The sequence below is a fragment of the Xenopus tropicalis genome, chromosome 4 (genome assembly GCF_000004195.4).
Source record: "Xenopus tropicalis strain Nigerian chromosome 4, UCB_Xtro_10.0, whole genome shotgun sequence".
Classification (NCBI taxonomy): domain Eukaryota; kingdom Metazoa; phylum Chordata; class Amphibia; order Anura; family Pipidae; genus Xenopus; species Xenopus tropicalis.
In genome coordinates this window covers 7,037,351-7,090,906 of record NC_030680.2, presented here as the reverse complement: position 1 = coordinate 7,090,906, position 53,556 = coordinate 7,037,351, and the positions used below count along the sequence as shown (strand labels likewise).

The 53,556-nt window shown below is 46.4% G+C and overlaps 1 protein-coding gene across 1 annotated transcript; it reads right to left on the bottom strand.

The window, feature by feature from the left end:
- Positions 1 to 19,961: 19,961 nt before the first annotated feature.
- Positions 19,962 to 46,467, bottom strand: swap70 (switching B cell complex subunit SWAP70). The gene is made up of 12 exons (XM_002936744.4): positions 46,325 to 46,467; positions 40,731 to 40,871; positions 33,475 to 33,648; positions 29,709 to 29,936; positions 28,938 to 29,084; positions 27,080 to 27,188; positions 25,087 to 25,268; positions 24,792 to 24,899; positions 24,467 to 24,633; positions 21,077 to 21,275; positions 20,687 to 20,783; positions 19,962 to 20,499 (listed from the first exon to the last, which is right to left on the bottom strand). Exons 1-12 carry the CDS (start codon positions 46,418 to 46,420, stop codon positions 20,387 to 20,389), a joined length of 1,761 nt encoding a protein of 586 aa, XP_002936790.4. The 5' UTR covers positions 46,421 to 46,467; the 3' UTR covers positions 19,962 to 20,386.
- Between the last annotated feature and the right edge of the window lie 7,089 nt (positions 46,468 to 53,556).

The window sequence follows — 53,556 nt, the reverse complement described above, 5'->3', positions numbered from 1 at the left end:
AAGGAACCACATTCTGACAGAAAGACCTTCTTCAGTCTCTCTATCCATCATCTATCTATCTATATCTGTCTATCTTTTTTCTTTATTATCTGTCATCTATCTATCATTCTATCCATTTATCTATCATTCTATCCATCCATCATGCAGGACAGTACCACCTGTACAAGGTCATGGGAAAGTTTAAAGTGCATTATGGGAATAGGAGTCCGTTCCATGTACATTCGGTTGTTATTTCACAGATCCACGTTGATAGAGGAACAAATTTGTCCAGAAAGGCAGAAGCCTAAAACTGCTATTATCTGTTCCAAACATCGAAGCCCAAACTTGTTTGTTTTCTCCCCAAAAGAGGAATTTAATATAAAGCAGGTTCCGTCTCTGAGCATCTGTTCCCCCTCAGCCTCCCCCGGCGCAGCCAAGTGCATTCTCTATGGGAGATTGGTGTTTGGCTCCTCCCTCTCGGCTACACAAACAGCCCCGGGGGGCCGGGGGGGGGGCACAGAGTCGGATATTTATTTCCAGGGAATGTATAACTGTTACAGGGACGGAGAACGTGTTAATTCTCAGTAAGTTGGTGTTCTTGGAACGCAAGAGCTCGGAGATCTAACAATGGGAACCAAATCTGCACAAATAATCCCAAATATGAGTAGGAGGAGCTATTAATATATCTCCCACATTTATATAGGGCTGCCAATGTGTATAAGGATTTATCCTTATCATTTACAGTAGGGGGTACATTATCCCTTATAATACATGAGTGATACTCAGAGTTCCCTGTATAACTCAGCCTGCAGCCTTGTGCCTTTATATGGGCACAGAACCCCTCAGTGACTGCTAATATCCTTATCATTTACAGTAGGGGGTACATTATCCCTTATAATACATGAGTGATACTCAGAGTTCCCTGTATAACTCAGCCTGCAGCCTTGTGCCTTTATATGGGGGGCACAGAACCCCTCAGTGACTGCTAATATCCTTATCATTTACAGTAGGGGGTACATTATATCCCTTATAATACATGAGTGATACTCAGAGTTCCCTGTATAACTCAGCCTGCAGCCTTGTGCCTTTATATGGGGGGCACAGAACCCCTCAGTGACTGCTAATATCCTTATCATTTACAGTAGGGGGTACATTATCCCTTATAATACATGAGTGATACTCAGAGTTCCCTGTATAACTCAGCCTGCAGCCTTGTGCCTTTATATGGGGGGCACAGAGCCCCTCAGTGACTGCTAATATCCTTATCATTTACAGTAGGGGGTACAGTATCCCTTATAATACATGAGTGATACTCAGAGTTCCCTGTATAACTCAGCCTGCAGCCTTGTGCCTTTATATGGGGGGCACAGAACCCCTCAGTGACTGCTAATATCCTTATCATTTACAGTAGGGGGTACATTATCCCTTATAATACATGAGTGATACTCAGAGTTCCCTGTATAACTCAGCCTGCAGCCTTGTGCCTTTATATGGGCACAGAAACCCCTCAGTGACTGCTAATATCCTTATCATTTACAGTAGGGGGTACATTATCCCTTATAATACATGAGTGATACTCAGAGTTCCCTGTATAACTCAGCCTGCAGCCTTGTGCCTTTATATGGGGGGCACAGAACCCCTCAGTGACTGCTAATATCCTTATCATTTACAGTAGGGGGTACATTATCCCTTATAATACATGAGTGATACTCAGAGTTCCCTGTATAACTCAGCCTGCAGCCTTGTGCCTTTATATGGGCACAGAACCCCTCACAGACTGCTAATATCCTTATCATTTACAGTAGGGGGTACATTATCCCTTATAATACATGAGTGATACTCAGAGTTCCCTGTATAACTCAGCCTGCAGCCTTGTGCCTTTATATGGGGGGCACAGAACCCCTCACAGACTGCTAATATCCTTATCATTTACAGTAGGGGGTATCCAATGCCGTTCCCTGAGACATTATCATTACACTAAGCACAGATTTTGGGCAGAGGCCAATGATAAACAACAGCTCATTCCGAAGCTTCCAGAGGAGAAAACACAGAGATATATAAGATATAAGGGTTGGAGAGAATGAAGGAAACACAGGGTGAAATCAGTCCCAGGAGAATGCAGCGCCCCCATCAGGAGAGTAAATGGCAAATTGTTTTTCTTGTTATATTGACTCAGGGCATTGGGGAAAAATGGGAATGGCACTAATGGGACCCCCAAACACTCAACATGGAACCCACCCCCAGATACATTTTGTTTGAACTCGAGGGGCAACTCCTATGCTGGCGGGTATGAAAGGGGTGGGAAATACTGAGGAATGGGCGGGGTATTGTGTAGATTGGGGTGGGGCTTGGAAGACCATTGGACCAACCTATTATTTCTGAGGAACCTGAGGTCTCCTATTACTTCTGTAGGTTATAAAATGTGACTGATCTTTTTCCATGAACCACAAGAAGTTCACAAAGCATGCTGGGAGCTGTAGTCCACAACACAATAAAGCCAAGGTCAGCTGCCCATGTAAAGCCCTGAGGTTCCTCCTCTGAGAATCCTACCATGGCACCTAATTCCTGACTCTATGTTCTTTGGGGCCCCTGGAGGCATTGGTTCTATTTCTTCTAGTTCTGGGCACCTCAGCAGGTTCATAACCAAGACTCTGACATTTAGTCACTGCCTAATGTTGGCAAACACTAAATGCCAGGCAGTCTCACAGGGTTAAAGTACAAGGACACGTTGGTACAATTGGAGAGCAAGGATCTGGGGCACTGACGTATGACCATAGAGGTCCACGTGGTCTGCTGGGAACTGGGTAGATCCATTGAGAAGGTTTCTAGGTGGACGTTGGGCCAAACCTGAGGAATTCTCTAGGTGTCTGGATTAATGATATCGACAAGCCTTGTACCCCCATCTGGCCCTCAAGGTGCAGTAGAGATCCAACCTCCAACCTCATAGGAACCAAATCCAGGTGGTTTCTAAATATGGCCACCACCCAACCTCATCCAGACCTTGCCTCGTTCTGCCCCCAGTGGGGCTATAGCTATGGGTTGGTTGGTAGACCTGGGTACAGAGACGTGGGTAAGCTGGACATGATGGTCCCACCGCTATAACAATAGGGTTCAGGCCTTTGCGGGACCCTCTTTGGAGTCATGAACCAATGATACAGCCTTCCTGGCTCTAAGGGCCCTCAGTATCCTGAAGACGTCTCAGGTCTCAGCTTTCACCTGTGGCCGACTTGCCCCAAAACATTTGCATCGTGCCCATTGGCTGAAGTTAGCCCCACCCACACTCTGACCCAGGGACCCATTGGGCATCAGGCAGCTCCAGGTTCCCAGGACAAACCCAGGGTTACTAATCTACTACCCATATGGTTGAGGCCAGAGTTGCCCTTGCTGACTAATTTAACCCCTATCTTACCCCTGAGGGGGGCAATGATAGGACAATTATTTTTATTTACGCAGAAATCTCGGGGATTTGTTTGTGTTTATCCATCCCCGGTGCCGCACTCATTCCTTGGCCAGAACATTTCATTCCTCAACCAACAGCTGTATCCTGAGCTTCTCCCCTACTGGGGGGGTAAGTGGGGCCCTCGGGCCGTCCCAATAGTTATACACCTCATGCAGTAAATTATCCCATGCTCGGCCCTGTCCCTGCCCCCCCCCCCAGTCTGAGGGGGAAACACGGGATACAGACAAGCAGGAATTCCCGGCTGAACCCCCAGTCTCTGCACCTGCCCAGCGAAGGGTTTGGGGGGAGAGGGAAAGGAATCTGTGGAACTGCACAGAGATCCATAAAATAAAGAATTAAAAACAAAACAACACTAAGAGCCTGTGTTTCACTGCACAGAGTCGTCTCCTGTCTGCTAATAACAGGGGGGGCTATAAGGTGCCTGTCACTTGGGGGTAGGGGGGGCTATAAGGTATGTGTCACTTGGGGTAGGGGGGGCTATAAGGTGCCTGTCACTTGGGGGTAGGGGGGGCTATAAGGTGTGTGTCACTTGGGGCAGGGGGGGCTATAAGGTGCCTGTCACTTGGGGTAGGGGGGGCTATAAGGTGCCTGTGATTTTGGGGTAGGGGGGGCTATAAGGTGTGTGTCACTTGGGGCAGGGGGGGCTATAAGGTGTGTGTCACTTGGGGTAGGGGGGGCTATAAGGTGCCTGTGATTTTGGGGTAGGGGGGGCTATAAGGTGTGTGTCACTTGGGGTAGGGGGGGGCTATAAGGTGTGTGTCACTTGGGGTAGGGGGGGGCTATAAGGTATGTGTCACTTGGGGTAGGGGGGGCTATAAGGTGTGTGTCACTTGGGGTAGGGGGGGGCTATAAGGTGTGTGTCACTTGGGGTAGGGGGGGGCTATAAGGTGTGTGTCACTTGGGGTGGGGGGGGCTATAAGGTGTGTGTCACTTGGGGTAGGGGGGACTATAAGGTGTGTGTCACTTGGGGTAGGGGGGGGCTATAAGGTGTGTGTCACTTGGGGTAGGGGGGGCTATAAGGTGTGTGTCACTTGGGGTAGGGGGGGGCTATAAGGTGTGTGTCACTTGGGGTGGGGGGGCTATAAGGTGTGTGTCACTTGGGGTAGGGGGGACTATAAGGTGTGTGTCACTTGGGGTAGGGGGGGGCTATAAGGTGTGTGTCACTTGGGGTAGGGGGGGCTATAAGGTGTGTGTCACTTGGGGTAGGGGGGGCTATAAGGTGTGTGGGGTAGGGGGGACTATAAGGTATGTGTCACTTGGGGTAGGGGGGGCTATAACGTGTGTGTCACTTGGGGTAGGGGGGACTATAAGGTGTGTGGGGTAGGGGGACTATAAGGTATGTGTCACTTGGGGTAGGGGGGGGCAATAAGGTGTGTGTCACTTGGGGTAGGGGGGGCTATAAGGTGTGTGTCACTTGGGGTAGGGGGGACTATAAGGTGTGTGGGGTAGGGGGGACTATAAGGTGTGTGTCACTTGGGGTAGGGGGGGCAATAAGGTGTGTGTCACTTGGGGTAGGGGGGGCTATAAGGTGTGTGTCACTTGGGGTAGGGGGGCTATAAGGTGTGTGTCACTTGGGGTAGGGGGGCTATAAGGTGTGTGGGGTAGGGGGACTATAAGGTGTGTGTCACTTGGGGTAGGGGGGGGCAATAAGGTGTGTGTCACTTGGGGTAGGGGGGGCTATAAGGTGTGTGTCACTTGGGGTAGGGGGGACTATAAGGTGTGTGGGGTAGGGGTGACTATAGGGAGTAAGGGGGATTACAAGGTGTGTGCAGTGTAGGGTTTGGGTAACTTTTCAACTGAAATAAAAAACCCTGATTATGAAGGTTCCAGAGAATTGAATGTTCTTGTGCCCTTGGGCAGTTTATATTTTAAAGGAAATCAGTTGAGGGTCAGAGAACCCACATCTGGGCCATCTGCTCCTCCACCAAGTGGATGTTGAAACTCCTTTTCTCCTAGGAGAGGACATGTAGCCCCACCAGGCGTCCCCGGAACATTCCATTCCATAGAATCCTGCAATGAGCTCACAATGCAAATATTCCAGCCATTTTATTGATGATCCTCCTTATCTTGTATAGAGGGACATACGCTGGGGCGCTTGCGTATATTGTATATTATACATAAACCATTCTGGGAAGCCTCAGGGTGACAGTCTCCTCTCTGTATATGCGCAGGGATTGTACTTGGCTACTGCTCAATCAGTAGGAATGTTCCCTCCTTAGAATAAAATGCAGGGGGTGATGCCATTTCATTTTCAATTACAAAATTGCTGCATCATAAAGAACAATGTTAAATATTGGGTTCCATGGACCATCTATGACTGGGCCCAGAACAACCACTTGAGAGAGGGAAACCCCCTGTCAGCAGCTCAAGTATGTACCTTCCTTGTTAGTTCTCGAATGGATGGAGCATCCATGTCAGGGTTGTGTTTCCTTGGGGTAGCACAGTGCAAGGATAAAGAGAGCCCCACTAGTGAGACCCACCAAGTCTATAAAAGGTAGGCTACGAGCCAACATTTTTCTCTTGAAACCCCTCAGTGAAGGAGGGAACCTGGTAGGAGGTGTGAGAAGAGCCAAGGCCATGGCAAGGGTACAGTGGCCACTAGCTAGAGTAGGCCTATAGTCCAAAGATGGCCATACATTGACCACTAGGTAGAGTAGGCGTATAGTCCAAAGGTGGCCATACATTGACCACTAGGTAGAGTAGGCGTATAGTCCATTTGAGGCCATACATTGACCACTTGGTAGAGTAGGCGTATAGTCCAAAGATGGCCATACATTGACCACTAGGTACAGTAGGTGTATAGTCCATCGGTGGCCATACAGTGACACCTAGGTTGAGTAGGCGTATAGTCCAAAGATGGCCATACATTGACCACTAAGTAGAGTAGGCGTATAGTCCATTGGTGGCCATACATTGATCACTAGGTAGAGCAGGCGTATAGACCAGGGGTAGGGAACCTTGGCTCTCCAGCTGTGATAAAACTACAAATCCCAGCAAGCATTTTCCTTAATTAACCATGACTGTGGCTGTCAGACTCCTGCAATGTCCAAAGGTGGCCATACATTGACCACTAGGTAGAGTAGGCGTATAGTTCATCATTGGCCATACATTGACACCTAGGTAGAGTAGGCGTATAGTCCAAAGGTGACCATACATTGACCACTAGGTAGAGTAGGCGTATAGTCCAAAGGTGGCCATACATTGACCACTAGGTACAGTAGGTGTATAGTCCATCGGTGGCCATACATTGACACCTAGGTAGAGTAGGCGTATAGTCCAAAGATGGCCATACATTGACCACTAGGTACAGTAGGTGTATAGTCCATCAGTGGCCATACAGTGACAAGATGGCCATACATTGACCACTAAGTAGAGTAGGCGTATAGTCCAAAGATGGCCATACATTGACCACTAGGTACAGTAGGTGTATAGTCCATCGGTGGCCATACAGTGACACCTAGGTTGAGTAGGCGTATAGTCCAAAGATGGCCATACATTGACCACTAAGTAGAGTAGGCGTATAGTCCATTGGTGGCCATACATTGATCACTAGGTAGAGCAGGCGTATAGACCAGGGGTAGGGAACCTTGGCTCTCCAGCTGTGATAAAACTACAAATCCCAGCAAGCATTTTCCTTAATTAACCATGACTGTGGCTGTCAGACTCCTGCAATGCATTGTGGGACTGGTAGTTCCATAACAGCTGGAGAGCCAAGGTTCCCTACCCCTGGTATAGACCAAAGGTGGCCATACATTGACACCTAGGTAGAGTAGGCGTATAGTCCAAAGGTGGACATACATTGACCACTAGGTAGAGTAGGCGTATAGTTCATTGGAGGCCATACATTGACCACTTGGTAGAGTAGGCGTATAGTCCAAAGATGGCCATACATTGGCCACTAGGTAGAGTAGGCGTATAGTTCATTGGAGGCCATACATTGACCACTTGGTAGAGTAGGCGTATAGTCCAAAGATGGCCATACATTGGCCACTAGGTAGTAGAGTAGGCATATAGTTTATTGTTGGCCATACATTGACACCTAGGTAGAGTAGGCGTATAGTCCAAAGGTGGCCATACATTGACACCTAGGTAGAGTAGGCGTATAGTCCAAAGGTGGCCATACATTGACCACTAGCTAGAGTAGCCGTATAGTCCAAAGATGGCCATACATTGACCACTAGGTAGAGCAGGCGTATAGTTCATTGTTGGCCATACATTGACACCTAGGTAGAGTAGGTGTATAGTCCATCGTTGGCCATACATTGACACCTAGGTAGAGTAGGCGTATAGTCCAAGGATGGCCATACATTGACCACTATACATGAGCTGATGATTGAAATCAGCCAGATATTGATTGGGCAAGTTCAAAAATCTTGGCCTACATCTCATCAATGCGATCTGAATTTTTGGCCCTTGGACTTCAAGGTGGGCATACTAGAGAAAGATAGGATCGTTTGGCAGACCTTTCAGTGTTTGGCCACCATAAGATTAGATGGTCTAGGAGCAAAGACATAGTATATAGTGAGCACTTGGCTTCATTGAAGAGAAGGAGTTGGGTCGCTCCCTTGTTGCCAAACGAATCAGTGCTACTGAGCCCAGTCACATGAAACTACTGGTTCCAATTTAATGTATTTAAGGTCCTCCTATTATTAACTTGATAAGAACAACTAGCACCCATCTGAAGGATGGAAAGGGACCCTGCAATGGCTGTAACTGGAAGGAGAATGTGAGTACTGGAACCCAAAAGTCCAGTGCCAGCCTGGGGTATTTGGGCCTACTGGATCGTCCCTCAAACACCCATTACCCCTCGCAACCACTGGTTCCCCTCAGAATGACCTAGCTCATTATGGTGAACCCCAACTTTTACATTTAGAGAAGGTTCTTGAGTGTAAGAAGGTGAGGAGCCAATGTAGTCACCCTATGAGTATCTGTCTATCTACGAGTATTTTCACATGGTGCAAGTCAGCAGGTTTCCCCCTTACAGACCCAAAATATATTATTTTTGTTCCAACAGCGACAGGCGGAAAGAATTCCTGTTCCGTTGCCATTTCTGACCAAGTAACTTAATCTTCCATCTGCAGAACAATGATCTCGTCGCCTCCAAAGGCACAGCCCTATTTCCCAATTCTCTCTTTTATTTATTATTATTCAGCCTTTTATTAAAAGATCAAATCTAAATATGGATGTTCCGGGTTATTTTTAGTTGTTGACGAGAAAATTGTGGAAAACAAACAAGGATCTGGCAGCCGGGGGCCGACCCAAGATTGGCTTCCAGGACACTATTATCAGTTTATCCGTGAAACGCGTTGGCTGAGAGTCAGGAGTCTGTCCCGTTCCGCTCTTTCTTCAGCACCTTCCGGAATTTTCTAATCACCTGAGTCGCATTCCAAGAACCGGGAGCAAAATGTGACCCAGAATGTTCCATGAACTGCCCGGAAAGGGGGACTCATCTCACCCACGCGCATTAGATATTTCCATTATTTTCACCACGGCCATAGCTCGGATACTGGGACCATTTGGGAGGCTGTTATGTCCATTATCTACGAGCAGAAAAACAGATCTGGCATTTTAGTCTGTTGTTTCCGTTTGTGGTTAGTGGAGATTAAAGAGCAAGTAAACATTAACTCTCAATATGTGGCGGAGCGTTTAAATGCCACGGACTAAAGTCAATTTGTTTCCGTATATTTTGACTTGAATGTTGGATAAAACCACAATAAAAGGGGGTTGAGTCATGGACATTCCTTGGGCCCATATTTAAGTAATAAGTCATTATTTGCAAGGGGGAAGGCAGGAAACTCTCATTAGGAGGTAGCACCCCATAACCCAACTCATAAATGGTGGTCTTACTCCTAAAACAATGTGTGTTGGTCTTTGAAATCCATCCCCTATATAAAGCTATACTGACGGACAATATGTTGCCTGTTGGACTGGCCTGAACCAGTTCCAGAAAATCTCATGGTGGGTGCAAGTTCTAATGGGTTCCAGACAAGGCATAATCCCCTTCTAAGTTCCACTTTGGACCTATGTAAAGCTAGTTGCTTCAAGAGTCAGCCCAGGGTGTCTGGTTCTCTAGTAAACCCTAGGAGACCCTGTCCTGATCAGTCAAGATATAAGGCAACCAGGCAAGGAGGTAAAAATCTATGAGAAATATGACCAGACGGCAATAATTAGGACCATCCAACAGGTTGGAATGGTGGCTTGGCAATTTCATGATCATGAAAATAAAGAATTACTTGCTTGTAACTACCATGGGTCACTTCCCATTGATAAGTCCCACCTGAAGCATATCTTCAGAGGTGGCCTCACCACCATTCAGGACTCTATCAATAGAAGATTAGAGGTTGCAATTAGAGCCACCTTTTAAAACAGGATAAAACAAAAATCCCCATGCTGCTTGGCTGAGCAGAAGACAACTGAGATGGATGCAGCTGAGTGGCCAAGGATCTTCAGGGAACACAAGAGAACCTCTCGTGATCTTCAAGATCAAAATACAACCCGGCATGGAGATAAAAGTCAATGAGATATGTGACCATCCAACTTTCAACCCTATAGGGCAATTGAATGACCATCCTATAGGGTTGGAAGTTGTATGGTTGGGAGTTGGATGGTGGCTTAGCAATTTCATGATCAGAAATGGAGAAATGCAGAAAGAATTACTAGTAAATCATGGTGCCTGGAACTACCACACGTCATTTCCCACTGACTTGAAACAGGAAACACTTGCAAAAAACCATTAACCCAGAAAAGTAGGGGACATAGAACCCTCATGCTGCTTGGCTGAGCAGAAGACACCTGAGATGGATGAAGCTGAGCTGCCAAGGATCTTCAGGGAACACTAGAGAACCTCTCCTGATCTTCAAGATGTAATACAACCCAGCAAGGAGGTAAAAGTGAATGAGAAATAAGACCAGAGGGCAATTGAAGGACCATCCTATAGGGTTGGAAGTTGGATGGTTGGGAGTTGGATGGTGGCTTAGCAATTTCATGATCAGAAATGGAGAAAGAATTACTAGTAAAACATGGTGCCTTGAACTACCACAGGTCAAAGAAAAGTAGGGACTTGAAGAACCCAAGTCCCACCTGAAGCATATCTTCAGAGGTAGCCTCACCACCATGCAGGACTGTATCAGTAGAAGATTAGAAGTTGTGATTACAGCTATGTCTATGAGCAGAAGACACCTGAGATGAAGCTGAGGGGCCAAGTTATTCTTCCACCAACAGCCTAGCATGGAACCCATCCAATCCTCTCCTGATGTCTCTACTCTACACACACATGCATTGATATGACTAAGGCAGAAATAGTTTTTGATATACAACATACAAAAAGCAACGAGCCATATCTTTAGTTCATTCCATCTCCCAAGGATTATATCATTGTGAGGAACCTCAGGCCTCGCTCGTGTAATAGATTGCAAGGGAGGAGCAGCCGCCAGTGACCAGATGCTCCTAAAATAACAGAGGAGAGGCATGAATCTTGACTAGATTCACAAAAACACAGGCCCCAGTGGCACAAGAGGATTAATACTCTGCCTAAATTTAGCCGTTGTCATGAGTCGGAAACACTGTATATTCATGTATCATGCCGCCAAGAAATCTTAATTAACAACAGAGGAAAAACATCTCTGAATCTTTCCTATGGGGTGAGCTGTTATCAATCACACAATGTACCTACAGCAGAGCAGCAAAAACACGAGCGTAGCCCTTCTGGAACCACCTTCCAATAAGCGGATCTAAAGTCAATCTGTAGAACTATTTAATTACTAATTAAGATTAGAAGATTGAAGAGGTTCCTTGATGAAACTGGACATTCATCTGAGAGTTCTCTTCTCTCCATGTTGAACAATTAAATTAGTTCTTCATGAAGAGAATGGAACCCATCATTGGCTTCATTCCCAGATGCAATGACTCTACTACCAAGATGGCTGAAAAGGTGAGGACCCAAACCCAAATTCCAAACCCTAATCCAGTCAGATTGTCAACTCCTAGAAACCGAATTACTGTTAATTGCAACTGTTGCTGTTCCATTGGTCCTAAAGAAAACCATTAATGGCCACCAAATCCTACATGCAGATGAATATTCCTGTTATTGTTTTCCAATTGATGCTCTAAGAAGCTCAGGCCCACCAAGAGGTCATGGAAATGGTCAAAACCCATATTGGCCAGAACTAATGAGCCAAGGAGAGCTTACATTTACTACAATGTTTGGAAGGGACCTTTACGATATGAACAATAAATGGGGTTGGACTTCAGGAGATGTTATAGGGGACTATATGTTGACCATACAAACATGGAGGTAGAAGACATTTTTTAAACATCTGTAACATGTTCCCCCATGACATTTCATGGGATGTGTGTCTGATACCTCACTATTTCTTCTCCATCTGCAATTGTTCCTTCTGTTTCTGTTCTTCTGGGTCAGTACCAATGCTTTCCAACCACTGGATAAACAGCCATTAGGTGCATTATTATACCCCCTCATATCCGCTTGTATCTGACCATTCAAAGCCTTCACCAAAGGCAACTGAAGATGTAAGTTCTGCAGTTTCCAGATTAGTCCAAGCTGTGTTAAAGGTTCTGCTCAGTTGTTCTTCATATGGATCTTCTAGTTGAGCTGATTGGAACACTTCCCACTCAAATGTGGCTTTAGATAATGATTGCAAAAATGTCTATGAAGATGGAGGAGATATGGAAAAACCATGCTCCTCTATAGACAATGGGAGAACTTACTTCTGTTGCAGAAGAATCCACCTCCCACCATCCCAATACCAATATAATATTGTCAGTGTAGATCTCCTTCCACTAGTTGGCACAAACCACCTGGAGGGGGGGGCAATTAAACATCTGTATGGCAGAAGTTGCCTTCAAACCTCTATTCTGATCAAAAAAGGTCAATGATTCCAGACATCATCTTGACCCATGATTGTAGACCCCAAAGCTGTTGAAGACCCAAGTCTTCTGGGAAGCTAAGAACTAGTGGTGGAAAGGTTGTTGGTCCTTTAGGAGATAGAATCAAGCCACCAATATATTCCCACCACTACATTGGCTTCACAGAAGACCTGGGTCTCCACCAACTTTGGGGGTATACGCAAAGACCCCCGCAATCGTATCTACATGTAACTTTCCTATGATATTCCAGTTTGTGGAGCCGTCGGTCAGCTGACAGGTGTGAAGTCATCTGCTACATTTTTCTTCTGCGTGGAAATATCTAAAATATCTCCAGCGCATTCTTCCCCGTAAAGCTAATTTCTCCTGTATTTTTAGTCCGAGGAATGCAATACAGCATTTGTTTGTTTTAGGGAAAGAAATAAATGGAAGTCCATTATGCGCTGTTTCCTAAAGGTCTCTGTGGGACGGTCGTGTTAGATGAGGAAGAATGTTGGCCGGCCGGCGGCCCAGCTGCGAGGGAGTAGTCGGCTCATCACAATACAATGTGTCCAGAAGGCTCCAACTGCCAATCAATGGCCACGAGATATTGAGAAATGGAGTCAAACTGGTTCTGCCCGGTTACAACAGGAATATCGAGAGGATGAGCTCTTCGTGCAGATTGGCCACTCAGGACCTGGAGACGGAACAACGTGGTCGGGAGATAGAACGCTGTGTCTTTTTATGGAAACAAAAATATCAATTTAAGTTCTGACCAAACATCATATGGTCAGTAATTGGGTTGGACTATTCAACTTAATCTAAAGAAAATGACCTTTAAAGGGCAAGTAAAGCCTCAACAGAATGTTTCCATTCCAATCCCAAGCTCTCCAAAAATGGCACTTGGTTAAAATCAAGGTTAATTTAAAGAAAATTACCTTTAAAGGGCAAGTAAAGCCTCAGCAGAATGTGTCCCCTCCAATCCCTAGCTCTCCAAAGTAGGCACTTGGTTAAAATCAAGGTTAATCTAAAGAAAATGACCTTTAAAGGGCAAGTAAAGCCTCAGCAGAATGTTGCCACTCCAATCCCAAGCTCTCCAAAAATGGCACTTGGTCAAAATCAAGGTTAATCTAAAGAAAATGACCTTTAAAGGGCAAGTAAAGCCTCAACAGAATGTTGCCATTCCAATCCCAAGCTCTCCAAAGTTGGCACTTGGTCAAAATCAAGGTTAATCTAAAGAAAATGACCAAAGGGCAAGTAAAGCCTCAGCAGAATGTTGCCACTCAAATACATAGCTCTCCAAAGTAGGCACGGGGTCTGACTGGCCAGAAACCAGAAGATACCATGGTTGGCCCTGGTCCTGCTGCTCTCAAGGGCTTGTCCCACTGGCCGTCTGGTCCTGGCTCCATTTCCTTTACCCTGGGGGCCATTAGCTAGGGTGTCTGGCTGTGGGGAGTAGAGGCAGTGAGGCTTCATTTATCAACACTAGGCAAATTTGCCCATGGGCAGTAACCAATAGTAACTAATCAGCTGCAGGTAGAAGAATGAATGCAACAGTTTGATTGGTTGCCATGGGTTACTGACCATGGGCAAATTTGCTCAATGGCCCCCAGTAACAGCAATGGGTGGGCCATTGGGAGGTTAGATGTCAGACTTACCAGTGCTGCTTTCCCAGTCTGACACTGAGTAGGCTCCCCCAAACTCAATTACACATGCAAACAAATTCACCAATGAGAATCATCCTTATCATTTTATCTAACATAGGGGGACTAGTGGGCAATTTTCAGCCTCCTTTTCTAGCTGAGCTGATTGGAACAATTTCCACTCAAATGAGGCTTTAGATAATGGTTGCAAAGATGTCTATGAAGATGGAAAGTGCTGCTTTGCCAGTTGGACACTGAGTCGGCTCCCCCAAACTCAATTACACATGCAAAAGAATTCACCAATGAGAATCATCCCTATCATTTTATCTAACATAGGGAGACTAGTGGCCAGTTGTGGCTAGTTGATATTACACTTACACAGGGTTCAGTCTGAGGATTCACTTCTACAAACTGTGCTGAAAACCTTCAGTAGCAGCAAAACTTAGGGAGTTGGGTGTTCAAAGTGCACGCAGCATTCCTATTGGTAGACCCATATCCATTAAGTAGGCCAATGGCCTCATTTAGGTTAACTTTTAGTTTGTTAAAGAATGTCCTATTCCTTGCAACTTTGCAGTTGGTCTTCATTATTTATTTTTCACAATTATTTAATACTTTGCCTTCAACTCCTACATCTTTGCAGCTTTCAAATGGGGGTCACCGACCCCGGCAACCAAACAACGATCGCCCTGTGAGCTTACAATGTTATTAGAAATGTTACGTTTCATTCCTTATCTTTCTATTCAGTCTCCTTTTCATATTTCAGTCTTTCATTCAAATCACTGTCTGGTTGCTAAGTCAAACAAGACCCTAGCAACCAGCTAAGTAACCACTGTTGGGTAGAACAGCAGCATTTAGGAAGGTTGTACTCAACAACTTTAGGGGAAAGTCAATGTTTTACACCATTTTTCCTGTTCTACACCGGCTCCCAGTGTCTGACCAGTGTTGGCCAGTTTGGCTAATGGAGGCCCAGAACAGATTGTTCAGCAATTGCCCAAACAGACGTGTAATGTTTATTAAAGGGGGAAATGATGGATTGAATGAGTGACCCAGATGCACCATAGCTGAGTCCTGTGTGGGACCTGCCTGGGACTGATCCATCATGGGAGTTATCTTGCCCCGCCCCCTCGTTATTATCTCTCTAATGAGACAGTGAGTCTGCGGGGGTGACCCATTCAGTTTAGTTGCACTTATCTCTCTCCCCGGGACCCAGACAGGAGCCCTGATTAGTGCTAATAGGTGCCCCCCCCCCCCCACCCTGACCAGAGACACCGCGCAGGGAACGTGACTCACAAGAACAGAGTGTTCCCTCTATGTATCACTAATAACACTGAGCCCCGTATCCCCCCCCCCCCCCAGGAACAGTAGTGCCGGTTATTGTTATTCTGTATGGAGTTCTAAGCAACTTTTCAATTGGTCTTCCTTATTTATTTCTTATTTATTTGTCTTCTTCTTCTAAATCTTTGCAGCTTTCAAATGGGGGTCACTGACCCCGGCAGCCAAAACCTATTGCTCTGGAGACAGTAGGACAAGATGGAGAGAGTAGAGCAAGATGGAGACAGTAGGGCAAGATGGAGGCAGTAGGGCAAGATGGAGACAGTAGGGCAAGATGGAGACAGTAGGGCAAGATGGAGACAGTAGGGTAAGATGGAGACAGTAGGGCAAGATGGAGGCAGTAGGACAAGATGGAGACAGTAGGACAAGATGGAGGCAGTAGGACAAGATGGAGACAAAAGGGTAAGATGGAGACAGTAGGACAAGATGGAGACAGTAGGACAAGATGGAGGCAGTAGGACAAGATGGAGGCAGTAGGGCAAGATGGAGACAGTAGGGCAAGATGGGGACAGTAGGGCAAGATGGGGACAGTAGGGCAAGATGGAGACAGTAGGACAAGATGGAGACAGTAGGGCAAGATGGAGACAGTAGGGCAAGATGGAGACAGTAGGGCAAAATGGAGACAGTAGGGCAAGATGGAGACAGTAGGGCAAGATGGAGACAGTAGGGCAAGATGGAGACAGTAGGACAAGATGGAGGCAGTAGGACAAGATGGAGACAGTAGGGCAAGATAGAGACAGTAGGACAGGATGGAGACAGTAGTACAAGATGGAGACAGTAGGACAGGATGGAGACAGTAGGACAAGATGGAGACAGTAGGGCAAGATGGAGACAGTAGGGCATGATGGAGACAGTAGGGCAGGATGGAGACAGTAGGGCAATATGGAGACAGTAGGGCAATATGGAGACAGTAGGACAGGATGGAGACAGTAGGACAGGATGGAGACAGTAGGGCAAGATGGAGACAGTAGGACAGGATGGAGACAGTAGGACAAGATGGAGACAGTAGGACAGGATGGAGACAGTAGGGCAAGATGGAGACAGTAGGGCAAGATGGAGACAGTAGGGCAAGATGGAGACAGAAGGGCAATATGGAGACAGTAGGGCAAGATGGAGACAGTAGGGCAGGATGGAGACAGTAGGGCAAGATGGAGACAGTAGGGCAAGATGGAGACAGTAGGGCAAGATGGAGACAGAAGGGCAAGATGGAGACAGTAGGGCAAGATGGAGACAGTAGGGCAAGATGGAGACAGAAGGGCAATATGGAGACAGTAGGGCAGGATGGAGACAGTAGGGCAAGATGGAGACAGTAGGGCAAGATGGAGACAGTAGGGCAAGATGGAGACAGTAGGGCAAGATGGAGACAGTAGGGCAAGATGGAGACAGTAGGGCAAGATGGAGACAGAAGGGCAATATGGAGACAGTAGGGCAAGATGGAGACAGTAGGGCAAGATGGAGACAGAAGGGCAATATGGAGACAGTAGGGCAAGATGGAGACAGTAGGGCAGGATGGAGACAGTAGGGCAAGATGGAGACAGTAGGGCAAGATGGAGACAGAAGGGCAATATGGAGACAGTAGGGCAAGACGGGGACAGTAGGGCAAGACGGAGACAGAAGGGCAATATGGAGACAGTAGGGCAAGATGGAGACAGTAGGGCAGGATGGAGACAGTAGGGCAAGATGGAGACAGTAGGGCAAGATGGAGACAGTAGGGCAAGATGGAGACAGAAGGGCAAGATGGAGACAGTAGGGCAAGATGGAGACAGTAGGGCAAGATGGAGACAGTAGGGCAAGATGGAGACAGAAGGGCAATATGGAGACAGTAGGGCAAGATGGAGACAGTAGGGCAAGATGGAGACAGAAGGGCAATATGGAGACAGTAGGGCAAGATGGAGACAGTAGGGCAGGATGGAGACAGTAGGGCAAGATGGAGACAGTAGGGCAAGATGGAGACAGAAGGGCAATATGGAGACAGTAGGGCAAGACGGGGACAGTAGGGCAAGACGGAGACAGTAGGGCAAGACGGAGACAGTAGGGCAAGATGGAGACAGTAGGGCAAGATGGAGACAGCAGGAAAAGATGGAGACAGTAGGGCAAGATGGAGACAGTAGGGCAAGATGGAGACAGTAGGGCAAGACGGAGACAGTAGGGCTATGTACAGGCTATGAGCAAACTTAGGGGGCTGTTCCTGCTGAATTGTGCTTAGTACAGGGGAATCCCTATGTGCCATAGTTTTATGGTATCTCTCTGTACAGGCTATGAGCAAACTTAGGGGGCTGTTCCTGCTGAATTGTGCTTAGTACAGGGGAATCCCTATGTGCCATAGTTTTATGGTATCTCTCTGTACAGGCTATGAGCAAACTTAGGGGGCTGTTCCTGCTGAATTGTGCTTAGTACAGGGGAATCCCTATGTGCCATAGTTTTATGGTATCTCTCTGTACAGGCTATGAGCAAACTTAGGGGGCTGTTCCTGCTGAATTGTGCTTAGTACAGGGGAATCCCTATGTGCCATAGTTTTATGGTATCTCTCTGTACAGGCTATGGGCAAACTTAGGGGGCTGTTCCTGCTGAATTGTGCTTAGTACAGGGGAATCCCTATGTGCCATAGTTTTATGGTATCTCTCTGTACAGGCTATGGGCAAACTTAGGGGGCTGTTCCTGCTGAATTGTGCTTAGTACAGGGGAATCCCTATGTGCCATAGTTTTATGGTATCTCTCTGTACAGGCTATGAGCAAACTTAGGGGGCTGTTCCTGCTGAATTGTGCTTAGTACAGGGGAATCCCTATGTGCCATAGTTTTATGGTATCTCTCTGTACAGGCTATGAGCAAACTTAGGGGGCTGTTCCTGCTGAATTGTGCTTAGTACAGGGGAATCCCTATGTGCCATAGTTTTATGGTATCTCTCTGTACAGGCTATGAGTATCACTAGTCGCACTGGCTCTGCTGAATGGCTGGGGTATAGCAGTGAGTTAGTTAAAAATGACACCAAACACCAGATCAGATGCTGCTAAGAATTTCCCGAGCCCGGTGCAAGGCTGCCATCTAGTGGTATTATTTTATTTTAGCTTTGCTGCACACTTCTTATTCTTTAAAGGGGAACTCAACCCAAAAACAGAATTTTATTTATATATATCATTCTAAGCAACTCCCCAATATCCATTCATTCCTCATTCTCACTGGGTTTATAGTTATGTGTAACTGTCACTGTGTCTGTCCCTTTCCCTTCCCTGCACTGCTGGTTCTGACTCCTGATACAACTCCCCAATATCCATTCATTCCTCATTCTCACTGGGTTTATAGTTATGTGTAACTGTCACTGTGTCTGTCCCTTTCCCTTCCCTGCACTGCTGGTTCTGACTCCTGATACAACTCCCCAATATCCATTCATTCCTCATTCTCACTGGGTTTATAGTTATGTGTAACTGTCACTGTGTCTGTCCCTTTCCCTTCCCTGCACTGCTGGTTCTGACTCCTGATACAACTCCCCAATATCCATTCATCCCTCATTCTCACTGGGTTTATAGTTATGTGTAACTGTCACTGTGTCTGTCCCTTTCCCTTCCCTGCACTGCTGGTTCTGACTCCTGATACAACTCCCCAATACCCATTCATCCCTCATTCTCACTGGGTTTATAGTTATGTGTAACTGTCACTGTGTCTGTCCCTTTCCCTTCCCTGCACTGCTGGTTCTGACTCCTGATACAACTCCCCAATATCCATTCATCCCTCATTCTCACTGGGTTTATAGTTATGTGTAACTGTCACTGTGTCTGTCCCTTTCCCTTCCCTGCACTGCTGGTTCTGACTCCTGATACAACTCCCCAATATCCATTCATCCCTCATTCTCACTGGGTTTATAGTTATGTGTAACTGTCACTGTGTCTGTCCCTTTCCCTTCCCTGCACTGCTGGTTCTGACTCCTGATACAACTCCCCAATATCCATTCATTCCTCATTCTCACTGGGTTTATAGTTATGTGTAACTGTCACTGTGTCTGTCCCTTTCCCTTCCCTGCACTGCTGGTTCTGACTCCTGATACAACTCCCCAATATCCATTCATCCCTCATTCTCACTGGGTTTATAGTTATGTGTAACTGTCACTGTGTCTGTCCCTTTCCCTTCCCTGCACTGCTGGTTCTGACTCCTGATACAACTCCCCAATACCCATTCATTCCTCATTCTCACTGGGTTTATAGTTATGTGTAACTGTCACTGTGTCTGTCCCTTTCCCTTCCCTGCACTCCCAGCTCATTCCCCGTAGGGTAGGGAGTGATGGGGTAGAAGAATGCACAGGTAAATGGTGAAGGCTTATTTGCTTTTGGAATGCCCTGGTAGGGGCATCTTTAGGGGACTTTTGGTGCGCTTTTCACTAGCAAAGCAGCCCCCCCTCAGTCCTCGCCGAAGCATCAGTTTGGGCACATTGGGGCAGCGAGGACCCAGTAATACCCATTGCCACAGTGTAAGTGTCCCAATCGTCCCCGTCTCCCGGGGACAGGCCCTGTACCAAGAGCCCACCCTATAGGCTAAAGGGCGTGACTTACATGGGCCGCATCCCAAACTGCATTTTTAACAGGAACAAAGTTAAGTCCCTGTGAAGTGGGTGTGGTTAGAGGGGTCCAGTCAAAAAAGTAGGAGTGGCCAAAAATCTTTCACACTTTGCAGCAAAAAGAGAAAGTTGCGGAAATGTACTGAAACTTGATTTTATAGACGGAATTTGTTACATTGAAGGAATTTATCACAAAACACAATTATTTTAGAATTCAGTTTGAATAAAAAATAACAAAAAAAACCTCAGTAATAAAATTAGTCGCAATTCTCCGTGGGGCCGACGCTGGCGGAATGTTAAACTAATTAGTGGAACCTCAGTCGTTTGGGGGTGACCAGACAGAGCCCTGGTGGTCCTGATTGGACGCTGGGTATCTGATGTCACAGACCGGGGCTTATTTCCCACCCAATGAGCCGCGGGGGGTGGGGCGTTAGCTTGAGATCTCATTAACACAAGTTACAATTTCACGTAACTGACGCGACGCAGAAACTGGAAGATGTTAACACACTAAAGCCACACCGTTAGTCCTGCACCCTAATCCTTCATGCCGGCACCCCGGGGTGCTAGTCCGTACTGGGGCTCCTCTTCTCTTGCCAAGACTTCTCTCTCTGCTCCAGTTCCCCTTGGGTGAAGGACGCGGGCCCCCAGTTTGTGACAAGCCCAGGATTCTTTGAGCCTAGAATATAAAATGAACAGTGGCGCTGTTTCATTGTTTCCTATGGTAAAAGACAGGCAGAAAGTGGTACTGCAGGTAGCAAACCCAGCAAGGAGAGGGCAATTCAAGAAGAGGTTTGTAGTTCAACTGCAGTTGAAGATTGGTCTTCCCAGTCCCCATTCCCCACCCACCAAACACACCCACCTACCTGGCTGTATTATTCGCATTAACCCTTCATGTTGCAGTACTTTGTCTTTCCAAGATCTGGTCTTGCTGGCGGCCTCCTCTAGGTTCTTGGACACTTGCTGCAAATAGAATAGTTACACAATAGCGTTACCATTGGCCAGGGATACAGGGCGGCCATCTTGGGCCGAATCATGGCGGCTCGGGGGGGGGTATGGGGGAAGGGGAAGTAGTCGGGGGCCCACAAATGGCAAGATCTGAATAATGGCCATAAGAAGTCATGAGTTTGCCTGGGTTTGCCCTGGATGGATGAGGCTCATAGACAAACAGGCCCCATTCTGCTTCGCTGGTACCCAGTGAATTAATAAACCTGTGGGGGGGGGGCTCATTCCCAGTGGGGCCCGGAGGCTCTTACCTGGTACTGCTCCAGCGCCAGAATCCGCTCCTTCTCCAGCTGCTCCAGCTGCTGCATCGCCTCCTGCAGGGCCTTCTCCTTCTCCTCCCGGATCTGCTCCAACTCCTTCTTCTCTGCCTCCGTCATCTTAATGGCCGTCTCCTGCTCCTTATGGAGCTTCTCCAGCATTGCCCTCTTGGCCGCCTCTTCCTCCAGCAGCCTGAACCCCAAACGCATGTCAGTAATGTTCATTTTATGGATAGATAGATAGATAGATAGATAGATAGATAGAGAGATAGATGATAGATAGATAGATAGATAGATAGATGATAGATAGATAGATAGATAGATAGATAGATAGATAGATAGATGATAGATAGATAGATAGATAGATAGATAGATAGATAGATAGATGATAGATAGATAGATGATAGATAGATAGATAGATAGATGATAGATGATAGATAGATAGATAGATAGATAGATGATAGATAGATAGATAGATAGATAGATAGATAGATAGATAGATAGATAGATAGATAGACAGATGATAGATAGATAGATGATAGATAGATAGATAGATAGATAGAGAGATAGATAGATAGATAGATAGATAGATGATAGATAGATAGATAGATAGATAGATAGATAGATGATAGATAGATAGATAGATAGATAGATAAATAGATAGATGATAGATAGACAGATGATGATAGATAGATAGATAGATAGATAGATGATTGATAGATAGATAGATAGATAGATAAATAGATAGATAGATAGATACATAGATAGATAGATACATAGATAGATAGATAGATAGATAGATAGATAGATAGATGATTGATAGATAGATAGATAGATAGATAGATAGATAAATAGATAGATAGATAGATAGATAGATTGTAAGCTCTTTTGGGCAGGGCTCTCTTCCCCTCCTGTATCGGTTACTGATTGCTTTATATGTTACTCCTTGTAGAGTGTAAGCTCTTTTGGGCAGGGCTCCCTTCCCCTCCTGTATCGGTTACTGATTGCTTTATATGTTACTCCTTGTAGAGTGTAAGCTCTTTTGGACAGGGCTCCCTTCCCCTCCTGTATCGGTTACTGATTGCTTTATATGTTACTCCTTGTAGAGTGTAAGCTCTTTTGGACAGGGCTCCCTTCCCCTCCTGTATCGGTTACTGATTGCTTTATATGTTACTCCTTGTAGAGTGTAAGCTCTTTTGGACAGGGCTCCCTTCCCCTCCTGTATCGGTTACTGATTGCTTTATATGTTACTCTGTATGTCCAATGTATGGAACCCACTTATTGTACAGCGCTGCGGGATATGTTGGCGCTTTATAAATAAATGTTAATGTAATGTAATGTAATAGATAGATGATAGATAGATAGATAGATGATAGATAGATAGATAGACAGATGATAGATAGATAGATAAATAGATAGATAGATAGATAGATAGATATACACAGGCACAGGCAAAAATAGCCTGACTTTGCACACAAGTCTGGTTACACCGCGCTAGGGCAGCCCCCACACCAGGGATTTTAAGAACAGGAGGCCGTTAGTATTATTTTTTTTTCACCTTATTAATAAATATTTGGAGAAGCAAAAATAAATAGAATAATATATGAAATGAGGCCCTTTACCCCTGGTTGGTGTTTATAAGGATCCGGGGGCCTGGGCACAAAGTACAATATGTAACCAAACCGCTAATATATTTATATATGTGTAAAGCTGCATTAATGACCCACACAAGGTGGCGCTATTGCCCTACAATACACAGAGCATGTGGGGGAACTCTGATTGGGTAGAAAGTCTATATCCTGCCAACCCCTAATACAGAGTCATGTAAAGCAGAGACTTTCCCCCCACAAACAGCCTGGGGCTCAGTGAGGGAGCGGTTATAAGCCTTGGGGACAAGCAGAACCTGGTTATACTCTGATTTTATATTACTGTATTATATATATATATATATAGCCCGGAGCGTGTATATTTATACTGAAAAGTAATCAAGCAAGGTACTAATTAGTGAGTGTGAGCTGGGGAGGCACCCAATCCAATATTTCTGGGTTCGGCCAAACCCTGAAGCCTTGTGAGTGTGTTTGAGTGTGCCTGAGTGTGAGTGTGCCTGAGTTTGAGTGTGCCTGAGTGTGAGTGTGTTTGAGTGTGCCTGAGTGTGAGCGTGCCTGAGTTTGAGTGTGCCTGAGTGTGAGTGTGTTTGAGCGTGCCTGAGTGTGAGCGTGCCTGAGTTTGAGTGTGCCTGAGTGTGAGTGTGTTTGAGTGTGCCTGAGTGTGAGCGTGCCTGAGTTTGAGTGTGCCTGAGTGTGAGTGTGTTTGAGTGTGCCTGAGTGTGAGCGTGCCTGAGTTTGAGTGTGCCTGAGTGTGAGTGTGCCTGAGTGTGAGTGCGTTTGAGTGTGCCTGAGTGTGAGTGTGCCTGAGTTTGAGTGTGCCTGAGTGTGAGTGTGCCTGAGTGTGAGTTTGCCTAAGTGTGAGTTTGCCTGAGTGTGCCTGAGTGTGAGCATGCCTGAGTGTGAGTGTGCCTGAGGGTGAGCGTGCCTGAGTTTGAGTGTGCCTGAGTGTGAGTGTGTTTGAGTGTGCCTGAGTGTGAGCGTGCCTGAGTTTGAGTGTGCCTGAGTGTGAGTGTGTTTGAGTGTGCCTGAGTGTGAGCGTGCCTGAGTTTGAGTGTGCCTGAGTGTGAGTGTGCCTGAGTGTGAGTGCGTTTGAGTGTGCCTGAGTGTGAGTGTGCCTGAGTTTGAGTGTGCCTGAGTGTGAGTGTGCCTGAGTGTGAGTGTGCCTGAGTGTGAGTGTGCCTGAGTGTGAGTTTGCCTGAGTGTTAGTGTGCCTGAGTGTGAGCGTGCCTGAGTGTGAGCGTGCCTGAGTGTGAGTTTGCCTGAGTGTGAGCGTGCCTGAGTGTGAGCGTGCCTGAGTGTGAGTGTGCCTGAGTGTGAGTGTGCCTGAGTGTGAGTTTGCCTGAGTGTTAGTGTGCCTGAGTGTGAGTTTGCCTGAGTGTTAGTTTGCCTAAGTGTGAGTTTGCCTGAGTGTTAGTGTGCCTGAGTGTGCCTGAGTGTGAGTGTGCCTAAGTGTGAGTTTGCCTGAGTGTGAGTTTGCCTGAGTGTGCCTGAGTGTTAGTGTGCCTGAGTGTGAGTTTGCCTGAGTGTTAGTGTGCCTGAGTGTGAGCGTGCCTGAGTGTGAGTGTGCCTGAGGTCCATAAATCCGGCGCTGTTGAGTTCTGTTATTGGGAAGCAGCGGCAGCGGCAGTGGGAGGTGCAGGACAAGCCGCCATTATATTATGTAGGGTAAGTACCTATTAGCTAAGGGTGTTTGTTTCCACCAATCAGAAGGAAGGAGCTGGTTGCCGGGCAGAGAAATGCAGCCAGTCTATAGATGGATTGGGGGTGAGATCCTTACCGTGCTTGGTGCAGCCTGGCGTTCTCCTCCTCCTGTCGCGCTTGTTTCTCATCATCCAGCGCCTCCTGCAGTTTGCGGTACATCTCCTCCAGCTCCCGCACCCGATTCAAGTTCTGCTGGAGCTCGTTGGATTTCTGTGCTACCTGGGCTTCCATTTGCCGGCGGATCTGTTCACATTGAAAAAAGACACCTTAGCTCCTCCTACCGTTGGCCGGGTCACTCCCTGCAGGGGCGGGCTGAGGTACAACATGGCGGCCTCCATGGCTTTAGTACATTTATGGGACTCAAGAAATTTTTTTTTTTTTTTGCCTTTTTTGCTATTTACCAGGAGTTCTCGTTCCATTTCCGTTTGGAACCTGTCCTGTAACTGAGTTTGCGTCTCCTGTCGCTTCCGCTCTTCTTCCATGGCGCGGTCCGCCGCCTCCTTCAGCTCCTGGGAAGGAAAAAATTGATGGTTTTTGGCTCGATAAAACCTATACCTATAGGGCAAATTAGCTCAGGAACCTCTAGAAAAGTCTAGAACAATGCTTATGGTGGATATTATCAAGCAATTGATCGAGGAACGTAATTTTTTCATAGACAATGAGCCCCCCTGTCGCACATCATTCATTGGCCCTCACCTTCCTCATGACTTCTAACTCTTGCTGCTTGGTCTCATTGGCCACCTGTAGCTCCTTCATCTTCTTCTCCATCTCCTCTTGCTCTGCCAGTAATTTCTTCCTCAAAGCCCGGCGTTTCTGGCGCGCCTCCTTGTGTGGCGGAGGGAGTTGGAACTTGTGCAGATTTACCACCGTCTGTATGGCTGCAGGGAGATCAGGCAGGTAAGTAGAAAGGTCCAAACAGGCAGACAGGTTGGGTCTTTGGGAACCACCCTTCAACATTTCTATGTCTTACTGATCTTCCAAATTGGCAAAAGTGGGTCATTCTAGACGTCCTAGATGTTTCTTCATTAATAACCAAACCTCTAAACTTCAGTAGCCTTGCAAGTATTTCGTTAGGCTAAAGGTCACCAAGTGAAGGGAGGTTTGCCCACTATGGCTCTCGAAGTGGGGGATGAATGGAAACTATCTAAATGTGTGGCTTCCTAGCCAACAGTTGAGGGTCTCCAGAGAGAAATGCATCCATTCTTAAAAGTCTTGGAGCCCACTTGATATGTGACCAAGCTCCAATCAGATACCAGTTGGGTGATTCCCCCATCTAGGCACCATACCTGGGGCAAACAGCTGCCAACTTGGCACAGATACTAGAGAGAAATTAAACCCTGATGCAGGGATTTTGACATCATACCTCCAAGACACCGTCACTGAGGTTGCTTCTAGCCAACCGGGCCTGCCCAGCACATGTTTTACAAGACTCCAAGCATGATAGGGAGCCTAACTGATTAAGTAATGAACCTTGTTTTGAAGAACCTGCTCTCAGTAAAGAGGGCTGACTCTGGTGGTCTATGGTTCTGAACACTGAGTAAGTCTATGGAGAGACATGTGTCTTCTCTATGATAAGTTGTAGAATAACTCCTGTAGAACCAGACCTAGTCATGTTAGATATGTGAATACCCCTATGATTAGAAAATGAAAATGTTTTGAAGAACTTGCTCTCAATAAAGAGGGCTGACACTGGGGGTCCATGGCTCTTAACACTGGAGAAGTCTATGGTAAGACATATAGTACAACTCATGTAGAGCTCATGTAGAACCAGACCTAGCCATGCACCAGGGACTGTACTGTTGAATACCTAGATACCCCTATGGGTAGAAAACGAGAATGCTTTGATGCTTTGAAGAACTTGCTCTCAATAAAGAGGGCTGACACTGGTGGTACATGGCTCTGAAAACTGGACAAGTCTATGGAAAGACATGTAGGACAACTTATGTAGAGCTCATGTAGAACCAGACCGAGTCATGCACCAGGGGCTTTACTGTTGAATACCTAGATACCCCTATGGGCTGACACTGGTGGTTTATGGCTCTGAATACTGGACAGGTCTATGGGAAGATATGAGTCTTCTCTATGATATAACTCATGTAGAACCAGGCCTAGTCATGCACCAGGGACTGTACTGTTGAATACCTAGATACCCCTATGGGTAGAAAACGAGAATGCTTTGATGCTTTGAAGAACTTGCTCTCAATAAAGAGGGCTGACACTTGTGGTCCATGGCTCTGAATACTGGACAAGTCTATGGAAAGACATGTGTCTTCTCTATCATAAAAGATGTAGGACAACTCATGTAGAACCAGACCTAGTCGTGCACCAGGGTTTGTACTGTTGAATACCTAGATACCCCTATGGGTAGAAAACGAGAATGCTTTGATGCTTTGAAAAACTTGCACTCAATAAAGAGGGCTGACACTGGTGGTCCATGGCTCTGAATACTGGACAATCTATGTGTCATCTCTACGATAAAAGATGTAGGATACCTTCTGTAGAACCAGACCTAGTTGCACACCAGGGGCTGTAACTGTTAGATACCTGGATACCCCTATGGATAGAAAATAAGTCCTGGACCCATCATAGAAACCTGAGAACTATCACCCTAGAATGCCATGGATGTTAATTATCAGAAGACATGGACTTCCCCGGCCAACCTGTTCCAATACCTGGTTTTACCACTCACCTTGAATCCATTCTTGCTTCTTCTTTTTATCCGATGCACTGATCTCGTAACTTTTCTCCAGGCATTTCACCACAAAGAGACACTTTCTCCCCTCTTTGTCTGGCAACGACTAGGTAAAATATAAGAGACATGAATTGAAGAGGGTTATTCCGGTCTTTCTGGTTTCCATGGGGGCCAAATCTGGCCCTGATGGTTCCTTTGTTGCTATGTGGAATACGTTGGTAAGGTCAGAAGAGATGGGCTGGGTGTAACGAGACATCACAATACCCTCCATGGCTCCTTTGTCCAACAAAAAGAGAGGGAGTTGATGGAAACCCAAGTATTATATGATAGAAACGCCCAATCAGAGTGTGCAGGAAGCTCTCGGCCTCCCCGGACTGTGATTAAAGCGTTCATCAGTTCATCTGAATAATCCATGAGAAGATGAAAAAGGATAATGGGACGTTAACGTGACACAAGAGACCTGACAGTTATTGAAGCCGGAGCCAAAGACATAAATAGAGATGTTTAAAGAGATTATACATTATTAATCCAACCCAAGCCGGGGGGGGGGGGGCAGTGAGAACCTAGAGCCCCCAAACCAGATCTGGTTCCACAGGCACATACTGAAATAGAAAGCATTTAGGTTCCCATTGGGCAGTTGCCCCGACTATAATACCCTTAATAACTGGTGCAGAAGAATTATCATTTATAGGATGTAAATAGAGATGGGAAAAGTAGTGCAGGGTGGGGCAATAGGGCAACATTCAGATACAAGGGCAAGAAGGAAACAGTAGAACAAGTAGGGCAAGATGGAGACACTAAGGCATGATGAGAACAGTAGGACAATGTAGCCATGTCTGGACTGGGAGTCCAAATAAACTGTGGCATTCCAAGTACCCAGAGGCCCAAACAGCCCCCCTCCAGCCCAATAAATAGTGACTTTCTGTAGCATCTTACAGCAGCCCCTATGGAATTTGCCAGAACCCATAAATCGATAGTCCGGGCCTGGTGACAGTAGGACAGGTTTGGGATATATGGTAACACTAGAACAAGATGGCTACAGTAAAGATGATGACAATGGGGCAAGATAGGAAGAGTAGAACAGTGTTGCTTCATAATAGGTACAGCAGAACAAGATGGCCGCAGTAGATGGAGACAGTAGGACATGATAGAGATAGAGACAGTAGGGCAAGATGGAGACAGTAGGGCAAGATGGAGACAGTAGGGCAAGATGGTGACAGTAGGGCAGGATGGAGACAGTAGGACAAGATGGAGACAGTAGGGCAAGATGGAGACAGTAGGGCAAGATGGAGACAGTAGGGCAAGATGGAGACAGTAGGGCAAGATAGAGACAGTAGGGCAAGATGGTGACAGTAGGGCAGGATGGAGACAGTAGGGCAAGATGGAGACAGTAGGGCAAGATGGAGACAGTAGGACAAGATGGAGACAGTAGGGCAAGATGGAGACAGTAGGGCAAGATAGAGACAGTAGGGCAAGATGGAGACAGTAGGACAAGATGGAGACAATAGGGCAAGATGGAGACAGTAGGGCAAGATGGAGACAATAGGGCAAGATGGAGACAGTAGGGCAAGATGGAGACAGTAGGACAAGATGGAGACAGTAGGGCAAGATGGAGACAGTAGGGCAAGATGGTGACAGTAGGGCAGGATGGAGACAGTAGGACAAGATGGAGACAGTAGGGCACGATGGAAACAGTAGAATGAGACACCACCAGTAGGGAAAAAATTATAACAGTAGGGCAAAGCAACAGTAGGTCGGGGGAGGTAAATCGAATGTGCCATTGTCATGTGACCAGCCTTACAGCCAATGAGATTAATTTATATTAAACATCATCCTTCCCTGTGAGCATAGTTACCTCCACCAAGCAGTTTTCATCCAGAATAATTTCCCCCTTTTTGTCCTTCAGATCCTCGCTGCAATAGTACGTTACTATGTTTGGCTTCAGCACGAACCAGCGCTCGGTCCAGTTCTTCCTCTTGTGGCCTTTCTTCAACAAATATCCCTGTGGCGGGGAAAAAAATGAAGGTGGAATAAAATCATGGACGACGCCCTTTCCAGTTGCCCTCATTTGTGGCATGAAGCCCTTGCATTGTGGGAAATGGGTCTGGTTGCTAAGGGGTACGGCACTGGCGATACGTTGAATTGATCAGAACCAGTTTGTCCAGCGTTGGTGGCCATTTCCACGGGTATAAACCCACAGGGCAGATATTGACCCCCTACACAAGCCAAAACATGGACAAGCTGCTGGCAACTCTATAGTCCAACCTCAACGCTCTATTTATTTGCCTATAGCAGGGCCCCCATAAGTACAGATATGGGAAAATCTTGGTATTTCAGTCATTTAGTCATAGTTCCAAGAATGTCTAGGGTAGAAAATCCATATTTACCCCAAATCTCACCCTAAGTGGCCTTCAAGGTGGGCTTCAGTCAACTGGAAGGTCCAAGGTGTTGCGGTTTATGTTTGGGAGTGAATAGACTTGCTGAGAGGGACTGCAGTACCTCTTTCCACCACATATTGAAACCGGACAGTCCCCATAGGACTGTAATAGACCAGCGCCACCTTTCTTATTTATGAGGGGCATCAAATGGGACAAACCTCCAGCAGCAGAAGCTGGGATAGACTTACCTGCTTGAGAATGTCCAGAAGGAGCTCGTTAAAGACTTCGTTGATCGCCATGGATACGGTGGCATGGTCCATGCCTTTGCTGAACTGGCCGCTTCCAATGAGCTCGATCAGTTCCCAGGCCGAGAGGCCATTTTGTTTCTTATCCAGTGCCACTTTGTAGTCCTCGAACAGGGCCTGCTGCCAACCTCCTCCCATGGCTTCTGTCAGCTTCTTCAGCAAGTACTCAATCTGTAACGCCCAAGGGCGGCAGTTAGTCTTTATTCCACCTGCATGTACCATGGCCAAGGAGATCTAATCATTTAAAGGGAAACTCTGCCCCCAAAACTGTTTTTTTGTATAATGATCAATGGCACAAGCCCTGGCCATCAGCTTTAGAGCTCCCCACCCACAATTGCTTGCACCATGGATCTTCAATGGCCCCCTGGAGGTTACCCGGTTACGACCCAGGGCCCACAGGCCCTTATTGACATTGGAAAAGGCTCTGTTTATTGAAAATAAAATGACCTTTATACAAACTGCTATCTGTCAGCTGAAACCGTAAGAAGGGGAAGTGTCTGGAAATAGCAGTTCAGATAAAGTGGCAGATAATGTAACTCCGCCCACCCACTCGCCCGCCTTCCTATGCACCGGGGATGTCAAAGTGGCAGCTTTCTAGACACCGCCAGTTACGACTCCTAGCACCCTATCTCCCATATGTCATAAAAGGCACTAAGTTTGCCCAGGAGCAGTAACCCATAGCAACCAATAAGTTGTTTTCTTTTAAAAATTAAATTCTACCTGCTGATTGGTTGCTATGGGTCACTGCACCTGGGCAAACTTTTTATTACATAACCCCCAGTCTCCAATTGGTCAGACTGGGCCACTCAGCTTGTGGGCCTGCCTAATGGGTGCAGTATGGCAGCTCTGGGCAAGCAGAATAAGCGCTACCCTTACCCTGTATTGTGTATTATAGGGATAATAGGACCTTGTTATACAGGGAGGGGCGCAAGGGATTCAGTTTGCAGCTCATTGGGAAACAAAAGGAGGGGCCGGAGATGACACCAGTGTTTGTTCTATTACTATTCTGCATCCTACATTGTATTATGTGCCATAAACAGCACAGGGATTGCCCCATACTGTACCTGCTGTCAGACAGGATTCCTCTAAGTACCAGCTCCTCGTAACTGCCCTCAACCATCCAGCTGGGCCACATACCTTTCCTGTGGGGCTATTATGGCTAAATCCAGGGCCCAAATCTGGGGAATTTCCCATGAGCCTTTTCTTATTTTGTTCTATGTATCATCTATATATCCTCTATGTATCCTCTATATATCCTCTATGTATCAGCTATGTATCATCTATATATCCTCTATGTACCATCTATATATCCCCTATTTGTCATCTATATATCCTTTATGTATCATCTATATATCCCCTATTTACCATCTATATATCCTCTATGTATCATCTATATATCCTCTATTTACCATCTATATATCCTCTATTTGTCATCTATATATCCCCTATTTGTCATCTATATATCCCCTATTTGTCATCTATATATCCCCTATTTGTCATCTATATATCCTCTATTTACCATCTATATATCCTCTATTTGTCATCTATATATCCCCTATTTGTCATCTATATATCCTCTATTTACCATCTATATATCCTCTATTTACCATCTATATATCCTCTATGTATCATCTATATATCCCTTATTTACCATCTATATATCCTCTATGTATCATCTATATATCCTCTATTTACCATCTATATATCCTCTATTTGTCATCTATATATCCCCTATTTGTCATCTATATATCCTCTATTTACCATCTATATATCCTCTATTTGTCATCTATATATCCTCTATTTACCATCTATATATCCTCTATTTACCATCTATATATCCTCTATGTATCATCTATATATCCCCTATTTGTCATCTATATATCCTCTATTTACCATCTATATATCCTCTATTTACCATCTATATATCCCCTATTTACCATCTATATATCCTCTATGTACCATCTATATATCCCCTATTTGTCATCTATATATCCTTTATGTATCATCTATATATCCCCTATTTACCATCTATATATCCTCTATGTATCATCTATATATCCTCTATGTACCATCTATATATCCCCTATTTGTCATCTATATATCCTCTATGTACCATCTATATATCCCCTATTTGTCATCTATATATCCTCTATGTATCATCTATATATCCTCTATTTACCATCTATATATCCTCTATGTATCATCTATATATCCTCTATTTACCATCTATATTTCCTCTATTTGTCATCTATATATCCCCTATTTGTCATCTATATATCCTCTATTTACCATCTATATTTCCTCTATTTGTCATCTATATATCCCCTATTTGTCATCTATATATCCTCTATTTACCATCTATATATCCTCTATTTGTCATCTATATATCCCCTATTTGTCATCTATATATCCTCTATTTACCATCTATATATCCTCTATGTATCATCTATATATCCCCTATTTACCATCTATATATCCTCTATGTATCATCTATATATCCTCTATTTACCATCTATATATCCTCTATTTGTCATCTATATATCCCCTATTTGTCATCTATATATCCTCTATTTACCATCTATATATCCTCTATTTACCATCTATATATCCCCTATTTACCATCTATATATCCTCTATGTACCATCTATATATCCCCTATTTGTCATCTATATATCCTTTATGTATCATCTATATATCCCCTATTTGTCATCTATATATCCTCTATTTACCATCTATATATCCTCTATTTACCATCTATATATCCCCTATTTACCATCTATATATCCTCTATGTACCATCTATATATCCCCTATTTGTCATCTATATATCCTTTATGTATCATCTATATATCCCCTATTTACCATCTATATATCCTCTATGTATCATCTATATATCCTCTATGTACCATCTATATATCCCCTATTTGTCATCTATATATTCTTTATGTATCATCTATATATCCCCTATTTACCATCTATATATCCTCTATGTATCATCTATATATCCTCTATTTACCATCTATATATCCTCTATTTGTCATCTATATATCCCCTATTTGTCATCTATATATCCTCTATTTACCATCTATATATCCTCTATTTGTCATCTATATATCCTCTATTTACCATCTATATATCCTCTATGTATCATCTATATATCCTCTATTTACCATCTATATATCCTCTATTTGTCATCTATATATCCTCTATTTACCATCTATATATCCTCTATTTACCATCTATATATCCTCTATTTGTCATCTATATATCCTCTATTTACCATCTATATATCCTCTATTTACCATCTATATATCCTCTATTTACCATCTATATATCCTCTATTTAGCCTTATATATTATCTATAACATTTGGCACTGGCGCTAGTGAGAGTGGGGCCTGGATGTCAGAGTTCCCTTTAGTGGGAATCCCATGCTGACACTGCCTAAATAAAGCTAGAAAGGTAAGGGGTTAAGTAGGGCAGCCATGTTTACTGTAACAAACTCCTGCCTCCAGGTCCCATAAGGTGCACTGGTGTAGTAACCCAATAGCAACCAATCAGCAGATAGCATTTACTGGTCAGCTGTTTAAAAACAAGCAACTGATGGGTTGCTATGGGTTACTAGACCATTACCCTGATAGATGGATTGTTCTTTAGGCTGACACTTATTGGGGGCAGGGATGTGAGTATGGCAGCTCCGTCTGGACCTTACCTCCTCGGGCACAATGAGCAGCGGGTACTTTTCTTCAGACAAGTAGTTGAATATGGCCCATACTTTGAAGGCGCTGTCGTCGTTGATGCACAGGGGAGTCGTGGGGAGGTGTTTCCTTGCGCACAGAGTCCAGCACATCCTATTGAATTCCACCTTGTCGAAACCTTCTTGGACCTTCAAAATGGACAAAAAAATGAAAATCTAAATTACTGCAAGTTTACAGGGGCATGTTGGGAGATTTGTAGCAGCTAGTGCCCCCCCCCCCATTATTATAAGAACCCCTATGTAGCACCCCTGTAGCGATAACTATGGGGCTCTTGGATTTAAGGATAAAATGTTATGCCCTGTAGGCTGGGCCCCCTTAGCCCATAACAAGGTTACAGATATATAGAAACATTGGGGTAACAGTCACCCTGCTATAGTTCCAGGGGTACCCAGGGCACAAATAAGCACTCACCCCAAATCCCCCCCTAACTGGCCTTCAGGCTGGGCCCCCTTAGCCCATAACAAGGTTACAGATATATAGAAACATTGGGGTAACAGTCACCCTGCTATAGTTCCAGGGGTACCCAGGGCACAAATAAGCACTCACCCCAAATCCCCCCCTAACTGGCCTTCAGGCTGGGCCCCCTTAGCCCATAACAAGGTTACAGATATATAGAAACATTGGGGTAACAGTCACCCCGCTATAGTTCCAGGGGTACCCAGGGCACAAATAAGCACTCACCCCAAATCCCCCCCTAACTGGCCTTCAGGCTGGGCCCCCTTAGCCCATAACAAGGTTACAGATATATAGAAACATTGGGGTAACAGTCACCCGCTATAGTTCCAGGGGTACCCAGGGCACAAATAAGCACTCACCCCAAATCCCCCCTAACTGGCCTTCAGGCTGGGCCCCCTTAGCCCATAACAAGGTTACAGATATATAGAAACATTGGGGTAACAGTAACCCCGCTATAGTTCCAGGGGTACCCAGGGTACAAATAAGCACACACCCCAAATCCCCCCCTAACTGGCCTTCAGGCTGGGCCCCCTTAGCCCATAACAAGGTTACAGATATATAGAAACATTGGGGTAACAGTCACCCCGCTATAGTTCCAGGGGTACCCAGGGCACAAATAAGCACTCACCCCAAATCCCCCCTAACTGGCCTTCAGGCTGGGCCCCCTTAGCCCATAACAAGGTTACAGATATATAGAAACATTGGGGTAACAGTAACCCCGCTATAGTTCCAGGGGTACCCAGGGCACAAATAAGCACTCACCCCAAATCCCCCCCTAACTGGCCTTCAGGCTGGGCCCCCTTAGCCCATAACAAGGTTACAGATATATAGAAACATTGGGGTAACAGTCACCCTGCTAGGGTAGAAGGGTTGAACAGTTCCCTTTAGTGTCATTGATGCCCCTCATTACTGTGCCCCCTATTAGAGTGACTAATGGAGTTGGCCGTTGGCCCACAGCATTGCAGCAGAAGGCTCTGGACATGGTGCAGGTACTTCCCTACCTGACTGCCCCGGTTGGAATTTCTGGGCCTTATTTATAGAGAAAGACAGGGCAAAGGTATAAAAGAAAGAAGGCAGCAGCGAATAACTGGAAAGACCCAAACTGCAAAGCGGACATCTAATGTCCCCCCCCCCAATCAAGTTCTTCTACAAATCTGTAAATCTGGGAGAGTGGCCAAGGGGCGCAGAGGGAGGGCGGCCAAACAATGACCTCTTTGTAAAAGGAAAAGACACTTCCCTTCTTCCTAAATCAATCATTCAGTTGCAACTGCAACACATGGGGGGGGGGGGACTTCTTAGCAACGTTGGCTGAGATGTTCCCCCAAAATCCCCAGCAGAGATGCTACACGCAGCCCTTGTCATGCTAATGTGGGTAAAGTGGCCGGGCATCTGTATGTGTGACTAGCAAGTCAATGAATTCTACCGGCCCAGTTCTTAGTACTACTGAGTTACTATCACAACCCAGCCTGCAAAACCCTAGAACCTCAGCTCCTACAGAACCTCTTCTGCCTTGTAGTCCTTGGCCCTGCACAGCATCTACTGCTCTTCAGCTCTTGGCTTCTGCAGAACCTCTTTGCTTTAAAACCTTCAGCCTCTACTGAACATCTTGGGTGATGTGGAAGAACCTGACTGCACAAAGATCTGACCTCAACCCAACGGAACCCCTGACCCCCTGACCTAAACCCAGCTAGACCGCTGACCTAAACCCAAACTGGTCCCCTGGCCTAAACCCAACTGGTCCCCTGGCCTAAACCCAACTGAACCCCTAAACTAAACCCAACTGGTCCCCTGGCCTAAACCCAACTGAACCCCTGAACTAAACCCAACTGGACCCCTGACCTAAACCCCACTGGTCCCCTGGCCTAAACCCAACTGAAGCCCTGACCTCAACCCTACTGAACCCCTGAACTGAACCCAACTCGACTCCTAGCCTCAACCTAACTGAAGCCCTGACCTCAACCCTACTGAAGCCCTGACCTCAACCCAACTGAAGCCCTGACATCAATCCTACTGAAGCCCTGACCTCAACCCAACTCGACTCCTAGCCTCAACCTAACTGAAGCCCTGACCTCAACCCAACTCGACTCCTAGCCTCAACCTAACTGAAGCCCTGACCTCAACCCAACTCAACTCCTAGCCTCAACCTAACTGAAGCCCTGACCTCAACCCTACTGAAGCCCTGACCTCAACCCAACTGAAGCCCTGACATCAATCCTACTGAAGCCCTGACCTCAACCCAACTCGACTCCTAGCCTCAACCTAACTGAAGCCCTGACCTCAACCCAACTCGACTCCTAGCCTCAACCTAACTGAAGCCCTGACCTCAACCCTACTGAAGCCCTGACCTCAACCCAACTGAAGCCCTGACATCAATCCTACTGAACCCCTGACCTCAACCCAATTCGACTCCTAGCCTCAACCTGACTGAAGCCCTGACCTCAACCCAAATAAAGCCCTGACCTCAACCCAAATGAAGGCCTGACCTCAACTCAAGTGAACCCCTGACCTCAACTCAACTGAACCCCTGACCGTAACCCAACTGGATCTGTGGCCTCAACCCAACTGAATACCTGTGGGACAAATTGAAACCTCAACTGTGAGCCTGATCCCCAACATAAGTGCCCAACCTCACTAATGCCCTTGTGGCTGAATGGGAGCAACTCCCAGCAACACTGTCCCAACATATAGTGGGAACCTTCCCATAAGGGTAGGGGCAGTTATAGCAGGTAGGGTTGGGCAACCCAACTGAACCCCTGTGGGATGGAACCCCGACTGTGAGCCTGATCCCCAACATCAGTGCCCAACCTCACTAATGCCCTTGTGGCTGAATGGGAGCAACTCCCAGCAACACTGTCCCAACATCTAGTGGGAACCTTCCCAGAAGGGTAGGGGCAGTTATAGCAGCAAAGGGAGGAGTAACTTAATATTAACCCCCTTGGTTTAGGAATGAGTTGTGGGGGAGCCAGGAGTCCTCATACTTTTGGCCACTTTCTTTTCATCACCAGTTTAGGGTTGTGTAGTCCATAACTGCAGTGATCCATGACTAACTGTTGAAAGCCACCAAGCTCAGACTTCCCTAGGCTGTGACCATAAGCTTGTGACACACACACACGTGAATAAGACGGGAAGGCTCCTGGGGATATTTTTGGAGCAATGAATGTTCTATAAAAATAATATCCGGAAATCCCACGTGAGGCAGAATGAGTGAGACTGCTGAGTTTTAAAGCCAAAGAGCCATAAAGCAAACCCGAGTCCCAAAATTAAATGAGCTGCCCTGGGGGAAGTCATTCTCTGGTACACACCTCTCCTCCTAGTGATAAGGTTGTAATTGGCTACCACTATGAGGCTTGCACGGCATTTGGATTGCTGCTCCTTATGATCAAATAGCCCCAAGAATAGGAGGCACCCACTAACAGCTATGACACGTGCCATGAAAAGAATTCCGCATTCTCCACCAAGTTTGGACTGGGACTCAAACCAACCCTACACCGACCCCAGTCCAAAGACAATTTATAATGCAACATGTGTCACTGTGGTTGGGGTATCAGAGTGCAAGGATATACATTATATAATACAACCACACAACTGCCCCTGATTACAGGGACTACATTTGCCCCACAGAAGGGTCGGACATGGGCCGGATCCCTTTCCCGGCAATGAGTTGCTTTTTCTAAGCACAGTAATAGGTGTCTCCCCATACGGAGCCAAGTTTATCTCCCCCAGAGTGCAGCCATTGTGCATTTCCCTGCCGACGTCACCGACCCATTGTTCTGCCGCCGGCTAATGATTTCCACCCTGGCGTGTAGCGAGAGAGGGGTGAGAAGGGTTAATAGGGGGTGTGGCTAAGTGCAGCTAAGGATCGGCTCCAGTTGCCAAACAAAGGAGGAATCTGGAGAGGAGATTCTATCTCGCCCCGTTGGGCCGTCACTATAAACCCATTGCCCCCCAGGGTCTCCTTTACAAAACTGTGGGCAAAGGGCAAAAAATGCCCACAATGCCCCTTGACCAGCAGTTGCACCAATAGGCCAACCTCTTTCCACTCATATGTAATAAAATGCACTAAGTTTGCCCAGGTGCAGTGACCCATAGCAACCATTAAGATGATGGCTTTTAAACCGCTGATTGGTTGCTATGGGTTACTGCTCCTGGGTGGGGTCTCATTTATAAACATTGGGGCGAATTTGCACCTGGGTAGTGACCTATAGCAACCAATCAGTGGTTAGATTTTCCCAGCCAGCTGCAGCTGAAAGCAATCATCTGGTTGCCATGAGTTACTGCCCAGGTGCAAATTTGCCCAGCGTTTGTAAATGACCCTCAATATGATATAACTCCTTTAAAATAAAACATATAGTTTTCAGTGTATAGAGGGGGCAGATAGTGGGCAGCACGGGGCCAGCCCCTAAAACACACCTGAAGAAGTGTCAGTTGCTATGGCGGAACCCTGCACCATGTATTGCACACATTGCGGCATAAACCTTTGGGCAGTGGGTGGGAAAGGAGATGTTTTAACCATAAAATTTGGGAAGTAATATTGTTGCCATGGTGACATAGGGTCACTTTAATATATATCGGTACCATAAACCTTCCCATACTGACACCACTAAACCACATGGGCATTAAACTGGTCAGGCTGGCATCCCATTGGCTAATAGTCAAGGTGACTTCAATGTGCAACTGTGGGAATTGGAGGCTATAGGTTATAGTGGTACTGGGCTATATATTGGGTACTGGGCTGTATATTGGGATTGGGTACTGGGCTATATACTGGGTACTGGGCTATATATTGGGTACTGGGCTATATACTGGGTACTGGGCTGTATATTGGGATTGGGTACTGGGCTATATACTGGGTACTGGGCTATATATTGGGTACTGGGCTATATACTGGGTACTGGGCTGTATATTGGGATTGGGTACTGGGCTATGTATTGGGTACTGGGCTATATATTGGGTACTGGGCTATATATTGGGTACTGGGCTATGTATTGGGTACTGGGCTATATATTGGGTACTGGGCTATGTATGGGGTACTGGGCTCTATATTTGGTACTGGGCTATATATTGGGTACTGGGCTCTATATTGGGTACTGGGCTATGTACTGGGTACTTGGCTATATATTGGGTACTGGGCTATATATTGGGTACTGGGCTATGTATTGGGTACTGGGCTATATATTGGGTACTGGGCTCTATATTGGGTACTGGGCAATGTACTGGGTACTGGGCTCTATATTGGGTACTGGGCTCTATATTGGGTACTGGGCTATATATTGGGTACTGGGCTATGTATGGGGTACTGGGCTCTATATTTGGTACTGGGCTCTATATTGGGTACTGGGCTATGTATGGGGTACTGGGCTCTATATTTGGTACTGGGCTCTATATTGGGTACTGGGCTATGTACTGGGTACTGGGCTATATAATGGGTACTGGGCTATATATTGGGTACTGGGCTATATATTGGGTACTGGGCTATATATTGGGTACTGGGCTATGTATTGGGTACTGGGCTATATATTGGGTACTGGGCTATGTATTGGGTACTTGGCTATATATTGGGTACTGGGCTATGTATTGGGTACTGGGCTATATATTGGGTACTGGGCTATATATTGGGTACTGGGCTATATATTGGGTACTGGGCTATATATTGGGTACTGGGCTATGTATTGGGTACTGGGCTATATATTGGGTACTGGGCTATATATTGGCTACTGGGCTATGTATTGGGTACTGGGCTCTATATTGGGTACTGGGCTCTATATTGGGTACCGGGCTCTATATTGGGTACTGGGCTATGTACTGGGTACTGGGCTATATATTGGGTACTGGGCTCTATATTGGGTACTGGGCTCTATATTGGGTACTGGGCTATGTATTGGGTACTGGGCTATATATTGGGTACTGGGCTCTATATTGGGTACTGGGCTATGTACTGGGTACTGGGCTCTATATTGGGTACCGGGCTCTATATTGGGTACTGGGCTATGTACTAGGTACTGGGCTATATATTGGGTACTGGGCTATATATTGGGTACTGGGCTATGTATTGGCTACTGGGCTATATATTGGGTACTGGGCTATGTACTGGGTACTGGGCTATATACTGGGTACTGGGCTATATAATGTGTACTGGGCTATATACTGGGTACTGGGCTATATATTGGGTACTTGGCTATGTAATGGGCTTTATATTGGCTACTGGGCTATATATTGGCTACTGGGCTATATATTGGCTACTGGGCGATATATTGGGTACTGGGTTATATATTGGGCTAAGGCCAGCTATTGGATGATGCATTATAAGCCCCCCCCCCGCATCAGGAGCCAGGCCTATTAGATAGGGGCACAGTAAGTCATTCATGTGGCCCTCGCACTAAGCGCACATAACTCCCCAGCAAGTCCCGGACACAAACTAAACCTGTGGCAACACATGGGCCATTTTGTCCACGTTGATTGGCCAAGGTTGGTCAGGGAGCCGCTACCTGGGGCATCACCAGCTATCAGGATATTCTCTTCCAAGTCACTGTGTATAGGATGGAACGTACCATTCAGCCCAGTCACAGGAGGAGCAGATCAGCCAGTCCTGCTAAACTTCTACATTATCATGGCAGAAACATGGAGCCGCCTCTCAGCAGAGGAGGTAGGGAATGATATACCTCAGCCGACTGACTGATACACATTCCCAGCTCTGTGCCATCAGCGCCCCCACACAGGCATCTCTCCCACGTTATTCTGGATAATATTTACTCACCTTATCGAGGATGAATTTGTTGAGATAGGGCATGTAGCCTTGGTTGGACACGGGACCCAAGTCATTATCCCCGAAATGTTCCTCCAAGGCCACCGGATCGTGTGGGACGTTGAGTAACGTGCAGAGATTGTGCGACAGAACCTGGGGAACAGCAAATACGTAGGTTTAATCAATAAATAACTGTAATTGGCTTCTATGGCTTAGTACTGGGGAATCCCTATGTGCCATAGTTTTATGGTATCTCTCTGTACAGGCTATGAGCAAACTTAGGGGGCTGTTCCTGCTGAATTGTGCTTAGTACTGGGGAATCCCTATGTGCCATAGTTTTATGGTATCTCTCTGTACAGGCTATGAGCAAACTTAGGGGGCTGTTCCTGCTGAATTGTGCTTAGTACTGGGGAATCCCTATGTGCCATAGTTTTATGGTATCTCTCTGTACAGGCTATGAGCAAACTTAGGGGGCTGTTCCTGCTGAATTGTGCTTAGTACTGGGGAATCCCTATGTGCCATAGTTTTATGGTATCTCTCTGTACAGGATATGAGCAAACTTAGGGGGCTGTTCCTGCTGAATTGTGCTTAGTACTGGGGAATCCCTATGTGCCATAGTTTTATGGTATCTCTCTGTACAGGCTATGAGCAAACTTAGGGGGCTGTTCCTGCTGAATTGTGCTTAGTACTGGGGAATCCCTATGTGCCATAGTTTTATGGTATCTCTCTGTACAGGCTATGAGCAAACTTAGGGGGCTGTTCCTGCTGAATTGTGCTTAGTACTGGGGAATCCCTATGTGCCATAGTTTTATGGTATCTCTCTGTACAGGCTATGAGCAAACTTAGGGGGCTGTTCCTGCTGAATTGTGCTTAGTACTGGGGAATCCCTATGTGCCATAGTTTTATGGTATCTCTCTGTACAGGCTATGAGCAAACTTAGGGGGCTGTTCCTGCTGAATTGTGCTTAGTACTGGGGAATCCCTATGTGCCATAGTTTTATGGTATCTCTCTGTACAGGCTATGAGCAAACTTAGGGGGCTGTTCCTGCTGAATTGTGCTTAGTACTGGGGAATCCCTATGTGCCATAGTTTTATGGTATCTCTCTGTACAGGCTATGAGCAAACTTAGGGGGCTGTTCCTGCTGAATTGTGCTTAGTACTGGGGAATCCCTATGTGCCATAGTTTTATGGTATCTCTCTGTACAGGCTATGAGCAAACTTAGGGGGCTGTTCCTGCTGAATTGTGCTTAGTACTGGGGAATCCCTATGTGCCATAGTTTTATGGTATCTCTCTGTACAGGCTATGGGCAAACTTAGGGGGCTGTTCCTGCTGAATTGTGCTTAGTACTGGGGAATCCCTATGTGCCATAGTTTTATGGTATCTCTCTGTACAGGCTATGGGCAAACTTAGGGGGCTGTTCCTGCTGAATTGTGCTTAGTACTGGGGAATCCCTATGTGCCATAGTTTTATGGTATCTCTCTGTACAGGCTATGGGCAAACTTAGGGGGCTGTTCCTGCTGAATTGTGCTTAGTACAGGGGAATCCCTATGTGCCATAGTTTTTATGGTATCTCTCTGTACAGGCTATGAGCAAACTTAGGGGGCTGTTCCTGCTGAATTGTGCTTAGTACAGGGGAATCCCTATGTGCCATAGTTTTATGGTATCTCTCTGTACAGGCTATGAGCAAACTTAGGGGGCTGTTCCTGCTGAATTGTGCTTAGTACAGGGGAATCCCTATGTGCCATAGTTTTATGGTATCTCTCTGTACAGGCTATGAGCAAACTTAGGGGGCTGTTCCTGCTGAATTGTGCTTAGTACAGGGGAATCCCTATGTGCCATAGTTTTATGGTATCTCTCTGTACAGGCTATGAGCAAACTTAGGGGGCTGTTCCTGCTGAATTGTGCTTAGTACTGGGGAATCCCTATGTGCCATAGTTTTATGGGATCTCTCTGTACAGGCTATGGGCAAACTTAGGGGGCTGTTCCTGCTGAATTGTGCTTAGTACAGGAGAATCCCTATGTGCCATAGTTTTATGGGATCTCTCTGTACAGGCTATGGGCAAACTTAGGGGGCTGTTCCTGCTGAATTGTGCTTAGTACAGGAGAATCCCTATGCTGCCATAGTTTTATGGTATCTCTCTGTACAGGCTATGGGCAAACTTAGGGGGCTGTTCCTGCTGAATTGTGCTTAGTACAGGGGAATCCCTATGTGCCATAGTTTTATGGTATCTCTCTGTACAGGCTATGGGCAAACTTAGGGGGCTGTTCCTGCTGAATTGTGCTTAGTACTGGGGAATCCCTATGTGCCATAGTTTTATGGTATCTCTCTGTACAGGCTATGAGCAAACTTAGGGGGCTGTTCCTGCTGAATTGTGCTTAGTACAGGGGAATCCCTATGCTGCCATAGTTATATGGTATCTCTCTGTACAGGCTATGAGCAAACTTAGGGGGTTGTTCCTGCTGAATTGTGCTTAGTACAGGGGAATCCCTATGCTGCCATAGTTTTATGGTATCTCTCTGTACAGGCTATGAGCAAACTTAGGGGGCTGTTCCTGCTGAATTGTGCTTAGTACAGGGGAATCCCTATGTGCCATAGTTTTATGGTATCTCTCTGTACAGGCTATGAGCAAACTTAGGGGGCTGTTCCTGCTGAATTGTGCTTAGTACAGGGGAATCCCTATGTGCCATAGTTTTATGGTATCTCTCTGTACAGGCTATGAGCAAACTTAGGGGGCTGTTCCTGCTGAATTGTGCTTAGTACAGGGGAATCCCTATGTCCATAGTTTTATGGTATCTCTCTGTACAGGCTATCCCCCTTTTTTGCCAACTTGGACAATTCAGAGAATGTTTAAATGCCAGGTTGACTTGGCAATGGGCTAATTATAACCGCGGGCAAGGTGTCTGGGAGACAGGGTGGTACAGGGTGGGTTTATTCCATTGGGTGCCAAGATACAGACAAGAATGGATTTCAGGAAATGGGGGTTCCCATAAATAAATATAACAGGAATCCATGCTCAGCCAATGGGGGGAGGGCTCCTGAATAACAATAAATCTGCCCTATGGCTTTAAGGTTTTCATTTTAACCGTTTAGCAGTAAATAACCAGAATCCCTCCTGAAAAGGAGAAGTAAAACTTATATAGAAATGACACAATGTAGCTGTCACGTGACTGAAATGTGAATTTATACCCCCCCCGGGGCAGGAAGTCCCCAGTAACGCCCCACTGAGATCCGCCAATGTGGCCACTAAGCACCCAGTCACGTAGCCACGTTATTCATCTTTAATCTGACACTTAGATTGCAGTCGGTTTATACTCTCTGCACTGCTGGTTCTGACTCCTGATACAACTCCCCAATATCCATTCATTCCTCATTCTCACTGGGTTTATAGTTATGTGTAACTGTCACTGTGTCTGTCCCTTTCCCTTCTCTGCACTGCTGGTTCTGACTCCTGATACAACTCCCCAATATCCATTCATTCCTCATTCTCACTGGGTTTATAGTTATGTGTAACTGTCACTGTGTCTGTCCCTTTCCCTTCCCTGCACTGCTGGTTCTGACTCCTGATACAACTCCCCAATACCCATTCATCCCTTATTCTCACTGGGTTTATAGTTATGTGTAACTGTCACTGTGTCTGTCCCTTTCCCTTCCCTGCACTGCTGGTTCTGACTCCTGATACAACTCCCCAATATCCATTCATTCCTCATTCTCACTGGGTTTATAGTTATGTGTAACTGTCACTGTGTCTGTCCCTTTCCCTTCCCTGCACTGCTGGTTCTGACTCCTGATACAACTCCCCAATATCCATTCATTCCTCATTCTCACTGGGTTTCAGGGCCAGGGGCAGTTCTGGGGGCCCCGTTTGCCTTCCACGTGTGCATTAAATTAATTTAACTGAGCACTAAACCCACCGACTGGAACAGCCAGGTTTCGGGTTGGTTTCGGGAGATCACTTGAATCCCCAGCGATGCAGAAAGCTGCCCCCCCCCCCCTTAACTCCCACTTTGCGCTTAATTAACCCTTTGTAGCCCCATGCAGATGAAATCTGCCACTGATTGGCTGTTATAGGTCATGGAATTAATCTATGCCCCCCTCCCCTTGCCACATAGAACCTGTTCGTAGCCACAAATCTGAAATAGGTATATAAACAAATATAGGGGTGCATCACAGAGAGGCTTCTGCCCCACTAGGTCTCCCCCTGTAGGTATTTCTTTATCCCCACGAAAGATGTCGATGGTCCCCAAAGCCCTTCCCTGGGCACCAGCACCTCTGACTGCCCCCCATTAATAGGGCAAATATTTACCCTACTCTCATTGTGTGCCCCCGGCCACTCAGCAGCCGAGCTACAGAAATATACCCACCAAGGTCAACTCTTCCCTCGGCTTCTAGATGATTCAGAAGGAAAAAAAAGTCCCTGTCTCTCCAGTTTGCCCATGAAATGGAAAAAATCTTCTAATATTGTCTCTTATATACTGGGTGACTGTCACCCCAATGTTTCTATATATCTGTAACCTTGTTATGGGCTAAGGGGGCCCAGCCTGAAGGCCAGTTAGGGGGGATTTGGGGTGAGTGCTTATTTGTGCCCTGGGTACCCCTGGAACTATAGCGGGGTGACTGTTACCCCAATGTTTCTATATATCTGTAACCTTGTTATGGGCTAAGGGGGCCCAGCCTGAAGGCCAGTTAGGGGGGGATTTGGGGTGAGTGCTTATTTGTGCCCTGGGTACCCCTGGAACTATAGCGGGGTGACTGTTACCCCAATGTTTCTATATATCTGTAACCTTGTTATGGGCTAAGGGAGCCCAGCCTGAAGGCCAGTTAGGGGGGGATTTGGGGTGAGTGCTTATTTGTGCCCTGGGTACCCCTGGAACTATAGCAGGGTGACTGTTACCCCAATGTTTCTATATATCTGTAACCTTGTTATGGGCTAAGGGGGCCCAGCCTGAAGGCCAGTTAGGGGGGGATTTGGGGTGAGTGCTTATTTGTGCCCTGGGTACCCCTGGAACTATAGCGGGGTGACTGTTACCCCAATGTTTCTATATATCTGTAACCTTGTTATGGGCTAAGGGGGCTCAGCCTGAAGGCCAGTTAGGGGGGGATTTGGGGTGCTTATTTGTGCCCTGGGTACCCCTGGAACTATAGCAGGGTGACTGTTACCCCAATGTTTCTATATATCTGTAACCTTGTTATGGGCTAAGGGGGCCCAGCCTGAAGGCCAGTTAGGGGGGGATTTGGGGTGAGTGCTTATTTGTGCCCTGGGTACCCCTGGAACTATAGCGGGGTGACTGTTACCCCAATGTTTCTATATATCTGTAACCTTGTTATGGGCTAAGGGGGCCCAGCCTGAAGGCCAGTTAGGGGGGGATTTGGGGTGAGCTAAGGGGGCCCTGCCATGTAGGTACTTTAGGGGACAATCTAAAACATTAGTTTTGAATTAACATTAAGGAAACATAGTTGTTTTACTATAAATATAGGTTCATTCTGAGTTAATTAGCATTAAGACAGAGTCCAAAACTGCAAGGATAAAACTACATACAAACAGGTGGGCACAGGTGGCAACTAAGATACCCCGGGGGTACTGCGGAAGGGGCATTTGCCGACTTACTTTGAGCTGAGATTTGGAGACGCACCCAGACTTGCCCACTTGCAGGGCGTAGAAGGCGTGCCATATGGGCTTCAGCAGCTCCTCTCTCAGTGCCATGACTCAAAATGCACCCAGTTCCCGAATATATTCCTGCCAGTCCCTGGGCTCTGTCCCCTCCCACCCACCGTATGGCTGGTTCCTTCCTTGGTCCTGCCCACCCCTGGGTGCCTGGCACAAAGCACAGGGTGCTCACCGCTATCTAGGAAAACATACAGAGCCCAGGGACAAATAAGATACTAAACCGGGGCAGGGGGCAGGGGTGTAACAAGAAGTTATGGACCCCCCAAATATTAGGGCCCCCCTAAACTCAGTGCCATATGGGCCCCCCTGGGTACCTGACAATCACAGGGTCGGTACTTTTATAGTGACACCCCCGGCAGCAGGTAAGGGGCAGGTAGGCTAGTAATGGCCAGTGAGTGGCTAGCAAGGCCGGCAGTAGCCCAGGAATCGGCCACATGGAATTAAACAAACAATGAGACAATATTTACCCCCACCCCTCGGCCTCTACATTCTCCAACAATAACAATATGTGATAAGTACAAGGCCAGTTGTGCCACAATCGCAGCAAAATAGCCTCACCCAGGGGCAACTCCATACCCCCAACCCCTCTATATAAATAGCCAGATCTTGTGATTCAGTAGGCGAGTCATTATCAGCATCTAATATATATATATTTTTATAGATTATAGTGCTCATTTATGAATCCAATAGGCTGCCTTAGGGGAGTGGGGAAGCAAACTGGCCTGTAGAGTGCAGCAATGCCGGTTTAGCAAATACAGCTCTGCAGATTGAGTGGGTGCTGTCTGGGGACATGGAGAACCCTTGGGTGGGTGCGTGGGAGACCCCCACACAGGTGCTGCTTTCCCTGAGACGCAATGGGGGAGGGAGGGTAAGAGGATAACCCCCCTCCTCTTGATAACGAGAATAACGAGACAACATTCCACAGCACTGACCAATCACAAGGCAAGGACAGGTCTAACCAGGCTTTATATATTAGTCATGTGACAGAGATAAGCAGCCGAGGTCCTGACTCTGTAGCCTTTACATCTAAATACGCTACATAGTAGCTGAGGTTGAAATAAGACCTATGCCCATCATGTTCAACCATATACATATATACCATGTTGGAGGGTACCAATAGAGAAGACACCCCTGGAGTATAGATACTAACCTTTTCCCCCCTAAACCAGTGCACCCCGGTCCAGGATACTGCCCCCCTTTATGCATCTTGCTCAGGCCCTCACTGGGGCAATCAGGTATAACGTCTATATTGGGTTATGCCCCTGGCACAGCAGTATGCATTGCCCAATACAACCTGGGATGGCTACCAGTTGCCACCTTAGTCTATATACAGGGGGGTGAAGACAAAAGACCAGAAATATGTAATGAAAACAAAGACTCAGGCAGATTTATCAGTAATCAAACTGGGGAATCCTTCAGGATCCTTAGCAGTTCAATTCTATTTAGTTGGGGGTTCGAGCTCAAAGCGGGTTGGCATCTGCCCTAAGCACGAACACCCATCTGAATATCCTTACTACTGAATGCAGGGGGGGGGAAATTATGACGTCATTTGGAAGTTTTAAGGCAACATGAGCTTGTTGACTAGTTTGTTGAACTGCAGTAGTCAGAACCCGCAGTGCAGAGAATATAAATAGCCGGACGCTGCTCTGAATGGCAACCAACTCGCAGGGCCGCATTTCTCTAAAATCTGCCAGACCGGTCGGTCCGGGTCCGAACTACCTCTGATGTCACAGACGCATTCCAACCCGCCGGCTACGGCCACTGAACTTGTGTCTGGCAGCTCAATGCATTGGGTTTAGTCACTGTGTCTGTCTGTCCCTTTCCCTTCTCTGCACTGCTGGTTCTGACTCCTGATACAACTCCCCAATATCCATTCATTCCTCATTCTCACTGGGTTTATAGTTATGTGTAACTGTCACTGTGTCTGTCCCTTTCCCTTCTCTGCACTGCTGGTTCTGACTCCTGATACAACTCCCCAATATCCATTCATTCCTCATTCTCACTGGGTTTATAGTTATGTGTAACTGTCACTGTGTCTGTCCCTTTCCCTTCTCTGCACTGCTGGTTCTGACTCCTGATACAACTCCCCAATATCCATTCATTCCTCATTCTCACTGGGTTTATAGTTATGTGTAACTGTCACTGTGTCTGTCCCTTTCCCTTCCCTGCACTGCTGGTTCTGACTCCTGATACAACTCCCCAATACCCATTCATTCCTCATTCTCACTGGGTTTATAGTTATGTGTAACTGTCACTGTGTCTGTCCCTTTCCCTTCCCTGCACTGCTGGTTCTGACTCCTGATACAACTCCCCAATATCCATTCATTCCTCATTCTCACTGGTTTATAGTTATGTGTAACTGTCACTGTGTCTGTCCCTTTCCCTTCTCTGCACTGCTGGTTCTGACTCCTGATACAACTCCCCAATATCCATTCATTCCTCATTCTCACTGGGTTTATAGTTATGTGTAACTGTCACTGTGTCTGTCCCTTTCCCTTCTCTGCACTGCTGGTTCTGACTCCTGATACAACTCCCCAATATCCATTCATTCCTCATTCTCACTGGGTTTATAGTTATGTGTAACTGTCACTGTGTCTGTCCCTTTTCCTTCCCTGCACTGCTGGTTCTGACTCCTGATACAACTCCCCAATATCCATTCATTCCTCATTCTCACTGGGTTTATAGTTATGTGTAACTGTCACTGTGTCTGTCCCTTTCCCTTCCCTGCACTGCTGGTTCTGACTCCTGATACAACTCCCCAATATCCATTCATCCCTCATTCTCACTGGGTTTATAGTTATGTGTAACTGTCACTGTGTCTGTCCCTTTCCCTTCCCTGCACTGCTGGTTCTGACTCCTGATACAACTCCCCAATATCCATTCATTCCCCATTCTCACTGGGTTTATAGTTATGTGTAACTGTCACTGTGTCTGTCCCTTTCCCTTCCCTGCACTGCTGGTTCTGACTCCTGATACAACTCCCCAATATCCATTCATTCCTCATTCTCACTGGGTTTATAGTTATGTGTAACTGTCACTGTGTCTGTCCCTTTCCCTTCCCTGCACTGCTGGTTCTGACTCCTGATACAACTCCCCAATATCCATTCATTCCTCATTCTCACTGGGTTTATAGTTATGTGTAACTGTCACTGTGTCTGTCCCTTTCCCTTCCCTGCACTGCTGGTTCTGACTCCTGATACAACTCCCCAATATCCATTCATCCCTCATTCTCACTGGGTTTATAGTTATGTGTAACTGTCACTGTGTCTGTCCCTTTCCCTTCCCTGCACTGCTGGTTCTGACTCCTGATACAACTCCCCAATATCCATTCATTCCTCATTCTCACTGGGTTTATAGTTATGTGTAACTGTCACTGTGTCTGCCCCTTTCCCTTCTCTGCACTGCTGGTTCTGACTCCTGATACAACTCCCCAATATCCATTCATTCCTCATTCTCACTGGGTTTATAGTTATGTGTAACTGTCACTGTGTCTGTCCCTTTCCCTTCCCTGCACTGCTGGTTCTGACTCCTGATACAACTCCCCAATATCCATTCATTCCTCATTCTCACTGGGTTTATAGTTATGTGTAACTGTCACTGTGTCTGTCCCTTTCCCTTCCCTGCACTGCTGGTTCTGACTCCTGATACAACTCCCCAATATCCATTCATTCCTCATTCTCACTGGGTTTATAGTTATGTGTAACTGTCACTGTGTCTGTCCCTTTCCCTTCCCTGCACTGCTGGTTCTGACTCCTGATACAACTCCCCAATATCCATTCATTCTGTCAGTCTGCATGGCCATTGCTACTGCCCACCCTAGTGTTGCTATGGAAACAATGTAACAATGAAGCAGCTGATTGGCAGACCTGGGAAGAAACATACAAGGCCGACTTGTGCTACATTGTATCAAGAGGCGGAACTAGAGAAGAGAGAGGGTTTGTTATTTATAATCCCAGGACTTTCCCTGCAGGACGTAAATCTTTGTTGGTGAAACTGTTTTACTCATGAACACGCCCTGGCCCAACAGGAATGCTCTGGGCGCGGAGCTGAAGGGAAATGCTTATCCATTGGGCAGGACCCGACTTCTGCTACATTGTTTCAAGAGTTAGAACAAGACCCTATGCACAGTGCTACACGGAGTATATAAAGTCTACAGACAATTTCCCTCTACTTTATAAACAGCTTTGTTGAAACACTTAAGGGTTCAGTTGTTTACACCGTGGCAGCCAATGGCTCTAAAGGGGCGGGGTTTGTGCTTTATGGGCCGGGCTTATGGCAACATGGGTTGTAATTGGCCACAGTTATGGCCAACATAATTCAGTTCTGTTGATATTCAGGTCAATGCTTGGCTCTGGCATTTGTTTTGGGAGATGTAGTTCCCCTTTAAACTGAATTACAATAAGCTGAGCATTGGGCGCCCAGTTATTCCGTGACCCCCCCAATCCCTGCTCATTAGTGATACGTCCCCCAGTGAGGCCGAGCTATTCAGTATGGTCAGCCGAGTGTGAAGATGAGATTATCAACCCTGATAATTAGGCAGAACTTGTTTAAAGGGAAACTAACCCCAAAAAGCAGAATCAGGTGATGGAATGCAGCCAGTTATACAGTAACACAATGTAAAGGCAAATTATAGGGCTGGGGCTGGTTGGCCAATCAGAGGGCACGGAATCTGCGCTTATTCAGGGATATATGTCGGTCATTATAACCTCGATCATAACACAAACATGGAGGAATTGGGCTGAAACCAACAAAAACAGCAAATACTTTCCCAGAAAGACACACAGGTTCCATTCATTCGAATGCTGCAGCCTACGCCCGGGGCCGAGGGTCCCCTCTTAACCCTTCCGCTGCCTGAGGAGCCTCCACATCTGATGGGAAAGAACCAACCCCCAATAATCACAGCTTATCTCCTATTCTGTGCAGCGTTGGGGGTGCCATAGGGCCAGCAGGACATACCGGGCTCCATTACAGCCTGCGCCCACTTCTGCAAGAGCTCTATCTATGGGTTACCGGCTCTATCTATGGGGTACCGGCTCTATCTACGGGTTACCGGCTCTGTCTATGGGATACCGGCTCTATCTACGGGGTACCGGCTCTATCTATGGGGTACCGGCTCTATCTACGGGATACTGGCTCTATCTATGGGATACTGGCTCTATCCATACTGTGCAGCACTGGGGGTGCCATAGGGCCGGCAGGACGTACCGGGCTCCATTGCAGCCTGCACCCTATTACTGCAAAATAATTAGCTCCCTGATGATAAATAACTGTACAGGGAAGCAGAATACATCTGCACTTACATCCATTGCCCCAGGCATTAATATTAACCCCTATTTATAAAGCATCAGCACTGAACAATAGCAGCGTAAATACACCAAATACACAATTACTGGCCCTGCCCAGCAGAGCTTACAATCTAATATAACGTTAGAAAGGTGGATCATTATTTCCACACACTTGTTATTAATGTTACTGGCAAGGTTCCTGTTGGGCAGAGTAGGATATGTAGGTGCCCCACCTGTGGGCAAGCAGTAAATGCACTTGGCTAGATGCCACATGGGCCAATCATTTGTTGTTTACTTTTAAGTTTATGTTTTTTTCTGGCACAAACACACTTTTCCCCAAAAGGGAATTCCCCTTTCTTTTGTTAGATCATAACTCCTGTACTCACTCTAACTGGGGGTACAACCGGGTATGCAGGTGTTTCTGTAGGTGTCCCCTTATTGGGCCGGTGGGCCACTGAGCATCTGGAAGTGTGGACATATGAAGACTAAGGGGAGGGGTAATGTAATAAGGTTGGGAAAGTCTAGTAACCGACAGCAACCAATCAGATGGTTGCTTTCAAATGACTAGTAAATGTTACCTGCTGGTTGCTTTGGGTGTAACATTGGTTGTTAAATTGCACCAGTACAGCTACCCCATAGCAACCAATCAGCAATTAGCGGTCTAGTACAAGATAATAAGGGAACCAATCAGATTCTGCTGGCTTGTGCAGTTAGACCAATGAGTAATTACCCACGACAACCAACCAGGAGCTTATTTGTACTGTCAGGATAATCAAACCAAACAGCCAATAAGCTGCACTGCTATATCCTATAGTAGTTTCTATAGCTTTAGTGCCTTTGCCTATAAATATTGTTGGGGCCCTCGTCCACTTTATGCGCCCCATGTTGCCTATTTGCATTAACCAACACGGCATTGGTTACCGGCTCTATCTATGGGTTACCGGCTCTATCTATGGGTTACCAGCTCTATCTATGGGTTACCGGCTCTATCTGTGGGTTACTGGGATACCGGCTCTATCTATGGGATGCCGGCTCTATCTGTGGGTTACCGGCTCTATCTGTGGGTTACCGGGATACCGGCTCTATCTATGGGATACCGGCTCTATCTATGGGATACCGGCTCTATCTATGGGTTACCGGCTCTATCTATGGGTTACCGGCTCTATCTATGGGTTACCGGCTCTATCCGTGGGATACCGGCTCTATCTGTGGGTTACCGGCTCTATCTGTGGGTTACCGGCTCTATCTATGGGTTACCGGCTCTATCTGTGGGTTACTGGGATACCGGCTCTATCTATGGGTTACCGGCTCTATCTATGGGTTACCGGCTCTATCTATGGGTTACTGGGATACCGGCTCTATCTATGGGTTACCGGCTCTATCTATGGGTTACCGGCTCTATCTATGGGTAACCGGCTCTATCTATGGGTTACCGGCTCTATCTATGGGATACCGGCTCTATCTATGGGTTACCGGCTCTATCTATGGGTTACCGGCTCTATCTATGGGTAACCGGCTCTATCTATGGGTTACCGGCTCTATCTATGGGATACCGGCTCTATCTATGGGATACCGGCTCTATCTATGGGATACCGGCTCTATCTATGGGATACCGGCTCTATCTATGGGATACCGGCTATCTATGGGATACCGGCTCTATCTATGGGATACCGGCTCTATCTATGGGTTACCGGCTCTATCTATGGGATACCGGCTCTATCTATGGGTTACCGGCTCTATCTATGGGTTACCGGCTCTATCTATGGGTAACCGGCTCTATCTATGGGTTACCGGCTCTATCTATGGGATACCGGCTCTATCTATGGGATACCGGCTCTATCTATGGGTTACCGGCTCTATCTATGGGATACCGGCTCTATCTATGGG

What these genes read in the sequence shown, in the direction of transcription:
- swap70 (XM_002936744.4), bottom strand. Translation starts at nt 46,420, where the DNA reads ATGGCACTGAGAGAGGAGCTGCTGAAGCCCATATGGCACGCCTTCTAC. An exon ending in TCTCCAAATCTCAGCTCAAA is followed by an intron (nt 40,872 to 46,324) that starts GTAAGTCGGCAA and finishes GCTGTTCCCCAG; the next exon opens with GTTCTGTCGCACAATCTCTG. An exon ending in GAAGCAAGAATGGATTCAAG is followed by an intron (nt 25,269 to 27,079) that starts GTGAGTGGTAAA and finishes ATCTCCCTGCAG; the next exon opens with CCATACAGACGGTGGTAAAT.